General features: G+C 41.9%; 1 long non-coding RNA gene across 2 annotated transcripts; it reads right to left on the bottom strand.

Moving 5' to 3' along the window:
* Positions 1-38,533: 38,533 nt before the first annotated feature.
* On the bottom strand, positions 38,534-55,528 carry LOC120042111. 2 transcript variants are annotated; one of them, XR_005476036.1, is made up of 3 exons: positions 55,479-55,528; positions 41,288-41,404; positions 38,534-38,582 (listed from the first exon to the last, which is right to left on the bottom strand). It is a non-coding gene; the product is annotated as an uncharacterized LOC120042111 (long non-coding RNA). The 2 variants fall into 2 exon arrangements; XR_005476037.1 differs by lacking the exon at positions 38,534-38,582 and adding an exon at positions 38,941-38,988.
* Positions 55,529-72,089: the final 16,561 nt, after the last annotated feature.

Here is a 72,089-nt window from a genome sequence, read left to right as displayed (position 1 = left end):
TACAACACACACATCACAGGCTGATAGCAGGACAGGGGCTGTGGCAGAGCATCAGAGCCCATCAGAAAGGCTCTTTACAACACACACATCACAGGCTGATAGCAGGACAGGGGCTGTGGCAGAGCATCAGAGCCCATCAGAAAGGCACTTTACAACACACACATCACAGGCTGATAGCAGGACAGGGGCTGTGGCAGAGCATCAGAGCCCATCAGAAAGGCACTTTACAACACACACATCACAGGCTGATAGCAGGACAGGGGCTCCATACAGTGATTGTTCTCTGTAATAATTAACTAGTACAGTGCAATAACTCCTAATGTTTGTATTTTTGTGTCTGCTAAGGACGACAAGTTTTTGCCAATGAATTCCTGTATACAGTAGGCCCCCAGATGTAAACAATGCATTAGATCAGGGGTCGGCAACTAGGTTTGGCCTGGGGCCAATTTTTTTCTGAGCTAATAGTCGGCAGACCAGAACATAATTAGTATAATAACAGCCCAATTCATAGACCTATACAACGCTACAAATTATACACAATTTAACACCTGCTGGTTAGTATATTAATTCAATGTAAATAACATCACAATTTCCATCTCATTGCGCTGATAAAATCACCAGTCTATTAAATTTGTATTTTTTAATTCTCTGTGCATTCTTATCATATTTCCTGTTTCAACAAAACTGTTGCTGTTAGCAAATTATTCGATCTTAGACGTGCTTATGAATCAAAGCATGGTACTTTCAAAAGTTACCTTTCCACTCAGAGGCCCGAATGACACAGCGAAATGTATGTGTCAACTGCTGGCTACTCGTCCGTTGCTTAACCCAACAACAGAAGGTCACAACTGCTGGCTACTCGTCCGTTGTTTAACCCAACAGAAGGTCACAACTGCTGGCTACTCGTCCGTTGTTTAACCCAACAACAGAAGGTCACAACTGCTGGCTACTCGTCCGTTGTTTAACCCAACAACAGAAGGTCACAACTGCTGGCTACTCGTCCGTTGTTTAACCCAACAACAGAAGATCACAACTGCTGGCTACTCGTCTGTTGCTTAACCCAACAACAGAAGGTCACAACTGCTGGCTACTCGTCCGTTGTTTAACCCAACAACAGAAGATCACAACTGCTGGCTACTCGTCCGTTGTTTAACCCAACAACAGAAGGTCACAACTGCTGGCTACTCGTCCGTTGTTTAACCCAACAACAGAAGGTCACAACTGCTGGCTACTCGTCCGTTGTTTAACCCAACAACAGAAGGTCACAACTGCTGGCTACTCGTCCGTTGCTTAACCCAACAACAGAAGGTCACAACTGCTGGCTACTCGTCCGTTGTTTAACCCAACAACAGAAGGTCACAACTGCTGGCTACTCGTCCGTTGTTTAACCCAACAACAGAAGATCACAACTGCTGGCTCCTCGTCCGTTGTTTAACCCAACAACAGAAGGTCACAACTGCTGGCTACTCGTCCGTTGCTTAACCCAACAACAGAAGGTCACAACTTCTGGCTACTCGTCCGTTGTTTAACCCAACAACAGAAGATCACAACTGCTGGCTCCTCGTCCGTTGTTTAACCCAACAACAGAAGGTCACAACTGCTGGCTACTCGTCCGTTGCTTAACCCAACAACAGAAGGTCACAACTGCTGGCTACTCGTCCGTTGCTTAACCCAACAACAGAAGGTCACAACTGCTGGCTACTCGTCCGTTGTTTAACCCAACAACAGAAGGTCACAACTGCTGGCTACTCGTCCGTTGTTTAACCCAACAACAGAAGGTCACAACTGCTGGCTACTCGTCCGTTGTTTAACCCAACAACAGAAGATCACAACTGCTGGCTACTCGTCCGTTCCTTAACCCAACGACAGAAGGTCACAACTGCTGGCTACTCGTCCGTTGTTTAACCCAACAACAGAAGATCACAACTGCTGGCTACTCGTCTGTTGCTTAACCCAACAACAGAAGGTCACAACTGCTGGCTACTCGTCCGTTGTTTAACCCAACAACAGAAGGTCACAACTGCTTCCCTAAAAGCTGTCAGGGTTTAAACATCTTATCTTTTCAGAAAGTGAATAGCAAATTCCATTTTATGTCTCCTCGAATATAGAAGGCTGCAGCTCAGCCTCACAGTCATAGAGACGATCCTTATGGAGGCAGAACGGAAACGACCGGCCTTGGCTGTAGGTCAGCCTCACAGTCATAGAGACGATCCTTATGGAGGCAGAACGGCAACGACCGGCCTTGGCTGTAGGTCAGCCTCACAGTCATAGAGACGATCCTTATGGAGGCAGAACGGCAACGACCGGCCTTGGCTGTAGGTCAGCCTCACAGTCATAGAGACGATCCTTATGGCGGCAGAACGGCAAAGACCGGCCTTGGCTGTAGGTCAGGCAGTATTATACACTATTCGGATGAGATTTGATTTACTGGGGGAGGTCGGGTAATGTAATTATGTGCACGAGCACGAAACACCATATCTGTCATTTTTGTCCTGTCTAAATCTGCCATGTCAGTCATCTTTAATTCCAACCAGAATAACCTAATGTTTTTTGGTCTCCTGAAAGTACTAGTCCCGTGCGAATCAACATCAGGTTTTATTTGTCTCATGCTCCGAATACAACAGGTGCTGACTTACAAGCCCTTAACCAACAATGCAGTTCAAGAAATAGAGTTAAGAAAATATTTACTAAATAAAATAAGTCAGATTTCACAGAAACATCTCCCCCTGCATCAGTATAGAAAGGGGCCCTAACAAACTGCGTCAAACTGCAGTGGGGCGGCAGGTAGCCTAGTGGTTAGAGGCAGGTAGCCTAGTGGTTAGAGGCAGGTAGCCTAGTGGTTAGAGGCAGGTAGCCTAGTGGTTAGAGGCAGGTAGCCTAGTGGTTAGAGGCAGGTAGCCTAGTGGTTAGAGGCAGGTAGCCTAGTGGTTAGAACGTTGAACTAGTAACTGAAAGGTTGCAAAATCGAATCCCCGAGCTGACTAGGTAACAATCTGTTGTTCTGCCCCTGAACAAGGCAGTTAACCCACTGTTCAGGGGCTGTCATTTAAAATAAGAATTTGTTCTTAACTGACTTGCCTAGTGAAATAAAGGTAAAACAAATTTAAAAAATCACCTTTGTGGGGAGACTAAACTCATCAAGTCATGTTGAAAAGTTCACTTTCAGTTTAACTGAAAACTGACAGCTTAGCCAACTTTCTTTTGCCATTTTTCTGCCTTGACCTTTTCTATTGTCCAGCCAGCCTTCTATAGTTACCCACTGTATTGTCCAGCCAGCCTTCTATAGTTACCCACTGTATTGTCCAGCCAGCCTTCTATAGTTACCCACTGTATTGTCCAGCCAGCCTTCTATAGTTACCCACTGTATTGTCCAGCCAGCCTTCTATAGTTACCCACTGTATTGTCCAGCCAGTCTTCTATAGTTACCCACTGTATTGTCCAGCCAGCCTTCTATAGTTACCCACTGTATTGTCCAGCCAGCCTTCTATAGTTACCCACTGTATTGTCCAGCCAGCCTTCTATAGTTACCCACTGTATTGTCCAGCCAGCCTTCTATAGTTACCCACTGTATTGTCCAGCCCAGCCTTCTATAGTTACCCACTGTATTGTCCAGCCCAGCCTTCTATAGTTACCCACTGTATTGTCCAGCCCAGCCTTCTATAGTTACCCACTGTATTGTCCAGCCCAGCCTTCTATAGTTACCCACTGTATTGTCCAGCCAGCCTTCTATAGTTACCCACTGTATTGTCCAGCCAGCCTTCTATAGTTACCTACTGTATTGTCCAGCCCAGCCTTCTATAGTTACCCACTGTATTGTCCAGCCAGCCTTCTATAGTTACCCACTGTATTGTCCAGCCAGCCTTCTATAGTTACCCACTGTATTGTCCAGCCAGCCTTCTATAGTTACCCACTGTATTGTCCAGCCCAGCCTTCTATAGTTCCCCACTGTATTGTCCAGCCAGCCTTCTATAGTTACCCACTGTATTGTCCAGCCAGCCTTCTATAGTTACCCACTGTATTGTCCAGCCCAGCCTTCTATAGTTACCCACTGTATTGTCCAGCCAGCCTTCTATAGTTACCCACTGTATTGTCCAGCCAGCCTTCTATAGTTACCCACTGTATTGTCCAGCCAGCCTTCTATAGTTACCCACTGTATTGTCCAGCCAGCCTTCTATAGTTACCCACTGTATTGTCCAGCCCAGCCTTCTATAGTTACCCACTGTATTGTCCAGCCAGCCTTCTATAGTTACCCACTGTATTGTCCAGCCAGCCTTCTATAGTTACCCACTGTATTGTCCAGCCAGCCTTCTATAGTTACCCACTGTATTGTCCAGCCCAGCCTTCTATAGTTACCCACTGTATTGTCCAGCCAGCCTTCTATAGTTACCCACTGTGTTGTCCAGCCAGCCTTCTATAGTTACCCACTGTATTGTCCAGACAGCCTTCTATAGTTACCCACTGTATTGTCCAGCCAGCCTTCTATAGTTACCCACTGTATTGTCCAGCCCAGCCTTCTATAGTTACCCACTGTATTGTCCAGCTAGCCTTCTATAGTTACCCACTGTATTGTCCAGCCCAGCCTTCTATAGTTACCCACTGTATTGTCCAGCCCAGCCTTCTATAGTTACCCACTGTATTGTCCAGCTAGCCTTCTATAGTTACCCACTGTATTGTCCAGCCCAGCCTTCTATAGTTACCCACTGTATTGTCCAGCCCAGCCTTCTATAGTTACCCACTGTATTGTCCAGCCAGCCTTCTATAGTTACCCACTGTATTGTCCAGCCAGCCTTCTATAGTTACCCACTGTATTGTCCAGACAGCCTTCTATAGTTACCCACTGTATTGTCCAGCCAGCCTTCTATAGTTACCCACTGTATTGTCCAGACAGCCTTCTATAGTTACCCACTGTATTGTCCAGCCAGCCTTCTATAGTTACCCACTGTATTGTCCAGCCCAGCCTTCTATAGTTACCCACTGTATTGTCCAGCCAACCTTCTATAGTTACCCACTGTATTGTCCAGCCAGCCTTCTATAGTTACCCACTGTATTGTCCAGCCCAGCCTTCTATAGTTACCCACTGTATTGTCCAGCCAGCCTTCTATAGTTACCCACTGTATTGTCCAGCCAGCCTTCTATAGTTACCCACTGTATTGTCCAGCCCAGCCTTCTATAGTTACCCACTGTATTGTCCAGCCAGCCTTCTATAGTTACCCACTGTATTGTCCAGCCAGCCTTCTATAGTTACCCACTGTATTGTCCAGCCAGCCTTCTATAGTTACCCACTGTATTGTCCAGCCCAGCCTTCTATAGTTACCCACTGTATTGTCCAGCCAGCCTTCTATAGTTACCCACTGTATTGTCCAGCCCAGCCTTCTATAGTTACCCACTGTATTGTCCAGCCAGCCTTCTATAGTTACCCACTGTATTGTCCAGCCAGCCTTCTATAGTTACCCACTGTATTGTCCAGCCAGCCTTCTATAGTTACCCACTGTATTGTCCAGCCAGCCTTCTATAGTTACCCACTGTATTGTCCAGCCCAGCCTTCTATAGTTACCCACTGTATTGTCCAGCCAGCCTTCTATAGTTACCCACTGTGTTGTCCAGCCAGCCTTCTATAGTTACCCACTGTATTGTCCAGACAGCCTTCTATAGTTACCCACTGTATTGTCCAGCCAGCCTTCTATAGTTACCCACTGTATTGTCCAGCCCAGCCTTCTATAGTTACCCACTGTATTGTCCAGCTAGCCTTCTATAGTTACCCACTGTATTGTCCAGCCCAGCCTTCTATAGTTACCCACTGTATTGTCCAGCCCAGCCTTCTATAGTTACCCACTGTATTGTCCAGCTAGCCTTCTATAGTTACCCACTGTATTGTCCAGCCCAGCCTTCTATAGTTACCCACTGTATTGTCCAGCCCAGCCTTCTATAGTTACCCACTGTATTGTCCAGCCAGCCTTCTATAGTTACCCACTGTATTGTCCAGCCAGCCTTCTATAGTTACCCACTGTATTGTCCAGACAGCCTTCTATAGTTACCCACTGTATTGTCCAGCCAGCCTTCTATAGTTACCCACTGTATTGTCCAGACAGCCTTCTATAGTTACCCACTGTATTGTCCAGCCAGCCTTCTATAGTTACCCACTGTATTGTCCAGCCCAGCCTTCTATAGTTACCCACTGTATTGTCCAGCCAACCTTCTATAGTTACCCACTGTATTGTCCAGCCAGCCTTCTATAGTTACCCACTGTATTGTCCAGCCCAGCCTTCTATAGTTACCCACTGTATTGTCCAGCCAGCCTTCTATAGTTACCCACTGTATTGTCCAGCCAGCCTTCTATAGTTACCCACTGTATTGTCCAGCCCAGCCTTCTATAGTTACCCACTGTATTGTCCAGCCAGCCTTCTATAGTTACCCACTGTATTGTCCAGCCAGCCTTCTATAGTTACCCACTGTATTGTCCAGCCCAGCCTTCTATAGTTACCCACTGTATTGTCCAGCCAGCCTTCTATAGTTACCCACTGTATTGTCCAGCCCAGCTTTCTATAGTTACCCACTGTATTGTCCAGCCAGCCTTCTATAGTTACCCACTGTATTGTCCAGCCCAGCCTTCTATAGTTACCCACTGTATTGTCCAGCCAGCCTTCTATAGTTACCCACTGTATTGTCCAGCCAGCCTTCTATAGTTACCCACTGTATTGTCCAGCCCAGCCTTCTATAGTTACCCACTGTATTGTCCAGCCCAGCCTTCTATAGTTACCCACTGTATTGTCCAGCCAACCTTCTATAGTTACCCACTGTATTGTCCAGCCAGCCTTCTATAGTTACCCACTGTATTGTCCAGCCAGCCTTCTATAGTTACCCACTGTATTGTCCAGCCAGCCTTCTATAGTTACCCACTGTATTGTCCAGCCAGCCTTCTATAGTTACCCACTGTATTGTCCAGCCCAGCCTTCTATAGTTACCCACTGTATTGTCCAGCCAGCCTTCTATAGTTACCCACTGTATTGTCCAGCCAGCCTTCTATAGTTACCCACTGTATTGTCCAGCCCAGCCTTCTATAGTTACCCACTGTATTGTCCAGCCAGCCTTCTATAGTTACCCACTGTATTGTCCAGCCAACCTTCTATAGTTACCCACTGTATTGTCCAGCCCAGCCTTCTATAGTTACCCACTGTATTGTCCAGCCAGCCTTTTATAGTTACCCACTGTATTGTCCAGCCAGCCTTCTATAGTTACCTTTTGTATTGTCCATCCAGCCTTCTATAGTTACCCACTGTATTGTCCAGCCAGCCTTCTATAGTTACCCACTGTATTGTCCAGCCCAGCCTTCTATAGTTACCCACTGTATTGTCCAGCTAGCCTTCTATAGTTACCCACTGTATTGTCCAGCCCAGCCTTCTATAGTTACCCACTGTATTGTCCAGCCCAGCCTTCTATAGTTACCCACTGTATTGTCCAGCCAGCCTTCTATAGTTACCCACTGTATTGTCCAGCCAGCCTTCTATAATTACCCACTGTATTGTCCAGCCCAGCCTTCTATAGTTACCCACTGTATTGTCCAGCCAGCCTTCTATAGTTACCCACTGTATTGTCCAGCCAGCCTTCTATAGTTACCCACTGTATTGTCCAGCCAGCCTTCTATAGTTACCCACTGTATTGTCCAGCCAGCCTTCTATAGTTACCCACTGTATTGTCCAGCCAGCCTTCTATAATTACCCACTGTATTGTCCAGCCAGCCTTCTATAGTTACCTGTGTGTAGGGAAAAGGTTTTGGGGGGCTCAAATCAGAGGATAAAAGTAAAGCAGTCCATTTTTGAATCATGTCAATAACTGTTTTATCCCTCCCCTGTAGTCCCACGTTAAGTCCAAGTGATTGATACAGCTACAAACTCCTCATCAAGCATTTACACCAGTATTGACAGGACCCGGTAATCATTTACACCAGTATGTGTTGGGTTTGTTGTGGCGGCAATTGCAGAGAAATGCAATGATCTCCTTCCTAAACTCTCATACTCTCTTGAGAGCATTAGGCCTACCCTTACTTAGTATGTATCCTTTATTACAATCAATGGCTACATCAAGCTTGTGACTCTACAAACTTGTTGGATACATTTGTAGTTTGTTTTGGTTGTTTCTGATTTATTTTATGCCCAATTGAAATGAATTCTAAATAATATATTGTGTAATTTTGGAGTCCTCTTTATTGTAAATAAGACTAATGTTTTCTAAACACTTTTGCCTGCCCCCACCCCATTGGATATGTTTCATGCTGAATATCCATCAGTCAGCTACCCTCCCCTAAGCTCAGGACAACATCTGTGGATATTCTTTATATACACCGCTATCTAGAACCTAAAAGGGTTCTTTGGCTCTTTCTGTCCCCATGGGATTGTGGGTGTGTACTGAGCATTAGCCTACAAAATAGGTAATGGAATGATTACAAATAATCAGGACATGATTGTACAGTTATTGGTTTGGTAAATAAGAGTTGATATGTTGGAGTAAAACAGGTCAGGTTTTCAGTGATCAGACAATGTATTCAGTAAAACAAATGTGTCAATTCTGATTTGATTTGATGATTTCAGCTCAAACAAATGCTTGGATATGATTCTGAAGACTCAATCAGCAGCATCGAAATAACAGAAGATGAGTATGTGCCAGGAACAGAAAGTGAAAGTGAGAGCAGCATAGATATCTCTGAATGTACATTTGATATTTTTGTACTCCAGGGAACTATACTGTACCCTTATTTCTATGTGTCTGTATGCCTGCCCGCCCGTCTGTCCCTCTTCCTGCCTGTCCTCCCGTCTGTCCCTCTTCCTGCCTGTCCTCCCGTCTGTCCCTCTTCCTGCCCGTCTGTCCCTCTTCCTGCCTGTCCGCCCGTCTGTCCCTCTTCCTGCCTGCCCGCCGTCTGTCCCTCTTCCTGCCTGTCCGCTCGTCTGTCCCTCTTCCCGCCCGTCTGTCCCTCTTCCTGCCCGTCTGTCCCTCTTCCTGCCTGTCCGCCCGTCTGTCCCTCTTCCCGCCCGTCTGTCCCTCTTCCTGCCCGTCTGTCCCTCTTCCTGCCTGTCCGCTCGTCTGTCCCTCTTCCCGCCCGTCTGTCCCTCTTCCTGCCCGTCTGTCCCTCTTCCTGCCTGTCCTCCCGTCTGTCCCTCTTCCTGCCTGTCCGCCCGTCTGTCCCTCTTCCTGCCTGTCCTCCCGTCTGTCCCTCTTCCTGCCCGTCTGTCCCTCTTCCTGCCCGTCTGTCCCTCTTCCTGCCTGCCCGCCCGTCTGTCCCTCTTCCTGCCTGCCCGCCCGTCTGTCCCTCTTCCTGCCTGTCCGCTCGTCTGTCCCTCTTCCCGCCCGTCTGTCCCTCTTCCTGCCCGTCTGTCCCTCTTCCTGCCGGTCCGCCCGTCTGTCCCTCTTCCCGCCCGTCTGTCCCTCTTCCTGCCCGTCTGTCCCTCTTCCTGCCTGTCCGCTCGTCTGTCCCTCTTCCCGCTCGTCTGTCCCTCTTCCCGCCCGTCTGTCCCTCTTCCTGCCTGTCCGCTCGTCTGTCCCTCTTCCCGCCCGTCTGTCCCTCTTCCTGCCCGTCTGTCCCTCTTCCTGCCTGTCCGCCCGTCTGTCCCTCTTCCTGCCTGTCCTCCCGTCTGTCCCTCTTCCTGCCTGCCCGCCTCCCTGTTTGTTTGATTTTGTAAATAAAAAAATCTGACCATCAAAAATCTGTCCTCCTCCTTCCCTGACTTTTCCGGAATGTTTGTATTTTACACTGTTCATTTGTCAGAATTTTGAATTCTCAAACAAAAGTATTTAGAGCCTTTTTCACACTTAAAACTGAATCCGCCGAGACAATGTGCTGTAGGAAGTTGGTACCCAGCCAGGTGCTGATGCAACTCTCCTGACTGAGTGACAAACTGATGAATGGGAGATAATTGTGCACCTTCACAATTACATTTAAATGAGGCCTGAGTGATGAGGAGGTGAAGAGGTTGAATTCATTTGAACAATAGTGTATTGATGAGTTTGTTATGCCTATTTATCAGCAGCAAATCATTTGACCGCATGACTTGTGGGTTGATACCATTACTTTTACATTTTACTTTGTACAAATTCAAAAAGGCACTCGCACATCTGAGCAATCTTATTTGCAGGTGCATGGCAACAATTGAACAAGATGAAGGAAAAAGGAAACCGCACACTGCTCTTGATAGTATCACCGATATTTAATAAGCTTAAGGCCACACGGCCTTCGTCAGAGCTATCAAGAGCAGTGTGCGGTTTCCTTTTTCCTTCACATTTTACTTTGTAAAAAACAGTTATGGGACTGTTTTATTTACTCCAACTCTCTTTAATATTAATCACATTTATTGTAAATAAGAACATTTTAAATGTTGCACTAGGCCTTCTAAATAATTCATATTGGGTGGGAAACAATCGATGCCAGACAACCTGATCAGCCGGCGCATTGAAACGACACCTGAAACGATACCACATGTTCACACATAAGAGTTAGCCTATAGACACGTTTACATTGGCAGTCGGATGAGTGACAATATATTAGGCCTATTATTTGTCAAATTGTACATGAAGAGATGGGCGCATCGCTTTATCAAATCCGCCACATGCAGGTAAAACATTGTGATTTCTATATAGTATCTGAAAAAGCATATTCTGCACTTTTTATGACACTTACCTTTGATAAATAACTGAATTCAAGAGGTGCAGCTCTTTTTTTCAAATTTAACTTTTTCCAAGAATATTCGTGCTGTCCCTGCATTCAGCTCATGACCACTCGGCAGCATAGCTCTGGCTACTAAGCAAAAACTAGTAACATAATAAACGTAACATTAAAATATGCTATTCTGTTGTTAATTGATGAATGGGCGCCAGCAACCAGAAATACACAAATAATGGTGCATGTGATTTCAGTTAAGTTTTTGTTTGCGCCAAGGTGGAAACCAAGTACTTGCTCAATGTCTTTCCCTATCTGGTGAAAGATGAAACCAGGCCAGCGGGTCAGAGACTGGTGTTGAAACCAAGTACTTGCTCAATGTCTTTCCCTATCTGGTGAAAGATGAAACCAGGCCAGCGGGTCAGAGACTGGTGTTGAAACCAAGTACTTGCTCAATGTCTTTCCCTATCTGGTGAAAGATGAAACCAGGCCAGCGGGTCAGAGACTGGTGTTGAAACCAAGTACTTGCTCAATGTCTTTCCCTATCTGGTGAAAGATGAAACCAGGCCAGCGGGTCAGAGACTGGTGTTGAAACCAAGTACTTGTTCAATGTCTTTCCCTATCTGGTGAAAGATGAAACCAGGCCAGCGGGTCAGAGACTGGTGTTGAAACCAAGTACTTGCTCAATGTCTTTCCCTATCTGGTGAAAGATGAAACCAGGCCAGCGGGTCAGAGACTGGTGTCGAAACCAAGTACTTGCTCAATGTCTTTCCCTATCTGGTGAAAGATGAAACCAGGCCAGCGGGTCAGAGACTGGTGTCGAAACCAAGTACTTGTTCAATGTCTTTCCGTATCTGGTGAAAGATGAAACCAGGCCAGCGGGTCAGAGACTGGTGTTGAAACCAAGTACTTGCTCAATGTCTTTCCCTATCTGGTGAAAGATGAAACCAGGCCAGCGGGTCAGAGACTGGTGTTGAAACCAAGTACTTGCTCAATGTCTTTCCCTATCTGGTGAAAGATGAAACCAGGCCAGCGGGTCAGAGACTGGTGTTGAAACCAAGTACTTGCTCAATGTCTTTCCCTATCTGGTGAAAGATGAAACCAGGCCAGCGGGTGAGATACAGCGGGTGTTGAAACTCGTGGACAAAGGCAGGAATATGACCATGGTCAACTTCTTCACATTAATTACCCCTGGCAGACTTGTTGATTGCAAAGAAGACGAGCCTTCTCGGAATAGTGAACAAATAAAGGCGGGAGCCTTTATTTTAAACCATAAAAATAAGACATAATGTCAAGTTGGCAGGAAACAGGAAACAAGGCCCATGAAACTGTTTGCAGTGCAACTGATTTGTTTTTGGGGCTTGCTCACACAAATCCCCGAAGCTGACTGTGGACCCGAAACTTAAAGAGAAGACCTGATTGGTTCATGTGTAAAGGGTATAAGGGCACAATAGTGTCTGATTCAATCAGCAAGTGACTGTTTTTATATCTTGTCATGAATATATTTACACAAATATATCTTTATGCAATTAATCCTTTACAATTGTTCATGCACATACGCTCCGTTTGTTTAGGAATACAGCAAATAAATTCACCTGGTTATAGTATTAATGTTATTATCTGTTAGTTTCTGTTAGAAGCTGTAACTGGACTTTATTAATACTATAACTCTATTACTAATCAAACCTATAAATAAAGTTGATCAAATGGATTCTACTGTAGTGTTTTATGTGTTTCTAGGACTGTAGAATTATACAAAACATATCCTTGACTCTCTAAACAAATAACTATTTTTTTATTGATATTTTCCCATTATTTCTTAATGCAATTAATAATTTACAATAGTTTATGCACTATTTATAAAGCATTTATTTATCAAACATGTTTTCACACCTTGTAGGTTGATATGCATCTGATGCTAAAGAGGACGCCCGGCAACATTCTCTAGTGGTTCTGATATGCTGAAAGGCCATTCAAACTGATCTAGATTAGAATCTATTCTCTAGTGGTTCTGATATGCTGAAAGGCCATTCAAACTGATCTAGATTAGAATCCATTCTCTAGTGGGTTCTGATATGCTGAAAGGCCATTCAAACTGATCTAGATTAGAATCCATTCTCTAGTGGTTCTGATATCCTGAAAGGCCATTCAAACTGATCTAGATTAGAATCCATTCTCTAGTGGTTCTGATATGCTGAAAGGCCATTCAAACTGATCTAGATTAGAATCCATTCTCTAGTGGGTTCTGATATGCTGAAAGGCCATTCAAACTGATCTAGATTAGAATCCATTCTCTAGTGGTTCTGATATGCTGAAAGGCCATTCAAACTGATCTAGATTAGAATCCATTCTCTAGTGGGTTCTGATATGCTGAAAGGCCATTCAAACTGATCTAGATTAGAATCCATTCTCTAGTGGTTCTGATATGCTGAAAGGCCATTCAAACTGATCTAGATTAGAATCCATTCTCTAGTGGTTCTGATATGCTGAAAGGCCATTCAAACTGATCTAGATTAGAATCCATTCTTTAGTGGGTTCTGATATGCTGAAAGGCCATTCAAACTGATCTAGATTAGAATCCATTCTCTAGTGGTTCTGATATGCTGAAAGGCCATTCAAACTGATCTAGATTAGAATCCATTCTCTAGTGGTTCTGATATGCTGAAAGGCCATTCAAACTGATCTAGATTAGAATCCATTCTCTAGTGGGTTCTGATATGCTGAAAGGCCATTCAAACTGATCTAGATTAGAATCCATTCTCTAGTGGGTTCTGATTTGCTGAAAGACAATTCAAACTGATCTAGATTAGAATCCATTCTCTAGTGGGTTCTGATATGCTGAAAGGCCATTCAAACTGATCTAGATTAGAATCCATTCTCTAGTGGGTTCTGATATGCTGAAAGGCCATTCAAACTGATCTACATTAGAATCCATTCTCTAGTGGTTCTGATATGCTGAAAGGCCATTCAAACTGATCTAGATTAGAATCCATTCTCTAGTGGGTTCTGATATGCTGAAAGGCCATTCAAACTGATCTAGATTAGAATCCATTCTCTAGTGGGTTCTGATATGCTGAAAGGCCATTCAAACTGATCTAGATTAGAATCCATTCTCTAGTGGGTTCTGATATGCTGAAAGGCCATTCAAACTGATCTAGATTAGAATCCATTCTCTAGTGGTTCTGATATGCTGAAAGGCCATTCAAACTGATCTAGATTAGAATCCATTCTCTAGTGGTTCTGATATGCTGAAAGGCCATTCAAACTGATCTAGATTAGAATCCATTCTCTAGTGGGTTCTGATATGCTGAAAGGCCATTCAAACTGATCTAGATTAGAATCCATTCTCTAGTGGGTTCTGATATGCTGAAAGGCCATTCAAACTGATCTAGATTAGAATCCATTCTCTAGTGGTTCTGATATGCTGAAAGGCCATTCAAACTGATCTAGATTAGAATCCATTCTCTAGTGGTTCTGATATGCTGAAAGGCAATTCAAACTGATCTAGATTAGAATCCATTCTCTAGTGGGTTCTGATATGCTGAAAGGCAATTCAAACTGATCTAGATTAGAATCCATTCTCTAGTGGGTTCTGATATGCTGAAAGGCCATTCAAACTGATCTAGATTAGAATCCATTCTCTAGTGGGTTCTGATATGCTGAAAGGCCATTCAAACTGATCTAGATTAGAATCCATTCTCTAGTGGTTCTGATATGCTGAAAGGCCATTCAAACTGATCTAGATTAGAATCCATTCTCTAGTGGGTTCTGATATGCTGAAAGGCCATTCAAACTGATCTAGATTAGAATCCATTCTCTAGTGGGTTCTGATTTGCTGAAAGACAATTCAAACTGATCTAGATTAGAATCCATTCTCTAGTGGGTTCTGATATGCTGAAAGGCCATTCAAACTGATCTAGATTAGAATCCATTCTCTAGTGGGTTCTGATATGCTGAAAGGCCATTCAAACTGATCTAGATTAGAATCCATTCTCTAGTGGGTTCTGATTTGCTGAAAGACAATTCAAACTGATCTAGATTAGAATCCATTCTCTAGTGGGTTCTGATATGCTGAAAGGCCATTCAAACTGATCTAGATTAGAATCCATTCTCTAGTGGGTTCTGATATGCTGAAAGGCCATTCAAACTGATCTAGATTAGAATCCATTCTCTAGTGGGTTCTGATATGCTGAAAGGCCATTCAAACTGATCTAGATTAGAATCCATTCTCTAGTGGGTTCTGATATGCTGAAAGGCCATTCAAACTGATCTAGATTAGAATCCATTCTCTAGTGGTTCTGATATGCTGAAAGGCCATTCAAACTGATCTAGATTAGAATCCATTCTCTAGTGGGTTCTGATATGCTGAAAGGCCATTCAAACTGATCTAGATTAGAATCCATTCTCTAGTGGGTTCTGATATGCTGAAAGGCCATTCAAACTGATCTAGATTAGAATCCATTCTCTAGTGGGTTCTGATATGCTGAAAGGCAATTCAAACTGATCTAGATTAGAATCCATTCTCTAGTGGGTTCTGATATGCTGAAAGGCCATTCAAACTGATCTAGATTAGAATCCATTCTCTAGTGGGTTCTGATTTGCTGAAAGACAATTCAAACTGATCTAGATTCGAATCCATTCTCTAGTGGGTTCTGATATGCTGAAAGGCCATTCAAACTGATCTAGATTAGAATCCATTCTCTAGTGGGTTCTGATATGCTGAAAGGCCATTCAAACTGATATAGATTAGAATCCATTCTCTAGTGGTTCTGATATGCTGAAAGGCCATTCAAACTGATCTAGATTAGAATCCATTCTCTAGTGGTTCTGATATGCTGAAAGACCATTCAAACTGATCTAGATTAGAATCCATTCTCTAGTGGGTTCTGATATGCTGAAAGGCCATTCAAACTGATCTAGATTAGAATCCATTCTCTAGTGAGTTCTGATATGCTGAAAGGCAATTCAAACTGATCTAGATTAGAATCCATTCTCGAGTGGTTCTGATATGCTGAAAGGCCATTCAAACTGATCTAGATTAGAATCCATTCTCTAGTGGGTTCTGATATGCTGAAAGGCCATTCAAACTGATCTAGATTAGAATCCATTCTCTAGTGGGTTCTGATTTGCTGAAAGACAATTCAAACTGATCTAGATTAGAATCCATTCTCTAGTGGGTTCTGATATGCTGAAAGGCCATTCAAACTGATCTAGATTAGAATCCATTCTCTAGTGGGTTCTGAAATGCTGAAAGACAATTCAAACTGATCTAGATTAGAATCCATTCTCTAGTGGGATCTGATATGCTGAAAGGCCATTCAAACTGATCTAGATTAGAATCCATTCTCTAGTGGTTCTGATATGCTGAAAGGCCATTCAAACTGATCTAGATTAGAATCCATTCTCTAGTGGTTCTGATATGCTGAAAGGCCATTCAAACTGATCTAGATTAGAATCCATTCTCTAGTGGTTCTGATATGCTGAAAGGCCATTCAAACTGATCTAGATTAGAATCCATTCTCTAGTGGTTCTGATATGCTGAAAGGCCATTCAAACTGATCTACATTAGAATCCATTCTCTAGTGGTTCTGATATGCTGAAAGGCCATTCAAACTGATCTAGATTAGAATCCATTCTCTAGTGGGTTCTGATATGCTGAAAGGCCATTCAAACTGATCTAGATTAGAATCCATTCTCTAGTGGGTTCTGATATGCTGAAAGGCCATTCAAACTGATCTAGATTAGAATCCATTCTCTAGTGGGTTCTGATATGCTGAAAGGCCATTCAAACTGATCTAGATTAGAATCCATTCTCTAGTGGGTTCTGATATGCTGAAAGGCCATTCAAACTGATCTAGATTAGAATCCATTCTCTAGTGGTTCTGATATGCTGAAAGGCCATTCAAACTGATCGAGATTAGAATCCATTCTCTAGTGGGTTCTGATATGCTGAAAGGCCATTCAAACTGATCTAGATTAGAATCCATTCTCTAGTGGGTTCTGATATGCTGAAAGGCCATTCAAACTGATCTAGATTAGAATCCATCTTCTCCTTGTGCCCTAAACAACAGCCGACATTTTTGCCCCCAGATGGTACTAGTTGGTCGGAACTTGGTCCCCAGATGGGACTTCCTGTTGACGCCAAATAAGGAGTTTCCTCTTGTGTCCCCACATTGATCACCTTCCCAGTCCCCACAATGTCGTCTACCCCGATTTCAATGAATCAATTACATTTGAAGGGGTGTATTTATTATAGATGTTGTTTAAGATTTGTTGATATTTTCATCTTGTCTCCAGGTTGTCAGGAAAGTGGTGTCCCCAGAATGTGGTGTGAGAACAGGTGTCCCCAGAATGTGGTGTGAGAACAGGTGTCCCCAGAATGTGGTGTGAGAACAGGTGTCCCCAGAATGTGGTGTGAGAACAGGTGTCCCCAGAATGTGGTGTGAGAACAGGTGTCCCCAGAATGTGGTGTGAGAACAGGTGTCCCCAGAATGTGGTGTGAGAACAGGTGTCCCCAGAATGTGGTGTGAGAACAGGTGTCCCCAGAAGGTGATATAAACACGTGTGTGTGTGTGTCCTTTATCTTCCTCAGTGGGGAAAGAGAGAAATAAATAAGTACATTTAAAGACGAACGTCGTCCTGAATAATGTCTGCTGACTAATCTATCCCTCTCTCTCTTGCTCTCTCTCTTGCTCTCCCTCTCTCTCTCTCTTGCTCTCCCTTCACAGCAACTCATAACTCTCAGTGAGTCACTGATATCACCCAGCCCATCAGGGCTCAAAGGCCCCCAATAACCAAATATAAAGCAACTTCCACACATCCTCTGTCTCCACTCCCTCTCTCTCTCTCTTTCCCTCGGTTCTGACTCTCTCCCCCCTCTCTCTCTCCTTCCCTCTGTTCTGACTCTCTACCCTCTTTCTCTCTTTACCTCTGTTCTGACTCTCTACCCTCTCGCTCTCTCTTTCCCTCTGTTCTGACTCTCTCCCCTCCCTCTCTCTCTCTTTCCCTCTGTTCTGACTCTCTCCCCTCCCTCTCTCTCTCTTTCCCTCTGTTCTGACTCTCTCCCCTCCCTCTCTCTCTTTCCCTCTGTTCTGACTCTCTACCCTCCCTCTCTCTCTCTTTCCCTCTGTTCTGACTCTCTACCATCCCTCTCTCTCCTTCCCTCTGTTCTGACTCTCTCCCCTCCCTCTCTCTCTCTTTCCCTCTGTTCTGACTCTCTACCATCCCTCTCTCTCTACCCTCTGTTCTGACTCTCTACCATCCCTCTCTCTCTTTCCCTCTGTTCTGACTCTCTACCCTCCCTCTCCCTCTCTTTCCCTCTGTTCTGACTCTCTACCCTCCCTCTCTCTCTCTTTCCCTCTGTTCTGACTCTCTACCCTCCCTCTCCCTCTCTTTCCCTCTGTTCTGACTCTCTCCACTCCCTCTCCCTCTCTTTCCCTCTGTTCTGACTCTCTACCCTCCCTCTCTCTCTCTTTCCCTCAGTTCTGACTCTCTCCACTCCCTCTCTCTCTTTCCCTCAGTTCTGACTTTTTACCCTCCCTCTCTCTCTCTTTCCCTCTGTTCTGACTCTCTCCCCTCCCTCTCTCTCCTTCCCTCTGTTCTGACTCTCTCCCCTCCATCTCTCTCTCTTTCCCTCTGTTCTGACTCTCTACCCTCCCCCTCTCTCTCTTTCCCTCTGTTCTGACTCTCTCCCCCCTCTCTCTCTTTCCCTCAGTTCTGACTCTCTCCACTCCCTCTCTCTCTCTTTCCCTCTGTTCTGACTCTCTACCCTCCCTCTCTCTCTCTTTCCCTCTGTTCTGACTCTCTACCCTCCCTCTCTCTCTCTTTCCCTCTGTTCTGACTCTCTACCCTCCCTCTCTCTCTCTTTCCCTCTGTTCTGACACTCTATCCTCCCTCTCTCTCTCTTTCCCTCTGTTCTGACTCTCTACCCCCCCTCTCTCTCTCTTTCCCTCTGTTCTGACTCTCTCCCCTCCCTCTCTCTCCTTCCCTCTGTTCTGACTCTCTACCCTCCCTCACTCTCTCTTTCCCTCTGTCCTGACTCTCTACCATCCCTCTCTCTCTTTCCCTCTGTTCTGACTCTCTCCCCTCCCTCTCTCTCCTTCCCTCTGTTCTGACTCTCTACCCTCCCTCAATCTCTCTCTTTCCCTCTGTCCTGACTCTCTACCATCCCTCTCTCTCTTTCCCTCTGTTCTGACTCTCTCCCCCCTCTCTCTCTCTTTCCCTCTGTTCTGACTCTCTCTCCCCTCCCTCTCTCTCTCCCCCCTCTCTCTCTCCTTCCCTCTGTTCTGACTCTCTCCCCTCCCTCTCTCTCTCTTTCCCTCTGTTCTGACTCTCTCCCCCCTCTCTCTCTCCTTCCCTCTGTTCTGACTCTCTCCCCTCCCTCTCTCTCCTTCCCTCTGTTCTGACTCTCTCCCCCCTCTCTCTCTCTTTCCCTCTGTTCTGACTCTCTACCCTCCCTCTCTCTCTCTCTTTCCCTCTGTTCTGACTCTCTACCCTCCCTCTCTCTCTCTCCCCCTCAGGGCTCCAGATCCTCTATCAGTTCTGACTCTCTACCCTCCCAGTATAGTATACACAGACTGGACAACAGGACAATTATCCTAAGCCCGGACTTGAACCCGATTGAACATCTCTGGAGAGACCTGAAAATAGCTGTGCAGCGACGCTCCCCATCCATCCTGACAGAGTTTGAGAGGATCTGCAGAGAATGGGAGAAACTCCCCAAATACAGGTGTGTCAAGTTTGTAGCATCATACCCAAGAAGACTCAAGGCTGTAATCACTGCCAAAGGTGCTTCAACAAAGTACTGAGTAAAGGGTCTGAATACTTATGTAAATGTGATATCTAAGTTTTTTTTAAATAAAAATTTGCACATAAAATAAACTGGTTTTGCTTTGTAATTATGTGTTATTGTGTGTAGATTTGAGGGGAAAAAACGATGTAATCCATTTTAGAATAAGGCTGTAACGTGACAAAATGTGTAAAAAGTCAAGGGGTCTGAATACTTTCTGAATGCACTGTATATCAGTATATTAGACTCTCTCTCTCTGCAGTGATGTTGTTTTCATCACTTCTGGTTTAACACTGACATCAAGTGGTGATTGTCCAAACTGCACCCCTGTTAAGATATAAAAAGCGAGAGAGATTGGGGGAGAGAGATAGAGAGAGCAGAGAGAGAGATCAGAGGGAGAGAGAGCAGAGAGAGAGAGCAGAGAGAGAGACAGCAGAGAAAGAGCAGAGAGAGAGAGAGAGCAGAGAGAGAGACAGCAGAGAGAGAGACAGCAGAGAGAGAGAGCAGAGAGAGACAGCAGAGAGAGAGCAGAGAGAGAGCAGAGAGAGCAGAGAGAGAGACAGCAGAGAGAGAGAGCAGAGAGACAGCAGAGAGAGCAGAGAGAGCAGAGAGAGAGACAGCAGAGAGAGAGCAGAGAGACAGCAGAGAGAGAGAGAGAGCAGAGAGACAGCAGAGAGAGAGAGCAGAGAGAGAGAGCAGAGAGACAGCAGAGAGAGAGAGCAGAGAGAGAGCAGAGAGAGAGAGCAGAGAGACAGCAGAGAGAGAGAGAGACAGACAGCAGAGAGACAGCAGAGAGAGAGAGAGCAGAGAGAGAGCAGAGAGAGAACAGAGAGAGAGCAGAGAGAGAACAGTGAGAGAGCAGAGAGCAGAGAGAGCAGAGAGAACAGAGAGAGAGAGAGCAGAGAGAGAGCAGAGAGAGAGCAGAGAGAGAGAGCAGAGAGAGAGAGAGACAGCAGAGAGAGCAGAGAGAGAGCAGAGAGACAGCAGAGAGAGCAGAGAGAGAGACAGCAGAGAGAGAGAGCAGAGAGAGAGAGAGAGACAGCAGAGAGACAGCAGAGAGACAGCAGAGAGACAGCAGAGAGAGAGAGAGACAGCAGAGAGACAGCAGAGAGAGAGAGCAGAGAGAGAGCAGAGAGAGAGAGCAGAGAGAGAGCAGAGAGACAGCAGAGAGAGAGAGCAGAGAGAGAGCAGAGAGAGAGAGCAGAGAGAGAGCAGAGAGAGAGAGCAGAGAGAGAGCAGAGAGACAGCAGAGAGAGAGCAGAGAGAGACAGCAGAGAGAACACTATCTGATATATATCCCCCCCTCAGAATCCCCATATTACTCAGAGGAGATCTTCCCCACCCTTGAGGAAGAGACGTGCCATTTCCAGGCCCAGGGAAATGTGCTCATCTGTGGGGACACAAATGCGCACACAGGAACACTACCTGATCTAACGAGCACACAAGGGGACAGCTTTATTACAGGCATTACTGTTTCTAACTGTCTTAATCTCCCCCATAGAAACAACAGTGACAGAACCGTCAACAAAAACGGAAGGGATCTGTTGCAGCTCTGTAGAAGCCTGGGTCTGTACTTTGTCAATGGTAGGTTACGGGGGACTCTTTGGGGAGATTCACCTACTGCTCACCTCTTGGCCACAGTACAGTAGACTATATGATCACAGACATTGACCCTTTCTCTCTCAGCTTATTCACTGTCAAGCCACTAACACCTCTGTCTGATCACAGCCAAATTACCACGTTCCTTACATTGTTCCTCAAAAGAACAGACTTGGAAGCAATCAGACATTCACAGCCCAGTAAGCTGTATAACATCAGACGTTCACAGCCCAGTAAGCTGTATAACATCAGACATTCACAGCCCAGTAAGCTGTATAACATCAGACATTCACAGCCCAGTAAGCTGTATAACATCAGACATTCACAGCCCAGTAAGCTGTATAACATCAGACATTCACAGCCCAGTAAGCTGTATAACATCAGACATTCACAGCCCAGTGAGCTGTATAACATCAGACATTCACAGCCCAGTGAGCTGTATAACATCAGACATTCACAGCCCAGTAAGCTGTATAACATCAGACATTCACAGCCCAGTAAGCTGTATAACATCACACATTCACAGCCCAGTAAGCTGTACAACATCAGACATTCACAGCCCAGTAAGCTGTATAACATCACACATTCACAGCCCAGTAAGCTGTACAACATCAGACATTCACAGCCCAGTAAGCTGTATAACATCACACATTCACAGCCCAGTAAGCTGTATAACATCACACATTCACAGCCCAGTAAGCTGTATAACATCAGACATTCACAGCCCAGTAAGCTGTATAACATCAGACATTCACAGCCCAGTAAGCTGTATAACATCAGACATTCACAGCCCAGTAAGCTGTATAACATCAGACATTCACAGCCCAGTAAGCTGTATAACATCAGACATTCACAGCCCAGTAAGCTGTATAACATCAGACATTCACAGCCCAGTAAGCTGTATAACATCAGACATTCACAGCCCAGTAAGCTGTACAACATCAGAAATTCATACAGATGGGCCCAAAACAGCACAGAAGAATACCAGAAAGCAACCTGGAACCAAAATATTTTATCTCTTAGATAACTTTCTAGATACCAAATTCACTCACAGTAAAGACGGCATCAATCTAGCAGTACAAAACATCAACTATATATTCAGGCAAACGGCAAAAGAAGCACAATTGAAATTGATAAAAAACAAAACAAAAAAGATCACAGATGACAACTGGTTTGATGCAGATTGTAAAATTATAAGGAAAAAACTTAGAACACTATCCAACCAAAAGCACAGAGACCCAAATAATGGTGAATTACGCCTTCATTACTGTGAGACTTTAAAACTCTATAAACGTACGCTCAGAACCAAAAAAGCACAGTACAACAGCAAGCAGCTGACACTAATTGAGGAGTCCATAAACACAAACAACTTCTGGCAAAATTGGAAAAAAATAAAAAAAATCTAAACAAGAGGAATTAGCGATACAAAATGATGACATTTGGACAACCCATTTTAAAACACTCTACAACACCGTTCAAATTGACACAAACGCAGAGAAATGCCAAATTCATGAGAAGTTGAATGGATTAGAAAAAGCTATAAAGGACAACCAAAATCCACTGGACTCCCCAAATACTGACCAGGAGCTCTATAAGAAACTTCAGGCCCTCAAATTTAAAAAGGCATGCGGACCTGATGGCATCCTAAATGAGATGCTCAAACTCACTAGTGCAAAATTTCAATTGGCTATATTAAAACTGTTTAATTTGATCCTGAGTGTAGGTTATTTCCCTGACATCTGGAATCAAGGACTCATAACCCCAATCTTTAAAAACGGAGACAAATTTGACCCTAACAATTACAGAGGCATTTGTGTGAACAGTAACCTGGGGAAGGTTTTCTGTAGTATTATCAATGTAAGAGTTCTAAACTTCCTTAATAAGCACAATGTCTTGAGTAAAAGCCAAATTGGATTTATACCAAAACATCGCACAACTGATCATATTTACACCCTACACACCCTGATGGATAAACATGTCCACCAAAATAATACCGAAATATACGCTTGCTTTATCGACTTCCAAAAAGCATTTGATTCTATTTGGCATACAGGACTGTTCTACAAAGTTATTGAAAGTGGCATAGGGAGTAAAACATATGACATAATTAAATGAATGTATACTGGCAATACGTGCAGCATTAAAATTGGCAAGAAAAGAACACAATTCTTTAACCAGGGGCGGGGCCTTCGTCAGGGTTGTAGTCTGAGCCCTGCACTCTTCAATATTTACATCAACGAATTGGCCACTATTCTAGAAAAATCCTCAGCCCCTGGTGTTAGTCTCCACAATTCAGAAGTTAAATGCCTACTCTTTGCAGATGACCTATGCCTGCTGTCACCCACAGCACATGGCCTACAGCAGAGCCTGGACCTGCTAGAGCAGTACTGCCAGACCTGGGGCCCTGGCAGTAAACCCCAAAAAGACTAAAATAATGATTTTCCAGAGAAGATCCAGATCTCAGGGAATTAGACCAAAGTTCTCAATTGGTACAAAATATATAGAGTACTGTACACACTACAATTACTTAGGTTTAAAAATAAGCTGAACTGGACACCTTAATGAGGCAGTGAATGAACTGAGAGAGAAAGCACGCAGGGCATTCTACGCCATTAAAAAGCAAATTGAAATTGGAATACCTATTAAAATTTGGCTAAAACTAATTGAATATGTCATTGAACCAATTGCACTTTATGGCAGCGAGGTGTGGGGTCCACTTACAAAACAAGATTTCATCAAATGGGACAAACACCCCAATGAAACATTGCATGCAGGGCAGAATTAGGCAAATATCCACTAATAATAAAAACTCAAAAAAGAGCAATTAAGTTTTGGAAACATCTAAAATACAGTGACCCCCTCTCATATCATTACCAAGCCCTGCAATGCCAAGAGCAGAGCAAAGAAAAGAGTTCCCTCATTCAGCTGGTCCTGGGGCTGAGTTCACACACCTGTTCTACTAACACACTGAAGCCTCAGTCCCCTCATCCAGCTGGTCCTGGGGCTGAGTTCACTAACCTGTTCTACTAACACACTGAAGCCTCAGTCCCCTCATCCAGTTGGTCCTGGGGCTGAGTTCACAAACCTGTTCTACTAACACACTGAAGCCTCAGGACCAGAACATCCAATCAATCAGGATAAACCAAATTACAACACAGTCAAAACAAAACTATATTGCTTATTGGGAAACACAAGCACAAGCACAAAGCAAAATGCAGTGCTATCTGGCCCTAAATCGACAGTACACTGTGGCTAAATATTTGACCATGGTTACTGATCAAAACCTTAGATAAACCTTGACAAAATACAGGCTCAGTGAGCACAGCCTTGCCATTGAAAAGGGTAGACACAGGAAAACCTGGCTCCCTGTAGAGGAAAGGCTGTGCAACCACTGCACAACAGCAGAACCTGAGACGGAGCTGCATTTCCTGACAAAATGTCAAAAATATAAAACAATTAGAGAGTGTCATTTTCCCAAATTTGAAACCCTGATTCAAGGTTTCAAAGACCTCTCTGATGAGGATAGGCTACCCGTCCTGTTGGGGGAGGACGCAGAGAGCTGTGGGTTGGCAGCGCACTACATTGCTGCCTGCCATAAGTTGAGGGACAGTGTCTGACAGACCAATCAACCTGTCCTCTACTGTATGCATATTGTTATTGTTGAATGTATGGTTATTTTGGCTCTTGGTTACTGTTGTTACTGTTGTCCCGTTGACAATTTTGATTCTCATTTTTATATTGTAAATATCTAAAATAAGCTTTGGCAATATGTACATTGTTACGTCATGCCAATAAAGCAAATTGAATTGAATTGAGAGCAGAGAACAGAGAGAAAACAAACTGTTTTCACAATTAACTGTTTTATCTGTTGTACAATTTGTTTAATTCAATTCCACATATTTAATTGTTTTGTATTTCATTTCATATTAGTTTCATGTTTCAACCAGTCGCAGGTTAACGTCAACCTGACAGAGGAAACGTAACATCAATAACCAAACTGTTTTCACAATTAACATGCTTTTCTTGTTTTCAAGTATGTTTTATTATGAAAAGTACAATATATCCTTGTATACTTGTACAACTATGGAGCGTATGTCCATATATAATTATACAATCTGTTATTCAACATAAAAGACAACAAATTATCACATTGGTATTTTAACGGTGTTATTGTCACAATTATAGGAAGACACGCATGTGTGTGTGTGTGTGTGTGTGTGTGTGTCCAGTGTGTGTGTGTCCACATTGTGTGTGTGTGATTTTGTCCAGTGTGTGTGTGTGTGTTATTTTGTCCAGTGTGTGTGTGTTTGTTTGTCTAGTGTGTGTGTGTTTGTTCAGTGTGTGTGTGTGTGTTTGTCTAGTGTGTGTGTGTTTGTTCAGTGTGTGTGTGTCTGTGTGTGTCCTGTGTGTGTGTGTGTCCAGTGTGTGTGTGTGTGTGTGTCCAGTGTGTGTCCAGTGTGAGTGTGTGTGTGTCCAGTTTGAGTGTGAGTGTGTGTTTTGTCCAGTGTGTCCAGTGTGTGTCCATACTGTGTGTGTTTGTCCAGTATGTGTGTGTGTGTGTCCAGTGTGTGTGTACAGTGTGTGTGTGTGTGTCCAGTGTGTGTGTGTGTGTGTGTGTGTGTGTGTCCAGTGTGTGTGTGTGTGTGTGTCCAGTGTGTGTGTGTGTCCAGTGTGTGAGTTTGTCCAGTGTGTATCCAGTGTGTGTGTGTGTGTCCTGTGTTTGTGTCCAGTGTGAGTGTGTGTGTCCAGTGTCTGTGTGTGTGTGTCGACTGTGTTTGTGTATGTGTGTGTTTGTGTGTGTGTGTGTCCAGGATGTGTGTGTTTGTCCAGTGTGTGTGTGTCCTGTGTGTGTGTCCAGTGTGTGTGTGTGTGTGTCCAGTGTGTGTGTGTGTGTGTCCAGTGTGTGTGCGTGTGTGTCCAGTATGTGTGTGTGCGTGTCCAGTGTGTGTGAGTTTGTCCAGTGTGTGTGTGTGTCTGTATATGTCCTGTGTTTGTGTGTGTGTGTGTGTCCTGTGTGTGTGTCCAGTGTGTGTGTGTGTGTGTGTTTGTGTGTGTGTGTGTGTCCACTGTGTGTGTGTGTCCAGTGTGTGTGTGTGTATCCAGTGTCTGTGTGCCAGTGTGTGTGTGTCCAGTGTGTGTGTGTGTGTGTTTCCAGTGTGTGTGTGTATGTGTGTGTGTGTGTGTCCAGTGTGTGTGTGTGTGTGTGTTTCCAGTGTGTGTGTGTGTCAGGTTGTTATTTACAGTGACACTGAGGAGTCAACATAATGAACCCAAAACCCTGGATAGAGAGGCTCAGTGAATGTGGAGGTGAATGTGATCAGGTGGGTCAGTGTGTCAGAGGAGGCTCTATAGAAGGACAGAGTGCCGGCTGGCCAGTCCAGATACACTCCTACTCTGTGGGAGCCGGAGGAGGGGACGTCTATGGTAGTGTCATTATTATTGTGCCAGGCAGTGTAACTGTTGTCAGAGCAGAACAGACTCCAGGACTTGTCATTGTATCCAAGACAACAGTCTTCACCCCTTCCTCTCCTGCTGATTCCTTTATATGTCACTCCTATATCAGCCCCCATTCTCCCACTCCACTCTACCTCCCAGTAACAGCGCCCAGTCAGACCCTCTCTACACAGCACCTGTTCCCAGACCTCAAATCTCTCTGGGTGATCAGGATACGGCTGCTTCTCTCTCCTCCATGTCACCTTTCTGTTCTCCTCAGACAGAGAGAGGAATCTGTTTACTGTGTTTAGGTCCAGTGTGAGATCACAGACATCTGATGGATGAAACCAGACACAATATTAGAAATCATCATCATTCACATTAGAATGTTAACTCACTTTTCACTAATTCATTTAATGTAGATGTTTCTAGGTATCAAAAGGAGAAGTTAAGGTAACTTAAGACTTGTTGAATGATCATATGTTATACTGTATGGTAATAAAAAACACACTTATTCACATTAATTACACACACACACACACACACACACACACACACACACACACACACACACACACACACACACACACACACAAACACACACACACACACACACACACACACACACACACACACACACACACACACACACACACACACACACACACACACACATTGTCAAATCAACTCTTTGTAAACTTTGGTGTCCCTGATTTCTGCTTCTGTAGAACTACAGCTGATAATTAATATGACCAAGTAAGTAATGATGGTGGTCTTTGACTTTGACTTAACTTGAATTAAGACTTATTCTTAATCATATTCTTCACAGCAGTCAACACTCACATTTTCTAAGCCCAGGTTTCATTGTGTACTCTCCACCATGTTCCACACTGTAGCGGTGAGCAGAAGAACAGACAGTCATTGAGGGATACACCTGAGCTCACACACACACACACAGGACACACACACACTGGACACACACACACACACACACACACACACACACACACACACACACACTGGACACACACACACTGGGCACTGGACACACACACTAAACACACAAACACACACACACATACACACTGCACACAACCCGGACCCACACACACAGAGGAAACACACACACAGTAACATACAACAAAGTTAAACATGTCTGATATGAACATTGACATAAACCCTCTACATACTTGAGTTTCTCCAGTCTGAAGTGTGGATCCTCCAGTCCAGCAGAGAGCAGTCTGACTCCTGAGTCTCCTGGGTGATTGTAGCTCAGGTCCAGCTCTCTCAGGTGTGAGGGGTTTGACCTCAGAGCTGAGACCAGAGAAGCACAGCCTTCCTCTGTGACTAGACAGCCTGACAGCCTGCAAAGAGTCAAATCATATTCAAATCACACTGATATTCTTTGGTGGTGAAAATAGTGGCAGTATATTTTTTAAACATAATTCAGATATATCAGTGTCCTGAAACATTCCATATTTATTCGTAAAATAATGTATCATCATTAGAAATTATCAAACTATTGTCTGCAGATAGAAACATGTATAGTACAAATATTTGAGTAGACTGACCAGACCAGTTTAAAAAGCAGTATCAGTCAAAAGACAGACAGTGAGGTATCAGATTTAGATTGTATTGAGTAAACAGTCCACACCATATCTATTTTGACAGTGAAGCTAACATTTTAAATGTGGCTCTGTACTCCAACATTTTGGATTTCAGATCAAATGTTTCATATGAGGTGACATTATATAATGTCACCTTTTATTTGAGGATATTTTAATACATATCTGTTTTACCATTTAGAAAAAATAAAAGCACTTTATGTATCTAGTCCCCCTATTTGAAGAAGTCATAAGTATTCTGACCAATTCACTTATAGTGTATTAAAGTAGTCGAAAGTGTAGTATTTGGTCCCAAACTCATTGGTTGCATCTGCAGTTTATTTTGGTTGTGTTTTGGGTTGTGTTTTGCCCAATAGTAACTGAACTGTGGATGATGACTGGAGTAATTTTCTGTCTAAGGGAGTAGATAACACGTTTCTAAACACTACTAAATTAATCCTGATTATGCCTTGATTAATACAAATCATAAATAAATAATGAATAATAACACTAAGAGTTGGTTTGAACAGATCTGAATCAGGAAACTAAGAGTTGGTTTAAACAGATCTGAATCAGGAAACTAAGAGTTGGTTTGAACAGATCTGAATCAGGAAACTAAGAGTTGGTTTAAACAGATCTGAATCAGGAAACTAAGAGTTGGTTTAAACAGATCTGAATCAGGAAACTAAGAGTTGGTTTAAACAGATCTGAATCAGGACACTAAGAGTTGGTTTAAACAGATCTGAATCAGGACACTAAGAGTTGGTTTAAACAGATCTGAATCAGGAAACTAAGAGTTGGTTTAAACAGATCTGAATCAGGAAACTAAGAGTTGGTTTAAACAGATCTGAATCAGGAAACTAAGAGTTAGTTTAAACAGATCTGAATCAGGAAACTAAGAGTTGGTTTAAACAGATCTGAATCAGGACACTAAGAGTTGGTTTAAACAGATCTGAATCAGGAAACTAAGAGTTGGTTTAAACAGATCTGAATCAGGAAACTAAGAGTTGGTTTAAACAGATCTGAATCAGGAAACTAAGAGTTAGTTTAAAGATAGAACTGCCAAATGGGGTGGAGTTGCAATCTACTGTAGAGACAGCCTGCAGAGTTCTGTCCTACTATCCAGGTCTGTACCCAAACAATTCCAGCTTCTACTTTTAAAAATCCACCTTTCCAGAAACAAGTCTCTCACCGTCGCCGCTTGCTATAGACCACCCTCTGCCCCCAGCTGTGCCCTGGACACCATATGTGAACTGATTGCCCCCCATCTATCTTCAGAGCTCGTGCTGCTAGGTGACCTAAACTGGGACATGCTTAACACCCCGGCCATCCTACAATCTAAGCTTGATGCCCTCAATCTCTCACAAATTTTCAATGAACCCACCAGGTACAACCCCAAATCCGTAAACACGGGCACTCTCAACGATATCATCCTAACCAACTTGCCCTCCAAATACAACTCTGCTGTTTTCAACCAAGATCTCAGCGATCACTGCCTCATTGCCTGCATCCGTAACGGGTCTGCGGTCAAACGACCACCCCTCATCACTATCAAACGCTCCCTAAAACACTTCAGCGAGCAGGCCTTCCTAATCGACCTGGCCCGGGTATCCTGGAAGGATATTGACCTCATCCTGTCAGTAGAGGATGCCTGGTCATTCTTTAAAAGTGCCTTCCTCACCATCTTAAATAAGCATGCCCCTTTCAAAAAATCTAGAACCAGTAACAGATATAGTCCTTGGTTCACTCCAGACCTGACTGCCCTTGACCAGCACAAAAACATCCTGTGGCGTTCTGCATTAGCATCGAATAGCCCCCGTGATATGCAACTTTTCAAGGAAGTCAGGAACAAATATACACAGGCAGTTAGGAAAGCTAAGGCTAGCTTTTTTAAACAGAAATTTGCATCCTGTAGCACAAACTCAAAAAAGTTCTGGGACACTGCAAAGTCCATGGAGAATAAGAGCACCTCCTCCCAGCTGCCCACTGCACTGAGGCTAGGAAACACTGTCACCACGATAAATCCGGCTAACCCTACCCCGGTCAACAGCCCTGCACTCCCCACAGCAACTCGCCCAAGCCTCCCCTATTTCTCCTTCACCCAAATCCAGATAGCTGATGTTTTTAAAGAACTGCAAAACCTGGACCCCTACAAATCAGCCGGGCTAGACAATCTGGACCCTCTCTTTCTAAAATGATCTGCTGAAATTTTTGCAACCACAATTACTAGCCTGTTCAACCTCTCTTTCGTATCGTCTGAGATTCCCAAAGATTGGAAAGCTGCCGCAGTCATCCCAGTCTTCAAAGGGGGTGACACTCTAGACCCAAACTGCTACAGACCTATTACTATCCTGCCCTGCCTCTCTAAGGTCTTCGAAAGCCAAGTTAACAAACAGATTACCGACCGCTTTGAATCTCACCGTACCTTTTCCGCTATGCAATCTGGTTTCAGAGCTGGTCATGGGTGCACCTCAGCCATGCTCAAGGTCCTAAGCGATGTCATAACTGCCATCGATAAGAGACATTACTGTGTAGCCATATTCATCGACCTGGCCAAGGCTTTCGACTCTGTCAATCACCACATTCTTATTGGCAGACTCAACAGCCTTGGTTTTTCAAATGATTTCCTTGCCTGGTTCACCAACTACTTCTCTGATAGAGTTCAGTGTGTCAAATCGGAAGGCCTGTTGTCCGGACCTCTTGCAGTCTCTATGGGGGTGCCACAGGGTTCAATTCTCGGGCCGACTCTCTTCTCTGTATACATCAATGATGTCGCTCTTGCTGCTGGTGATTCTCTGATCCACAACTACGCAGACGACACCATTCTGTATACTTCTGGCCAACTGATCACTGCCCGCACCCGCCCGACCGTCCAGCATCACTACTCTGGACGGCTCTGATTTAGAATATGTGGACAACTACAAATACCTAGGTGTCTGGTTAGACTGTAAACTCTCCTTCCAGACTCACATCAAACATCTCCAATCCAAAATTAAATCTAGAATCGGCTTCCTATTTCGCAACAAAGCATCCTTCACTCATGCAGCCAAACATACCCTCGAAAAACTGACCATCCTACCGATCCTCGACTTCGGCGATGTCATCTATAAAATAGCCTCCAACACTCTACTCAATAAATTGGATGCAGTTTATCACAGTGCCATCCGTTTTGTCACCAAAGCCCCATATACTACCCACCACTGCGACCTGTACGCTCTCGTTGGCTGGCCCTCGCTTCATACTCGTCGCCAAACCAACTGGCTCCAGGTCATCTACAAGCCTCTGCTAGGTAAAGCCCCGCCTTATCTCAGCTCACTTGTCACCATAGCAGCACCCACTCGTAGCACGTGCTCCAGCAGGTATATCTCACTGGTCACCCCCAAAGCCAATTCCTCATTTGGCCGCCTCTCCTTCCAGTTCTCTGCTGCCAATGACTGGAACAAACTGCAAAAATCTCTGAAGCTGGAGACTCTTATCTCCCTCACTAGCTTTAAGCACCAGCTCTCAGAGCAGCTCACAGATCACTGCACCTGTACATAGCTCATCTGTAAACAGCCCATCTATCTACCTCATCCCCATACTGTATTTATTTATCTTGCTCCTTTGCACCCCAGTATCTTTACTTGCACATTCATCTTCTGCACATCTGCCATTCCAGTGTCTAATTGCTATAATGTAATTACTTCGCCACCATGGCCTATTTATTGCCATAACTCCCTTATCTTACCTCATTTGCACTCACTGTATATAGACTCTTTGTTTTCTTTTGTTCTACTGTATTACTGACTGTATGTTTTGTTTATTCCATGTGTAAGTAACTCTGTGTTGTTGTATGTGTCGAATTGCTATGCTTTATCTTGGCCAGGTCGCAGTTGCAAATAAGAATTTGTTCTCAACTAGCCTACCTGGTTAAATAAAGGTGAAATATAAAAATAATATGAGTGAGAAAGTTAGAGGCTACAACAAAACATGCTAACCTCTCACCATTACCAATAACAGAGGCTACAACAAAACATGCTAACCTCTCACCATTAGCAATAACAGAGGCTACAACAAAACATGCTAACCACTCACCATTACCAATAACAGAGGCTACAACAAAACATGCTAACCTCTCACCATTACCAATAACAGAGACTACAACAAAACATGCTAACCTCTCACCATTACCAATAACAGAGACTACAACAAAACATGCTAACCTCTCACCATTACCAATAACAGAGGCTACAACAAAACTTGCTAACCTCTCACCATTACCAATAACAGAGATTACAACAAAACATGCTAACCTCTCACCATTAGCAATAACAGAGGCTACAACAAAACATGCTAACCTCTCACCATTACCAATAACAGAGGCTACAACAAAACATGCTAACCTCTCACCATTAGCAATAACAGAGGCTACAACAAAACATGCTAACCTCTCACCATTACCAATAACAGAGGCTACAACAAAACATGCTAACCTCTCACCATTACCAATAACAGAGGCTACAACAAAACATGCTAACCTCTCACCATTACCAATAACAGAGACTACAACAAAACATGCTAACCTCTCACCATTACCAATAACAGAGGCTACAACAAAACATGCTAACCTCTCACCATTACCAATAACAGAGGCTACAACAAAACATGCTAACCTCTCACCATTACCAATAACAGAGGCTACAACAAAACATGCTAACCTCTCACCATTACCAATAACAGAGACTACAACAAAACATGCTAACCTCTCACCATTACCAATAACAGAGGATACAACAAAACATGCTAACCTCTCACCATTACCAATAACAGAGGTTACAACAAAACATGCTAACCTCTCACCATTACCAATAACAGAGGCTACAACAAAACATGCTAACCTCTCACCATTACCAATAACAGAGGCTACAACAAAACATGCTAACCTCTCACCATTACCAATAACAGAGACTACAACAAAACATGCTAACCTCTCACCATTACCAATAACAGAGTCTACAACAAAACATGCTAACCTCTCACCATTACCAATAACAGAGACTACAACAAAACATGCTAACCTCTCACCATTACCAATAACAGAGGCTACAACAAAACATGGTAACCTCTCACCATTACCAATAACAGAGACTACAACAAAACATGCTAACCTCTCACCATTACCAATAACAGAGGCTACTACAAAACATGCTAACCTCTCACCATTACCAATAACAGAGGCTACAACAAAACATACTAACCTCTCACCATTACCAATAACAGAGGCTACAACAAAACATGCTAATCTCTCACCATTACCAATAACAGAGGCTACAACAAAACATGCTAACCTCTCACCATTACCAATAACAGAGACTACAACAAAACATGCTAACCTCTCACCATTACCAATAACAGAGGATACAACAAAACATGCTAACCTCTCACCATTACCAATAACAGAGGCTACAACAAAACATGCTAATCTCTCACCATTACCAATAACAGAGGCTACAACAAAACATGCTAACCTCTCACCATTACCAATAACAGAGACTACAACAAAACATGCTAACCTCTCACCATTACCAATAACAGAGGATACAACAAAACATGCTAACCTCTCACCATTACCAATAACAGAGTCTACAACAAAACATGCTAACCTCTCACCATTACCAATAACAGAGACTACAACAAAACATGCTAACCTCTCACCATTACCAATAACAGAGGCTACAACAAAACATGGTAACCTCTCACCATTACCAATAACAGAGACTACAACAAAACATGCTAACCTCTCACCATTACCAATAACAGAGGCTACAACAAAACATGCTAACCTCTCACTATTACCAATATATGTGAATATGTCCAAATAATTAAGACTTCATCAAATGGTAGACTACAGTGCCTACAGCAGCCGGCCGCAACCGGGAGGTCCGTGGGGCGACGCACAATTGGCATAGCGTCGTCCGGGTTAGGGAGGGTTTGGCCGGTAGGGATATCCTTGTCTCAGTATGTAAAAAAAAATGTAATAAAATGTATGCACTCTACTGTAAGTCGCTCTGGATAAGAGCTTCTGCTAAATGACTAAAATGTAAATGTAAATGTAAATGTACAGATCAGGGTTGGATTATAAAAAAATATCTGAAACTTTGAAAATCCCATGGAGCACCATTAAATCAATTATTAAAAAATGGAAAGAATATGGCACCACAACAAACCTGCCAAGAGAAGGCCGCCCACCAAAACTCACAGACCAGGCAAGGAGGGCATTAATCAGAGAGGCAACAAAGAGACCAAAGATAACCCTGAAGGAGCTGCAAAGCTCCACAGCAGAGATTGGAGTATCTGTCCATAGGATCACTTTAAGCCGTACACTACACAGAGCTGGGCTTTACGGAAGTATGGCCAGAAAGAAATACATTGCTTTAAATAAACAATAAGCAAACACGTTTGGCGTACGCCAAAAGGCATGTGGGAGACTCCCCAAACATATGGAAGAAGGTACTCTGGTCAGATGATACTAAAATTGAGCTTTATGGCCATCAAGGGAAACGCTATGTCTGGCGCAAACCCAACACCTCTCATCACCCCGAGAACACCATCCCCACAGTGAAGCATGGTGGTGGCAGCATCATGCAGTGGGGATGTTTTTCATCGGCAGGGAATGGGAAACTGGTGAGAATTGAAGGAATGATGGATGGCGCTAAATACTGGGAAATTATGGGGGGAAACCTGTTTCAGTCTTCCAGAGATTTTGAGACTGCTAAAGCAACACTCGAGTGGTTTAAGGGGAAACATGTAAATGTCTTGGAATGGTCAAAGCATAGACCTCAATCCAATTGAGAATCTGTGGAATGACTTACAGATTGCGGTACACCAGCGGAGCCCATCCAACTTGAAGGAGCTGGAGCAGTTTTGCCTTGAAAAATGGTCAAACATCCCAGTGGCTAAATGTGCCAAGCTTATAGAGACATACCCCAAAAGACTTGCAGCTGTAATTGCTGTAAAAGGTGGTTCTACAAAGTATTGACTTTGGGGGGTGAATAGTTATGCACAAGTTCTCTGTTCTTATTATTTATCGGTTGTTTAACAAGAAAACATATTTAGCATCTTCAAAGCGGTAGGAATGTTGTGTACATCAACAGATACAAACCCCCAAAACATCTATTTTAATTACAGGTTGTAAGGCAATTTTTGGGGGGAAAATGCCAAGGGGGGTGAATACTTTTGCAAGCCACTGTACATACATAAAGTGCTTTCATTTCTAAAAGGTAAAACATATATGAAAATACTCTCAAATAAAAGGTGACATTCTGTACTGTCACCTAATACGAAACAGTCTACCTAAAATCCAAAATGCTGGAGCATAGCACCAAATGTAAAACTGTAAGCTTCACTTTCCAAACACATATGGTGTGGACTGTGTGTCTGGTAAACACATGTGGATCTGGTGAAAAGTTATCACTTGTTGACCAACTACAGGAATACTGACCTCAGAGTCTCCAGTTTACAGTGGGGATTCCCCAGTCCAGCAGAGAGCAGCTTCACTCCTGAATCCTTCAGGTCATTGTTACTCAGATCCAGCTCTCTCAGGTGTGAGGGGTTTGACCTCAGAGCTGAGACCAGAGAAGCACAGCCTTCCTCTGTGACTCCACAGCCTGACAGCCTGGCAAAGAGATCATCATGACTTCACAAATACACTGTTAATTTAACACCAGTAGTGTAGAAGGACAATGGCAGATGTATTTAGTTTATTCTCTCAAACAACATATAGATTCATCTTCTGTCTCCTGGAATTGTATGATCAAATTGTTATACTAATGTTATACACATATTATTATGCATATTTTTCTCTAACCTAAATATTTCTTCCTGATGATTAGTTCTTATATGTAATTTTATTTACTCACAGACCAGCTCTGGAGACTTTGACCACTGGCAGCAGCCTCAGAAGACCTTCCTCTGATCTGGAGTATTTCTTCAGGTCAAACACATCCAGCTCCTTTTCTGAAGTCAGCAACACAAAGACCAGAGCTGACCACTGTGCAGGTGACAGTTCGTCTTCTGAGAGACTTCCTGATCTCAGGTAGCTTTGGATCTCCTCCACTAGAGAATGGTCATTCAGTTCATTCAGACAGTGGAACAGATTGATGCTCCTCTCTGGAGAGGGATTCTTCCTGATCTTCTTCTTGATGTACTTGACTGTTTCTTCATGGCTCTGTGAGCTGCTTCTTGCCTTTGTCATTAGACCTTGTAGTTGCTTCTGATTGGACTCCAGTGAGAGGCCCAGAAGGAAGCGGAGGAAAAGGTCCAGGTTTCCCGTCTCACTTTGTAAGGCTTTATCCACAGCACTCTTGTAGACAGTAACTTTAGGCTTGTCTCTGAACAGCGCAGAAAGGTTCCTGGACGTTGATTGCGGTTCGGCCATTAGATTCTCATTGTTGTTGATGAATGAGAGGAACACATATACAGCAGCCAGAAACTCCTGAATGCTCAGATGCACAAAGCAGTACACCTTGTCCTGGTACAGCCCACATTCCTCTTTAAAGAGCTGTGTGCACAATCCTGAGTACACTGAGGCTTCATTGACATTAATGCCAGCCTCTTTCAGGTCTTCTTCATAGAAAATCAGATTGCCCTTCACAAGCTGTTGAAAAGCCAGTTTTCCCAGTGACAGAATGCTCTCTTTATTCCAGTGTGGACCTGTCTCTTCTTTCCCAAGATACTTTTCATTCTTCTGTTTGGTATGAAACACCACAAGGTGTGTGTACATCTCAGTCAGAGTCTTGGGCATCTCTTCTCTCTTATGTTTCAGCATGTGTTCAAGGACTGTTGCAGAAATCCAACAGAAGACTGGAATGTGGCACATGATGTGGAGGCTCCTTGATGTCTTTATGTGTGAGATGATTCTGCTGGCCAGGTCCTCATCACTGAATCTCTTCCTGAAGTACTCCTCCTTCTGTGGGTCATTGAAGCCTCGTACCTCTGTCACCTGGTCAACACACTCTGAAGGGATCTTATTGGCTGCTGCAGGTCGGGTAGTTATCCAGAGGAGAGCAGAGGGAAGCAGATTTCCCTTGATGAGATTTGTCAGCAGAACATCCACTGAGGTTGACTCTGTGACGTCCCAACAGATCTTGTTATTCTGGAAGTCTAGGGGCAGTCGGCACTCATCCAGACCATCAAAGATGAACAGAACTTTGTACTTGTCGTAGTTGGAGATTCTTGATTGTTTGGTTTCCATTGAGAAGTGATTGAGAAGTTCAATCAAAGTGTACTTGTCCTCTTTCATCAAATTCAGCTCCCGAAAAGGGAATGAAAATACAAATTGGACATCCTGATTTGCTTTTCCTTCAGCCCAGTCCAGAATGAACTTCTGCACAGAGACTGTTTTTCCAATGCCAGCGACTCCCTTTGTCAGCACAGTTCTGATAAGTTTGTCTTGTCCAGTTAAGGGTTTGAAGATGTCGTTACATTTGATTGCAGTCTCTGGTCTTGCTTGTTTCCTGATTGTTGTCTCAATCTGTCTCAGCTCATGTTCATTATTGACCTCTCCTGTTCCACCCTCTGTGATGTAGAGCTCTGTGTAGATCTTATTGAGAAGTGTTGGGTTTCCTTGTTTAGCGATCCCCTCAAAAACACATTGAAACTTCTTCTTTAGATTAGATTTGAGTTCACGTTGGCAAATCACAGCAAGCTCATCTGAATGAAGAAATAACAGAGGATATTAATATTACGTCTGTTTTAATGCCTACAGTATTGTAGGACTGTTATAAAGTTTAAAATTATAATAATTTATTCTCTTAATTGACTGTATAAATGTGTAAATGTTTTCATAATGCATTACAGACTGGTGTGACTGATTATATTATTATTGGTATTATTGATGGTATTATTAATGTTGTCTCTCTCTCTCTAAATTAGTCACCACAACACATCCCTGCTGCTACTTGATGAGGTCACTAGGTGTTGTGTTAAGGCTGCTACAATATCATTGAGTTACACAGCTACTTTAGCTGTACTTTAGCTACAGCTTTTAAATGTTATAAAACAGCATTCAACATGAGGCAGACAGATCTTACATTTCTCCAGTGTGTCAGCAAGCTCCTTCTGGTTCATTTTCCTCAGGACGTGCAGTGTGATCTTCAGAGCCCCCTCTCTGGCACTGCTCTCCTGCTTCTCATCTTCAGCATCCACCACTTTCTTATCCTGCTTCTGACTCTCAAAGCCTTCTGGGAGTTCTGGACTAAGAATCCTCTTGAACATCTTCAGCTCATTCTTCACAAATGTGATAATATTCTCTTCAAGCAGCTGAAATAAATCAAGTAAATAAGTTAAGCAAGAGAAGAAATGCTTTCTCATTAACACATTAATTAATGATTGACAGATCAACTTTACATGAGGTAAACAAAAACAAATGTACATAACAGGACCACATACACTGAATATGGAGGCCAGGTCTGTTTGATGACTCTGGGAAGACTGACCACTGAGAATCTCTGACTCTGATCTCTCCTGTTGGTTTCTGTGGACAAAACATGAGATTACATCTCCTCATCCAGGGAGAGCACACACACACACAGAGACACAGAGACACACACACACACACACACACACAGCCACAGCCACACACACACACACACAGGGAGAGAATGTTGTGTTTGTTTAATATTGTTTTAGGACTATGGAAATGGACAAAAGGATTAGCCTATGGATTATGAAAACAACCAAAAGAAATGGGAAAATGGGAGAGGAGAAATGACTAGAGACAGTGTTGTTAATCTCACTGACCATGACCCATTTGTTCTTCTTACCTTTGTTCAGTAGAAAAGTCTCCCTCTCTAAACAGTATAGGTAGACCCATAGACTTGTCACTCTTCATGGACACACAGCTGGGTACAGGGGAGGCTGGTCTCTCCTGCTTGATTGGGCTTCAACACAACAGAGACAAACATTACATCTCTCATCTACTCTGAGCTCAGATGGGGAAACATAAGAAGAGTTTCATTCCAAAACGCTATATAGCCATTTACAGAAATGTTGGTAAATTACATGTTATTGTTTAAAGACATTCTGAAAGAGATTGGTGTGTTTTTTTCACTATCTAATCATGGCATTGAGTTGTTCAATGACAGACATGTATTTATACATGTGCTTGTTAAAAAATCTATCACTTGATGTTTTCATTTCAGAGGGACAAATAATCATGTTTTTTTGCAAAATGCTATATATCTGCCTCACTCTCAGAGAAATCAGTAGTACTGCTAGGTTTTACACAGTAATAATATATATCTGCCTCACTCTCAGAGAAATCAGTAGTACTGCTAGGTTTAACACAGTAATAATATATATCTGCCTCACTCTCAGAGAAATCAGTAGTACTGCTAGGTTTCACACAGTAATAATATATATCTGCCTCACTCTCAGAGAAATCAGTAGTACTGCTAGGTTTTAGACAGTACTAATATATATCTGCCTCACTCTCAGAGAAATCAGTAGTACTGCTAGGTTTAACACAGTAATAATATATATCTGCCTCACTCTCAGAGAAATCAGTAGTACTGCTAGGTTTTACACAGTAATAATATATATCTGCCTCACTCTCAGAGAAATCAGTAGTACTGCTAGGTTTTACACAGTGATAATATATATCTGCCTCACTCTCAGAGAAATCAGTAGTACTGCTAGGTTTTACACAGTAATAATATATATCTGCCTCACTCTCAGAGAAATCAGTAGTACTGCTAGGTTTTACACAGTAATAATATATATCTGCCTCACTCTCAGAGAAATCAGTAGTACTGTTAGGTTTTACACAGTGATAATATATATCTGCCTCACTCTCAGAGAAATCAGTAGTACTGCTAGGTTTTACACAGTAATACTATATATCAGCCTCACTCTCAGAGAAATCAGTAGTACTGCTAGGTTTTACACAGTAATAATATATATCTGCCTCACTCTCAGAGAAATCAGTAGTACTGCTAGGTTTTACACAGTAATAATATATATCTGCCTCACTCTCAGAGAAATCAGTATTACTGCTAGGTTTTACACAGTCAAATGTATTAAAGAACAACATGTTTAATAAAGAACTGTACAAATGATAAATTAAATATTAAATACTGTAATATAAGACCTGTATGTAAAACATGTATTTTTTAATTTAGCAGATGTTTTCATTCAGGGCCTGGTTTCCCAAAAGCATCTTAAGCTAAGTTCACCATTAAAACCTTGTAGGAGCATCGTTAAATATCTAAGCTGTTTCCCAAAACCATTGTTAACGTGGAACAGCTAAGTGCATCGCTAGACAACTAGTAGAACAGCTGAGTGAGTTGTTAAATGCTTTTTTACCTTCCCGCATCACTTATACACAGAAGATCTCAGCTAAACATTGAATCACATGGTTTATTAGTCTCTCTGTGACCACCGATAACTTCAGAACAAAGTTGACTACAAATACAAAGTTGCCAAAGTCTTTAAAGTTGATAGAAATGTGCAACGTATAAAATTATGTATGAAATGATGATTCAAATAAAAACCGACCTGATTAAATTATAATACAGTAGGCTATAGTCCTATTTCAATCTCCTTCTGTGGCCTCCAACTGCTCTTAAATACAAGTAAAACTAAATGCATGCTCTTCAACCGAACGCTGCCCGCACCCGCCCGCCCGTCCAGCATCACTACTCTGGACGGTTCTGACTTAGAATATGTGGACAACTACAAATACCTGACTAGACTGTAAACGTTCCTTCCAGACTCACATTAAGCATCTCCAATCCAAAATTAAATCTAGAATTGGCTTCCTATTTCGCAACAAAGCATCCTTCACTCATGCTGCCAAACATACCCTCGTAAAACTGACCATCCTACCGATCCTCGACTTCGGTGATGTCATTTACAAAATAGCCAATGTCAATGTGCAGGTCTACCAGGTAGTTGAGGTAATTGAGGTAATATGTACATGTAGGTAGGGGTAAAACTGACTAGGCTATCAGGATAGAGATTATATCTCTTCATCCAGGGAGCACACACACACACACACACACACAGGGAGGGAGGTAATGTTGTGTTTGTTTAATATTGTTTTAGGACTATGAAAATGGACAAAATGATTAGCCTATGGATTATGAAAACAACCAAAATAAAATGGGAAAATGGGAGAGGAGAAATGACTAGAGACAGTGTTGTTTAACTCACTGACCATGACCCATGAGTTCTTCTTACCTTTGTTCAGTAGAAAAGTCTCCCTCTCTAAACCTTATAGGATGACCCATAGACTGGGCACTCTTCATGGACACAGAGCTGGGTACAGGGGAGGCTGGTCTCTCCTGCTTAATTGGACTTCAACACAACAGAGACAAACATTACATCTCTCATCTACTCTGAGCTCAGATGGGGAAACAAGAGTTTCGGTCCAAAACGCTATATATCCATTTTCAGAAATGTTGAGGTAAATTTACTAACCGGGAGGGTTGAATTATGTAATTTATTGGTGGGCTGGAAGACGCACTCTTGTCTTTTCTATTCCGAGGTTGTTTACTCACAATATCAGATATTAAGATGTTTTTTATAATGAATGTATACTAAGGTTGAGGCTCTGACTAGTGATAATTTACCTGGGGTTCAATACCTGCTATAGTCACTATTTCTTTGCTCTCCCAAAAGCAACACAGCCCTAATACAAGATATATAGCTAACTAAAGTAATGAGTGACCATTTTAGAAAATCATGGGACATATAGTCTGTGGATGCATGCTATTTTATGTCAATCATATTGCTGCTTGTAGCCTATAACTTCGTGGTCTTATGCTACCATCTATTGGAAATATTTAGCATTTAAAAGGTATTAATTCACGTACAGACATTGGTGAGGCAGCTGAGAAATTAAGTGTATTTTTCTGGTTAATTCCTTAGATCTCAAACCTGCCCCACCTATCCCACGCCAATTTCAAACCAGTTCAAACCACATTTGAAAATTAAACCAATGTATCTTGTTTATCAAGTGTTCTGCCTTGCAATAATAAATATAATAATACATTTAAAAAAGCTAAATGCTTTTTTTGATTAACAAAATTTTTGATTAACAAAATAATTGAAGTGCTATTTAGTACTATAATTGTATTTAGTAACATAATATTTGTACTAAATTAGTTTCTAAAAGTGTTCTAGGCTACCCTACCCCAGAATTAGGGTTAAGGGTTAAGGCTAAAATAGGTCATACGAAGGGTTAGAGTTTCTAAAAAGGGCTTTATAAATACATTTATTGATTGTTAGGTTTAGGGTTTTTAAGGCAAAAAACATTATGTCTCTCTTGCTCTTCCATGTGGCCTTCTGTGGCTACTACATAACTAATTTGTGACACCTGCTTGGATCATAATCTGAGGTAGCAACTGCGTCAGATCTACAAATCAATGAGCTAAACCTGTCCATTTGGTTTGCAACTCAGTGAAACTGTGCAGCATTCGCTCGAATCGATGCCTACAGACAAAGACTTCGATGCATATCACATTACCCAGCAGCCATTCAGAAACAATAAGTTGTCAAGAAAAGTGTTATTTCTTAATTAAAAAATCTCTTCTGGCTGTTTAAATCAGCCACATCTTGAAAAAGAGGACAGGGAAATGTGTTTTGTTTAGGTTGTACACCTTTTTCTGAAAACAAATATGGTTAACCATGACCAGATAATGCTTAACGTTTGATCAGTGTGTGCTAGTAGTAGTATTAACTGTAAAATTGGATTTAACATGTAGAAGAAACAACCGGGGAGCTCCATTGGTCCACAAGAAATGCAGGCAGCTGGTGATGATGTAGTGGTAGCTAGGATAAATGAGGATGCTGCTGGTAGAGTGGATAGGTTAAAACCTTTTCTCAATAGGGGGTGCTGTTTACACTTTGAAGATTTTTCGTTCCCAGATTAAACTGCCTCGTACTCAATTCTTGTACTCAATTCTTGTACTCAATTCTTGCTCGTACAATATGCATATTATTATTACTATTGGATAGAAAACACTCTCTAGTTTCTAAAACCGTTTGAATTATTTCTCTGAGTGAAACAGAACTCATTCTGCAGCTCACTTCCTGTCAAGAAGTGAGATTTCTGAAATTGAGGTCTCTGTTCCAGGGTCGGTTTATAAATTCCCTTATAAGCTATGGGGCTACATGCACTGCATACGCCTTCCCCTAGATGTCAGTAAGCGGTGAGACTTTGAATGGAGCGGATAGCACCATCTGGGGGAGTATAAAACCTCTTGGAACGGAAGTACCGACCTTTTCGACGAGGCGCCTGACGCATGAGGGAAACCGGCATGGCGTCTTCAAAAGCTTTCGGTTTAGCAGTTCTATATCTCCGGCTCTGATTTAATTTGTTTTTTGTCTTAAAAACTTCATAAGGTAGTTAATTTAAACCGACTTATAGCAGTTTATAGCAGTTTATTGCGATTTTCTGGAGTTTCTTTGTCAGGCGTTATCACGAGTTGGGCACCTCTCCGGTACATCGGCGTTAGCAGCTAATTTCTACAGGAGTAGAGGACATCTTTCAACCAAAAGACGATTGTTCTGGACAAAGGACCACTTGCCCAAGATTCTGATGGAAGATCATCCAAAAGTAAGAGCTATTTATGATGTTAATTCGTATATCTGTGGAAAGATGTAAAATTATTAGTCCGCCATTGATTTAGGCATGGTCTCGCTGTAACGCACGCTGAATGTCGAGTAACGTTAATTTAAAAAATCTAACACAGCGGTTGCATTAAGAACTAATGTGTCTTTCATTTGCTGTCCAACCTGTATTTTTTAGTCAAGTTTACGATTAGTTATCGATTAGATTAGGTGCCTCTCCAAGATGGCGCCGGCCAGATTGCGTGAAATGTTGCTACTAATCACATTGTAAACCACGATTTGTGCTGCTAAATATGCACATTTTCGAACAAAACCTATATGCATTGTGTAATATGATGTTACAGGACTGTCATCTGATGAAGTATATCAAGGTTAGTCAAAAATTATATATCTTTTGCTGGATTGTTACGATCGCTAACCTTTGCTACTGGTAAACGGCTTGTGTTTCCGGATATTGTGGTAAGCTAATATAATGCTAAATTGTGTTTTCGCTGTAAAACACTTAAAAAATCTGAAATATTGGCTGGATTCACAAGATGTTGGTCTTTCATTTGCTGTACGCTGTGTATTTTTCAGAAATGTTTTATGATGAGTATTTCGGTATTTGACGTTGGTCTCTGTAATTATTCTGGCTGCTTCGGCTCTATTTCAGATTGCAGCTGCAATGTAGAACTGTGATTTATACCTGAAATATGCACATTTTTCTAAAAAAACATATGCTATACAATAAATATGTTATCAGACTGTCATCTGATGAAGTTGTTTCTTGGTTAGTGGCTATATATATCTTTATTTGGTCGAAATTGTGATAGCTACCTATGCAGGAAAAAAATGGTGGGAAAAAAAAGTTGTGTCTTTTGCTATCGTGGTTAGCTAATAGATTTACATATTGTGTCTTCCCTGTAAAACATTTTAAAAATCAGAAATGATGGCTGGATTCACAAGATGTGTATCTTTCATCTGGTGTCTTGGACTTGTGATTTAATGATATTTAGATGCTAGTATTTACTTGTGACGCTATGCTAGGCTATGCTAGTCAGCTTTTTTACTGTGGGGGGTGCTCCCGGATCCGGGATTGGGACCAATTATAAGTTAATTAACAAGCTGTACTGACTAGCTTGGCTATTTAGCAGGTCATTCGTCAGTCCCTCGCCTCGAGGATGATGACGGTGAACCACAAACAAGAATAGAGAGTGAAAAGGATCTGACTACACTCATACTGTCCCTGACCGTAAAGAAAAAAGAAAATTGAACAATAAACTTCGGTGTCTCAACACTGTAGTGAACTCCGTCGTTATTCCCCAAGATCACCTCAGCCCACTCTGAGTGGAACTGGACAATATGCTTGGCGCCACACCGTACGTGGACGCGAACAGTTCTGTACGGGGACGCGGAAAGTTCCAGAATGCGGACATGAGCAGTGCAACACAATCAACTAAACCCAGTCTTTACAGTGGGTTACATTAGTAATATTGTGTCCTATCTAGTGGCAGATATTTAGGACCTCATGAGCTGTAAGAGGTACCAGCAGGTATAATAACCTGATGGGCTGTAAGAGGTACCAGCAGGTATAATAACCTCGTGGGCTGTAAGAGGTACCAGCAGGTATAATAACCTCATGGGCTGTAAGAGGTACCAGCAGGTATAATAACCTCACGGGCTGTAAGAGGTACCAGCAGGTATAATAACCTCATGGGCTGTAAGAGGTACCAGCAGGTATAATAACCTCATGGGCTGTAAGAGGTACCAGCAGGTATAATAACCTGATGGGCTGTAAGAGGTACCAGCAGGTATAATAACCTCATGGGCTGTAAGAGGTACCAGCAGGTATAATAACCTCATGGGCTGTAAGAGGTACCAGCAGGTATAATAACCTCATGGGCTGTAAGAGGTACCAGCAGGTATAATAACCTCATGGGCTGTAAGAGGTACCAGCAGGTATAATAACCTCATGGGCTGTAAGAGGTACCAGCAGGTATAATAACCTCATGGGCTGTAAGAGGTACCAGCAGGTATACTAACCTCATGGGCTGTAAGAGGTACCAGCAGGTATAATAACCTCATGGGCTGTAAGAGGTACCAGCAGGTATAATAACCTCATGGGCTGTAAGAGGTACCAGCAGGTATAATAACCTCATCAGTTGTAAGAGGTACCAGCAGGTATAATAACCTCATGGGCTGTAAGAGGTACCAGCAGGTATAATAACCTCATGGGCTGTAAGAGGTACCAGCAGGTATAATAACCGCATCAACTGTAAGAGGTACCAGCAGGTATAATAACCTCATGAGCTGTAAGAGGTACCGGCAGGTATAATAACCTCATGGCCTGTAAGAGGTACCGGCAGGTATAATAACCTCATGGGCTGTAAGAGGTACCGGCAGGTATAATAACCTCATGGGCTGTAAGAGGTACCAGCAGGTATAATAACCTCATGGGCTGTAAGAGGTACCAGCAGGTATAATAACCTCATGGGCTGTAAGAGGTACCAGCAGGTATACTACCCTCATGGGCTGTAAGAGGTACCAGCAGGTATAATAACCTCATGGGCTGTAAGAGGTACCAGCAGGTATAATAACCTCATGAGCTGTAAGAGTTACCAGCAGGTATAATAACCTCATCAGCTGTAAGAGGTACCAGCAGGTATAATAACCTCATGGGCTGTAAGAGGTACCAGCAGGTATAATAACCTCATGGGCTGTAAGAGGTACCAGCAGGTATAATAACCTCATCAGCTGTAAGAGGTACCAGCAGGTATACCAACCTCATGGGCTGTAAGAGGTACCAGCAGGTATAATAACCTCATCAGCTGTAAGAGGTAAAATGAATCACTAACCTTTGATTATCTTCATCGGATGACACTCATAGGACTTCATATTACACAATACATGCATGTTTTGTTTGATAAAGTTCATATTTATAACAAAAAATCGGAGTTTACATTGGCGCGTTACATTCACTAGTTCCAAAAACATCAAGTGATTTTGCATAGCCACATTGTTTCAACAGAAATACTCATCATAAATGTAGATGATAATACAAGTTATACACAGGGAATTATAGATATACCTCTCCTTAATGCAACCGCTGTGTCAGATTTCCAAAAAACTTCAAAGTTCAAAGCAAATCATGCAATAATCTGAGACGGAGCTCAGAACAATAGCCAAATTAGCCGCCATGTTGGGGTCAACAGAAACCAGAAAATACATGATAAATGTTTCCTTACCTTTGATGAACTTCATCAGAATGCAGTCCTAGGAATCCCAGGTCCACAATAAATGCTTGATTTGTTCGATAATGTCCGTTATTTATGTCCAATTAACTACTTTGGTTAGCGCGTTTGGTAAACAATTCCAAAGTCACAAAGCGCGTCCACTATAACGTGACGAAATGTCCAAAAGTTCCGTAACAGTCAGTAGAAACATGTCAAACGATGTACTGAATCAGTCTTTAGAATGTTGTTAATATACATCTTGAATAACGTTCCAACCGGAGAATTAGATTGACTTCAGAAGAGCGGTGGAACGGAGGTCCTCCTCATGTGAACGCGCATGTGAAAGCATGGTCAGCTCGTGGCAGTGGTGACTAATTCCTGTCTCCTTCGGCCCCCCTTCACATTAGAGTCATCAGACAAAGTTCTATTGACTGTTGACATCTAGTGGAAGCCGTAGGAAGTGAAAACTCATCAATATCTCGCTGTAATTTCAATGAGAGCTTGGTTAAAAATCTGCCACCTCAGAAAAAATTCAAACAGGATTCAACTTCTCAGGTTTTTGCCTGCCATATGAGTTCTGTTATACTCACAGACATAATTCAAACAGTTTTAGAAACTTCAGAGTGTTTTCTATCCACTATGAATAATAATATGCATATATTAGCAACTGGGACTGAGGAGCAGGCAGTTTACTATGGGCACCTCTGTGCACCTTTCATCCAAGCTACTCAATACTGCCCCTGCAGCCATAAGAAGTTAATGTCAGTCTGGAAGGAGAGTTTACAGTCTAACCAGACACCTAGGTATTTGTAGTTGTCCACATATTTTAAGTCAGAACCTTCCAGAGTAGTGATGCTGGACGGCAGGCAGGTGCGGGCAGCGATCGGTTGAAGAGCATGCATTTAGTTTTACTTGCATTTAAGAGCAGTTGGAGGCAACAGAAGGAGAGTTGTATGGCATTGAAGCTCGTCTGGAGGTTAGTTAACCTCTCTGCGCTACGGTTCCCTTTTACGGGATCACTTTCCTGAACAACTGCTAGAATTGCAGGGCGCCAAATGGAAAAATATTACTAAAAATATTTATAATCATGCAATCACAAGTGAAATATACCAAAACACAGCTTAGCTTGTTGTTAATCCACCTATCGTGTCAGATTTTGAAAATATATTTTACAGCGAAAGAAATCCAAGCTTTTGTGAGTGTAGCTTTCAATGCTACAACAGCTAGCCCCAAATTAGCAAGGTCACGAAAGTCAGAAAAGCAATACAATTAATCGCTTACCTTTGATAATCTTCGGATGTTTCCACTCACGAGACTCCCAGTTACACAACAAATGTTATTTTTGTTCGATAAATATTACTTTTATCACAAAAAAACTCCATTTGGGTTGCGCATTATGTTCAGAAAACCAAAGCCGTGTTTCGTTCGACAAATTCCAAAAAGTATCCGTAATGGTCGTAGAAACATGTCAAATGTTTTTTATAATCAATCCTCAGGTTGTTTTTAACAAACATAATCGATAATATTTCAACCGGACCATTACCTATTCATTAAGAGACAAAAGGAAAATGGGGTGTCCCTCTCTCGCACGCAGGAAACATTCAGAGGACACCGGACTACTTTTGAAAGATCGTTCATTTTTCAAAATAAAAGCCTGAAACTATGTCTAAAGCCTGGTCACAGCCTGAGGAAGCCATTGGAAAAGGAATCTGGTTGATACCCCTTTAAATGGAGGATAGACGGGACAGGAAACACACATTCCATTTTTTTCTCAGGTTTTCGCATGCAGAATAAGTATTATTATACTCACAGACAATATTTTGACAGTTTTGGAAACTTTGGAGTGTTTTCTATCCTAATCTGTGATCTGGGCCAGAGAAATCTATGATCTGGGCCAGAGAAAATGTCTATTTACGTTGGGCACGTTATTTTTAAAAAAGAAAACTGACCCCGCTAAGAAGTTAACACAGTGTCCATAGAAGGGACAGAAGTATACAGAATGGTGTCATCTGCGTAGAGGTGGATCAGAGAATCACCTACAGCAAGAGTGACATCATTGATATATTTGACATCATTGATGTATACAGAGAAGAGAGTCGGCCCGAGAATTGAACCCTGTGGCACCCCCATAGAGACTGCCAGAGGTCCAGACAACAGCCCCCCCGATTTGACACACAGAACTCTATCAGAGAAGTAGTTTGTGAACCAGGCGAGGCAGTCATTTGAGAATCAAAGGCTGTATAGTCTGCCGATAAGAATGTGGTGATTGACAGAGTCGAAAGCCTTGGCCAGGTCGATGAATACGGCTGCACTGTAATGTCTCTTATCGATGGTTATGATATCATTTGGGACCTTGAGCGTGGCTGAGGTGCACCCACTGCATAGTGAAGAAGTTACGGTGGGATTCGAAATAGTCGGTAATCTGTTTGTTAGCTTGGCTCTCGAAGACCTTAGAAAGGCAGGGTAGGATAGATATAGGTCTGTAGCAGTTTGGGTCTAGAGTGTCTCCCCCTGTGAAGAGGGGGATGATCGCGGCAGCTTTCCAATCTTTGGGGATCTCAGACGACACGAAAGAGAGGTTCAACAGGCTAGTAATAGGGGTTGCAACAATTTCGGCAGGTCATTTTAGAAAGAGAGGGTCCAGACTGTCTAGCCCGGCTGATTTGTAGGGGTCCAGATTTTGCAGCTCTTTCAGAACATCAGCTGACTGGATTTGGGTGAAGGAGAAATGGGGGGAGGCTTGTGCGAGTTGCTGTGGGGGGTGCCGGGCAAGTGACCGGGGTAGGGGTAGCCAGGTGGAAAGCATGGCCAGCCGTAGAAAAATGATTGTTGAAATTCTCAATTATAGTGGATTTATCGTGGTGACAGTGTTTCCTAGCCTCAGTGCAGTGGGCAGCTGGGAGGAGGTGCTCTTATTCTCCATGGACTTTACAGTGTCCCAGAACTTTTTGGAGTTTGTGCTACAGAATGCAAATATCTGTTTAAAAAAGCTAGCCTTAGCTTTCCTAACTGCCTGTGTATATTGGTTCCTAACTTCCCTGAAAAGTTGCATATCACGTGGGCTATTCGATGCTAATGCAAGCCACAGGATGTTTTTGTGCTGGTCGAGGGCAGTCAGGTCTGGAGTGAACCAAGGGCATTATCTGTCCCTGGTTCTACATTTTTTGACTGGATCATGCTTATTTAAGATGGTGAGGAAGGCGCTTTTAAAGAATAACCAGGCATCCTCTACTGGCAGGATGAGGTCAATATCATTCCAGGATACCCCGGCCAGGTCGATTAGAAAGGCCTGCTCGCTGAAGTATTTTAGGGAGCGTTTGACAGTGATGAGGGGTGGTCGTTTGACCGCAGACCCATTACGGATGCAGGCAATGAGGCAGTGATCGCTGAGATCTTGTTTGAAAACAGCAGAGGTGTATTTGGAGGGCAAGTTGGTTAGGATGATATCTATGAGGGTGCCGTGTTTACGGATTTGGTGTTGTACCTGGTAGGTTCATTGATAATTTGTGTGAGATTGAGGGCATCAAGTTTAGATTGTAGGATGGCCGGGGTGTTAAGCATGTCCCAGTTTAGGTCACCTAGCAGCAAGAGCTCTGAAGATATATGGGGGCAATCAATTCACATATGGTGTCCAGGGCACAGCTGGGGGCAGAGGGTGGTCTATAGCATGCGGTAATGGTGAGAGACTTGTTTCTGGAAAGGTGAATTTTTAAAAGTAGAAGCTTGAATTGTTTGTGTACAGACCTGGATAGTAAGACAGAGCTCTGCAGGCTATCTCTGCAGTAGATTGCAACTCTGCCCCCTTTGGCAGTTCTATCTTGGCGGAAAATGTTATAGTTATGGATGGAAATTTCAGGGTTTTTGGTGGTCTTCCTAAGCCAGGATTCAGACATGGCTAAGACATCTGGGTTGGCAGAGTGTGCTAAAACAGTGAATAAAACAAACTTAGGGAGGAGGCTTCTAATGTTAAAATGCTTGAAACCAAGGCTTTTACGCTTACAGAAGTCAACAGATGAGAGCACCTGGGGAATAGGAGTGGAGCTAGGCACTGCAGGGCCTGGATTAACCTCTACATCACCAGAGGAACAGAGGAGGAGTAGGATAAGGGTACGGCTAAAGGCTATAAGAACTGGTCGTCTAGTACGTTTGGAAAAGAGAGTAAAAGGAGCAGATTTCTGGGCGCGATAGAAAAGATTCAAGGCATAATGTGCAGACAAAGGTATGGTAGGATGTGAGTACATTGGGCGTAAACCTAGGCAGTGAGTGATGATGAGAGAGATATTGTCTCTAGAAACATTTAAACCAGGTGATGTCATCGCATATGTGGGAGGTGGAACTAAATATTTGGTTGAGGCATATTGAGCATGGCTAGATGCTCTACATTGAAATAAAACAATAATCACCAACCAGAACAGTGATGGACAAGGCATATTGACATTAGGGAGAGGCATGCGTAGCCGAGTGATCATAGGGGTCCAGTGAGTGGTTGGGCTGGCTGGAGACACGGCGATTCAGACAGATAGTAGGCCGGGGCTAGTACGCTAGCAGAAGGGCCTTAGAGGGACGTTGCGACGGAGGAAAGTCTGTTTTAGCCTCCTCGTGCGGTTCCGTCGATAGACCAGTCGTTATGGATTAGTAGGGTTCCGTGTAGCAGAGGGGTCAAATGGATCTATTCAGCTAGCAGTCCAATATGCTCTAGACAGCTAGCGGGCCACTGCAAGCAGGCTAGCAGATGGGCGTTCAGGGGAAGTCGCGACGGAGGGGCCTGTTGGAAATAAACCCTCGGGCAGATTACGTTGGTAGTCCAGTCGTGATGGATAAGCAGGGCTTCGTGTAGTAAAAGGGGCCCAGGCCGTTTGGCAAAATAGGAATAGTGGCCCGAGAAATTGTCCGATGGACCTATTAGCTAACAGTCTAATCAGGAGTAGACACTCGAATAGCAGCTAGATAGCTGCGATGATCCAGGTGAAAAAGGTTCAGAGTGAAAAATAGGTCCGGTATGTTCTGGTTTGAATCGCGTTGTACAAACTGGTGAGCGCTTTCCGAGCTAAAGGTAGCTGATGACCGCTAGCAGTGGTTAGCTGACTACTAGCTAGTAGCTAGTTAGCTGGCTAGCATCTGTTGGGGGATTTCTGTTCAGAGGTAAAGAAAAATACTTTAGAAAAAAGCTGATCCACACCACATTGGGTGAGGCGGGTTGCAGGAGAGTATTTTATAACATAAAAATAGATATGTGAAGAAAAATATATAATAAGCTATATACATGGGACACGACAAGACGAATGACAAAGACGTCTGAATGCCATCTTGTATCAACCGCAGAGCCCTACCTGTTCTGCTTTTTTGTTGTTAACCGATTTGCATGTTATTTTGGCATTAATACGTGTCATGTATTCGTTTGCAAACAATGTAAAAACAAATTATAATAAAGCCGTAGACAAACATGGTCTCTTTTTTGTTTTCTTGAGTAAAGCAGCTCCAACATGCAGGTGTTTCAGCCCAGCTCAGTGCTTTCTGTGGTGGAGGGGGAAGGCAGCTGGAAATACTGAGTGTAGGGGTTGGTAATGTTCTGTAGTTGCGACTTGATTGGCTCAGTGTTCTGTCACTCATGGAGACACTACGTCACCGCAAAATCAACAGGGAGAGCTTGAACATTCAAGCCCATTGGGTGCTGCCATAGAGTTACATTAGAAGTGCCCATCCAAAAGGCTCAAGTTCATTGGCCACAGATAAAATGAACATCACGTTATATCTACCGTAGCTTTGATTGGACTGATCATGTCAACATCATACGTTCAAAATCTTAGCTAGCAATGAGTGGTTTGGAAGGAATCAGTGGCAAACTGCAAGCATTGCAAAGCAATCACTAGCCAGACAATTCAGTGGAAAGGGTGTGTGGTCCAATTCTTGGAAAACCAGAGAATGACAGACTTTGATGACAAAATGTACCTACATGAAACACATCCCTTATTTTAAGTGTTTCTACCGTCTTTTGCACCAGGTACACCAAGTATTGGGAAAAACTGAAAGCAATCCTGAAAAAGCACCGGCATATTCTGCAATCAGACAAAACAACCGCACACTTCTTCAAGGAACCCCCACTGGTGGTCTATAAGCGTGGTCACAATATTGGAGATAGTTTGGTGAGATCTGACCTGCCCCCTGACCCACTCAGACACTATAGGAGATATCTTGGTGAGATCTGACCTGCCCCCTGAGCCACTCAGACACTATAGGAGATATCTTGGTGAGATCTGACCTGCCCCCTGAGCCACTCAGACACTATAGGAGATAGTTTGGTGAGATCTGACCTGCCCCCTGAGCCACTCAGACACTATAGGAGATATCTTGGTGAGATCTGACCTGCCCCCTGAGCCACTCAGACACTATAGGAGATAGTTTGGTGAGATCTGACCTGCCCCCTGAGCCACTCAGACACTATAGGAGATATCTTGGTGAGATCTGACCTGCCCCCTGAGCCACTCAGACACTATAGGAGATAGTTTGGTGAGATCTGACCTGCCCCCTGAGCCACTCAGACACTATAGGAGATATCTTGGTGAGATCTGACCTGCCCCCTGACCCCACTCAGACACTATAGGAGATATCTTGGTGAGATCTGACCTGCCCCCTGAGCCACTCAGACACTATAGGAGATATCTTGGTGAGATCTGACCTGCCCCCTGAGCCACTCAGACACTATAGGAGATGTCTTGGTGAGATCTGACCTGCCCCCTGAGCCACTCAGACACTCTTGGAGATATCCTGGTGAGATCTGACCTGCCCCCTGAGCCACTCAGACACTATTGGAGATAGTTTGGTGAGATCTGACCTGCCCCCTGACCCCACTCAGACACTATAGGAGATAGTTTGGTGAGATCTGACCTGCCCCCTGATCCACTCAGACACTATAGGAGATATCTTGGTGAGATCTGACCTGCCCCCTGAGCCACTCAGACACTATAGGAGATATCTTGGTGAGATCTGACCTGCCCCCTGAGCCACTCAGACACTATAGGAGATATCTTGGTGAGATCTGACCTGCCCCCTGAGCCACTCAGACACTATTGGAGATATCTTGGTGAGATCTGACCTGCCCCCTGACCCCACTCAGACACTATAGGAGATATCTTGGTGAGATCTGACCTGCCCCCTGATCCACTCAGACACTTTTGACACCCATTCCAAAAGGGAACTACGAACGTGGCTCATGCGCACAGAGCAATAGCACTATGAAAACATCCTTCTTCAGACACCTAAATACAGGTAGAAAAATCCCTGTTAGGGGATCATCTCATGCAAGATCAAGGGAGTAATCTATCTCATCACCTGTTCATGTGGGAAAGCCTACGTAGGACAAACGAAAAGACAATTAAAACAACGCATGGCTGAACACTGCAGCTCAATCAGGTGTAAGAACATTGACTATCCAATAGCAGCTCACGTTGTTGAAGCATCCAATCTCCTCCCTCAAATACACAGGGACTGAGCATGTTGCTCCACCAAGGAGAGGAGGTAACATGGAGATCCTCCTACTACAAAGGGAGACAGGATATCCTGTCTAAAAACATTGACCCCTAGTGGTCTGAATATTGACTTTGATCTCAGGACCTTCTTATGAACAATTCTCTCTTTTAATGTATATATTCTTTCTACATCTTATCAGATCCAATATGTTCCCCTGTTGATGATGTTTATTATGCATTAAGGTTGAACCAAAACATTACATTAAATAGGAAACAATTACATGTGTGGAATTAAACAATAATGTATGTTGATGCTAATGTTATGTAAAATATTCAATTACGTTTTCATATGATAACAATAGCCTGATATATTCAATATGCCATAAACTATTGTTTTTTAACAGTTTCACTAATTCATTCTAATTAACTTAATCATTATGACACACCCCTCACTATTGTCATTGGCTGCACTAACTGCACTGTTTGTCTACATAACCTGGTTCAAGCATTCATGACATCACCCTGAAGAAGACACAGTGATGCCGAAACGTTGGTGAATACCCAATACATTACTGGGAGTTTATACATGGAGTTTATATATGGAGTGTGGGACTCTATTTATTTTTTATAGCTTATAGTTTATTCGCTGTTAGTCAAAACCTCCACATAAATAAAATATGGGTGTGCGCCAGCTCATGTTTTTTATTGGAAAAACTATAGGAACCATTTGCCTGTTTAACTGCTAGGTGTTATGGGTATTATGACACCTCCACTGTGGGTCTCTATAAAACTATTGGAACCATTTCCCTGTTTGACCGCTAGGTGTTATGGGTACTATAACACCTCCACTGTGGGGCTCTATGTTATGGGTATTATGAGTGGGGCTCTATAGCGCAAATGAAATGGGAGAATCTAGCGAATGCAACAATATTTGTTTCATCTTGCTGTGATGTTCTCAGTAAAATGCTAACATCTATACATTTAAAATCTTAGAACAATAATATTTTACACAGCCATAAGCCTTCATTTCTGATGAAAAAACACAAATGTGAAAAGATGGTGGATATAGTGTTTTGGATATAAACTCTTCATAAAATCTTTAAAAAATTGTCATCTCACCTCTTAGATTTGGTGCCATGTTCCCCAGAGAGACTCGTTTTAGAGGCAGGTCCCTCCTCTCTCTCCCCAGAGAGACTCATTTTAGAGACTTGGTCCCCCTCCTCTTTCTCCCCAGAGAGACTCATTTTAGAGCACCCTAAACAGAGATCCAGCATGTTGGTTGTGGTTAACACAGTGACAACTAAACAGAGATCCAGCATGTTGGTTGTGGTTAACACAGTGACAACTAATTATTGAAGGTCCATTGTTCTATTTTATTAATTATCTCTTAGAAATAAAACATGTACTAACAGATACATCCAAACAGTCAGGTGATTTAATTAATAGATAACTAATAATAATAATACCAATAAGATAAGAGTAATATTATAAATAATAATAATGTCTCACTTTCTCTTTTAATAATTTCTCTCATTCTAGTGTGTTGCTTTGTTCAACAGGTCTGATATTATTCTGCTGTTACTGAATTCAGTTCATAATAACAATGTAAAGTCTGTTCAGTGGTTTCATACCAAACTACACAGGAAGCAGGAGATCATTGTCATTTAGAAAACAACACATGTTCTGATATTCTGAAAGATGATTTACAACTATGATACATTAACATTTTTACTAATGGTAAAATAACCACGATATACGAATCGTATAATACGATATATGAACAATAGGTTTTTGAATTTGATTTGCCTACGCCCCAGTTAGCGCCATTTTGTATGATTGAACTGTCACGTAGCTGTCCCAGGTGAAATGGACCTTTAGAGCCGAGTGCTTTACTTTCATTCACTTTACTAAAATAACACCATACATTTAATGTCTCTACACACTTTACAATAATCCCTGGGAAGATTCTTACCTTGTAGCCTGAATTCAAAACCAGAACGTGTAAAGTCAGTGAGATTTTCCTTTGTGCTGAGAAAGAAACCTTGGGAAAGGTTTATTCACCTCCCCAATGTCAAGAAACTGTGTGTAATTTTAGTTACTGATTAACTTTGTATTCAAGCCTTGGGTTTACACAATCGCTGTGTAGCTACTGCTTTCCTGCAGTCAGATTACCTAGTGACCTCATGGTGGAATGTTATTCATATTTTATCATTATTACCTGGAGTCCTTTCCTGCAGTCAGATTACCTGGTGACCTCATGGTGGAATGTTATTCATATTTTATCATTATTACCTGGAGTCCTTTCCTGCAGTCAGATTACCTGGTGACCTCATGGTGGAATGTTATTCATATTTTATCATTATTACCTGGAGTCCTTTCCTGCAGTCAGATTACCTAGTGGCCTCATGGTGGAATGTTATTCATATTTTATCATTATTACCTGGAGTCCTTTCCTGCAGTCAGATTACCTGGTGACCTCATGGTGGAATGTTATTCATATTTTATCATTATTACCTGGAGTCCTTTCCTGCAGTCAGATTACCTAGTGACCTCGAAGGTGGAATGTTATTCATATTTTTAATAATTTCATAATTAATAAACATTAATTATTTTTTAAGGCCGAAAATCCGGTGTTTCTATGCCAAATGGTTTTGTTATATTTCAGTCTTCTGTGATGTATATAAAGTGTAATATTGGGATGCAACTCAAAATGTAATACATTTCAACTCCATATCTGACATGGTACAGGTGTCTTCTTTCATTAAGCCCAGAACCATGTGTTTGAGGTGGTACCTTTGTCTCAAAATAGATTTGTTTAAGACTTCCAAGAAACACTGTGTGACTCAGTGATTCAGTCCACTGCATTTCAAGGTTAATCATTAAAAACAAACACTGTGTGACCCTGATTCAGTCCACTGCATTTCAAGGTTAATCATTAAAAACAAACACTGTGTGTCCCTGATTCAGTCCACTGCATTTCAAGGTTAATCATTAAAAACAACAACATTGGAACAACTAGCAGTCTCCAGGACCAGTGATTCAAGTCTGAGTTTCTGTCCCAAAGTGGCACCCTATTCTCTATATAGTACACTACTTTGACCAGAGCTCTATAACACCCTATTCCCTACATACTGTAGTACACTACTTTAGACCAGAGCTCTATAACACCCTATTCCTTACATACTGTAGTGCACTACTTTTGACCAGAGCTCTATAACACCCTATTCCCTATATACTGTAGTACACTACTTTAGACCAGAGCTCTATAACACCCTATTCCTTACATACTGTAGTACACTACTTTAGACCAGAGCTCTATAACACCCTATTCCCTACATACTGTAGTACACTACTTTAGACCAGAGCTCTATAACACCCTATTCCTTACATACTGTAGTGCACTACTTTAGACCAGAGCTCTATAACACCCTATTCCTTACATACTGTAGTGCACTACTTTTGACCAGAGCTCTATAACACCCTATTCCCTACATACTGTAGTGCACTACTTTAGACCAGAGCTCTATAACACCCTATTCCTTACATACTGTAGTACACTACTTTAGACCAGAGCTCTATAACACCCTATTCCCTACATACTGTAGTACACTACTTTAGACCAGAGCTCTATAACACCCTATTCCTTACATACTGTAGTACACTACTTCAGACCAGAGCTCTATAACACCCTATTCCTTACATACTGTAGTACACTACTTTAGACCAGAGCTCTATAACACCCTATTCCTTACATAGTACACTACTTTAGACCAGAGATCTATAACACCATATTCCCTACATGCTGTAGTACACTACTTTAGACCAGAGCTCCATAACACCCTATTCCCTACATACTGTAGTACACTACTTTAGACCAGAGCTCTATAACACCCTATTCCTTACATAGTACACTACTTTAGTCCAGAGCTCTATAACGCCCTATTCCCTACATACTGTAGTACACTACTTTAGACCAGAGCTCTATAACACCCTATTCCTTACATACTGTAGTACACTACTTTAGACCAGAGCTCTATAACACCCTATTCCCTACATAGTACACTACTTTAGACCAGAGCTCTATAACACCTTATTCCTTACATACTGTAGTACACTACTTTAGACCAGAGCTCTATAACACCCTATTCCCTACATACTGTAGTACACTACTTTAGACCAGAGCTCTATAACACCCTATTCCTTACATACTGTAGTACACTACTTTAGACCAGAGCTCTATAACACCCTATTCCTTACATACTGTAGTGCACTACTTTAGACCAGAGCTCTATAACACCCTATTCCTTACATACTGTAGTACACTACTTTAGACCAGAGCTCTATAACACCCTATTCCCTATATACTGTAGTACACTACTTTAGACCAGAGCTCTATAACACCCTATTCCCTATATAGTGCACTACTTTAGACCAGAGCTCTATAACACCCTATTCCTTACGTACTGTAGTACACTACTTTAGACCAGAGCTCTATAACACCCTATTCCCTACATACTGTAGTACACTACTTTAGACCAGAGCTCTATAACACCCTATTCCCTATATAGTGCACTACTTTAGACCAGAGCTCTATAACACCCTATTCCTTACGTACTGTAGTACACTACTTTAGACCAGAGCTCTATAACACCCTATTCCTTACATACTGTAGTACACTACTTTAGACCAGAGCTCTATAACACCCTATTCCCTACATAGTGCACTACTTTTGACCAGAGCTCTATAACACCCTATTCCCTACATAGTACACTACTTTAGACCAGAGCTCTATAACACCCTATTCCCTACATAGTACACTACTTTAGACCAGAGCTCTATAACACCCTATTCCTTACATACTGTAGTGCACTACTTTAGACCAGAGCTCTATAACACCCTATTCCCTACATAGTGCACTACTTTTGACCAGAGCTCTATAACACCCTATTCCCTACATAGTACACTACTTTAGACCAGAGCTCTATAACACCCTATTCCCTACATAGTACACTACTTTAGACCAGAGCTCTATAACACCCTATTCCTTACATACTGTAGTGCACTACTTTAGACCAGAGCTCTATAACACCCTATTCCCTACATAGTACACTACTTTAGACCAGAGCTCTATAACACCCTATTCCTTACATACTGTAGTACACTACTTTAGACCAGAGCTCTATAACACCCTATTCCCTACATACTGTAGTGCACTACTTTAGACCAGAGCTCTATAACACCCTATTCCCTACATACTGTAGTACACTACTTTAGACCAGAGCTCTATAACACCCTATTCCTTACATACTGTAGTGCACTACTTTTGACCAGAGCTCTATAACACCCTATTCCTTACATGCACGGCCGATGCTGGAAGAAGACTAAGGTGCAGCGTGGAAGGCGTTTAATTGTCGTACAAATGTCGCCAACAAAACAACAAATGAGAAACAAACGTGAAGCTTACAGGGCAAAGAGCCACTAACAAAGTTAACTTCCCACACTGAAAGGAGGGAAAAGGGCTACCTAAGTATTGTTCCCAATCAGAGACAACGATAGACAGCTGTCCCTGATTGAGAACCATACCTGGCCAAAACATAGAAATAAAGAAACACAGAAAACAAAACATAGAATGCCCACCCCACATCACACCCTGACCAAACCTAATAGAGACATACAAAGGATGACTGAGTGTTATCCAGTCCTCTCTCTCTCTCTCTCTGCCACAATTATGGGTTTGTTTTGTGACCATGAATGTAAGAATGACAAACTAACAAAACTGTTTATTTGTCTTTAGTGGTAGGTTGTGATAATGTCTGTAGTAGCTCCTCTCTCCGTCTCCACACTCCCCTATCTCTCACAAACATAGACTCTGACCTGTCCAATGAGCCAAACTGGTTAAAGAATCCATCTCTCTCTCTCTCTCACACTCTCTCCCCTCTCTCTCTCGCTCTCCCACCTCTCTCTCTCTCTCTCTCTCTCTCTCTCTCTCTCTCTCTCTCTCTCTCTCTCTCACACTCTCTCTCTCTCTCTCTCTCACACTCTCTCTCTCTCTCTCTCTCACACTCTCTCTCACACTCTCTCTCCCGCTCTCCCCCCCCTCTCTCTCTCAAACTCTCTCACCTCTCTCTCGCTCTCTCCCCCACCCCCCCCCTCTCTCTCTCTCTCTCTCTCTCTCTCTCTCTCTCTCTCTCTCTCTCTCTCTCAAACTGGTTAAAGAATCCATCTCTCTCTCACACTCTTTCCCCTCTCTCTCGCTCCCCCCCCCCCCTCTCTCTCTGTTTCTCTCTCTCTCTGTGTAGGCCTGCCAGGCTGTTAGGTTAATGGACCATGGAAACCTACTGAGAATCTGCCATACAGAGAGAGATACAAATTAACATGATTAAAACTAAAAAGACATTAAAACGTGTTAAACTCATTTCCATGTATGTTGTTCTGTCTCTGTTTACAGGACTAGAAATGGGGTTCAATTGGGTCAATACAGTCAGAGAATTAACTATATATCCTCAAACCTTATTCTCAAGTCCATCCACATGCTGGCTTCAACCCAACCCAACACTAACCTAACCCTAACCCTAACCCAACCCAACACTAACCTAACACTAACCTAACCCTAACCCTAAACCAACCCAACACTAACCTAACCCTAACCCTAAACCAACCCTATCCCAACCCAACACTAACCTAACCCTAACCCTAAACCAACCCTATCCCAACCCAACACTAACCTAACCCTAACCCTAACCCAACCCAACACCAACCTAACCCTAACCCTAAACCAACCCAACACGAACCTAACCCTAACCCAACTTTAACTCAATCCTAAACCAACCCTAACCCTAACCCAACCCTAAACCAACCCAACACTAACCTAACCCTAACCCAACTCTATCCTTAACCCTAACCCAACCCTAACCCTAACCCAACTTTATCCTTAACCCTATCCCAACCCTAAACCTAAACCAACCCTAACCCAACCCTAACCTTAACACCAACTCTAACCCAACCCTAACCCTATCCCAACCCAACCCTAACCCAACCTTAACCCAACCCTAACCCAACCCTAACCCAACTCAATCCTTAACCCTAACCCTAACCCTAACCCTAACCCTAACTCAACCCTAACCCTAACCCTATCCCAACCCTAAACCAACACTAACCCTAACCCTAACCATAAACCTAACCCTAACCCTAACTCAACCCTAACCCTAACCCTAACCCAACCCTAAACCAACACTAACCCTAAACCAACACTAACCTTAACCCAACCCTAACCCTAAGATAGATATGTATTCTGTATCTCATTATAGACCCATGTGTGGTTGGTTCAGATAGATATGTATTCTGTACCTCATTATAGACCCATGTGTGGTTAGTTCAGATAGATATGTATTCTGTATCTCATTATAGACCCATGTGTGGTTGGTTCAGATAGATATGTATTCTGTATCTCATTATAGACCCATGTGTGGTTGGTTTAGATAGATATGCATTCTGTATCTCATTATAGACCCATGTGTGGTTGGTTCAGATAGATATGTGTTCTGTACCTCTTTATATACACATATGTAACTATTGTAAACAATGTCAGGTCTAGAGTGTAACACATACACACAAATGTGTAGGAATGTCAGACAGGAACACACAGTTTGGGATACAACAACTGTCTCCAAACAGTTCCTCTGTATTACAGCGCCACTCTGTGGTTAAGATCAGTATTGCAGCTGTGTCAATCAGGCCAGTTTGGAGTGGATTAATTAAATATTCTTTCAAAGTTTTTATTGATAAGAATTTAGACAAAAAAGCTGCAAATTGCCTTTGGTCAGAAAGAGCACACGTACAAGACCCAAGTCACTAGCGTTGTTAAAATAATTTAATAACACTAACAACCAGGCTATACAGTAGTAGAATGACTGATACAAAGCACCATTTAATATCAACAACCAGGCTATACAGTAGTAGAATGACTGATACAAAGCACCATTTAATATCAACAACCAGACTATACAGTAGTAGAATGACTGATACAAAGCACCATTTAATAACTACACTAACAACCAGGCTATACAGTAGAAGAATGACTGATACAAAGCACCATTTAATATCAACAACCAGACTATACAGTAGTAGAATGACTGATACAAAGCACCATTTAATAACAACAACCAGGCTATACAGTAGTAGAATGACTGATACAAAGCACCATTTAATATCAATAACCAGGCTATACAGTAGTAGAATGACTGATACAAAGCACCATTTAATATCAACAACCAGGCTATACAGTAGTAGAATGACTGATACAAAGCACCATTTAATATCAACAACCAGGCTATACAGTAGTAGAATGACTGATACAAAGCACCATTTAATATCAACACTAACAACCAGGCTATACAGTAGTAGAATGACTGATACAAAGCACCATTTAATAACAACACTAACAACCAGGCTATACAGTAGTAGAATGACTGATACAAAGCACCATTTAATATCAACAACCAGGCTATACAGTAGAAGAATGACTGATACAAAGCACCATTTAATATCAACAACCAGGCTATACAGTAGTAGAATGACTGATACAAAGCACCATTTAATATCAATAACCAGGCTATACAGTAGTGGAATGACTGATACAAAGCACCATTTAATATCAACAACCAGGCTATACAGTAGTAGAATGACTGATACAAAGCACCATTTAATAACAACACTAACAACCAGGCTATACAGTAGTAGAATGACTGATACAAAGCACCATTTAATATCAACAACCAGGCTATACAGTAGTAGAATGACTGATACAAAGCACCATTTAATATCAACAACCAGGCTATACAGTAGTAGAATGACTGATACAAAGCACCATTTAATAACAACACTAACAACCAGGCTATACAGTAGTAGAATGACTGATACAAAGCACCATTTAATATCAACAACCAGGCTATACAGTAGTAGAATGACTGATACAAAGCACCATTTAATAACAACACTAACAACCAGGCTATACAGTAGTAGAATGACTGATACAAAGCACCATTTAATATCAACAACCAGGCTATACAGTAGTAGAATGACTGATACAAAGCACCATTTAATAACAACAACCAGGCTATACAGTAGTAGAATGACTGATACAAAGCACCATTTAATAACAACACTAACAACCAGGCTATACAGTAGTAGAATGACTGATACAAAGCACCATTTAATATCAACAACCAGGCTATACAGTAGTAGAATGACTGATACAAAGCACCATTTAATATCAACAACCAGGCTATACAGTAGTAGAATGACTGATACAAAGCACCATTTAATAACAACAACCAGGCTATACAGTAGTAGAATGACTGATACAAAGCACCATTTAATAACTACACTAACAACCAGGCTATACAGTAGTAGAATGACTGATACAAAGCACCATTTAATATCAACAACCAGGCTATACAGTAGTAGAATGACTGATACAAAGCACCATTTAATAACAACACTAACAACCAGGCTATACAGTAGTAGAATGACTGATACAAAGCACCATTTAATATCAACAACCAGGCTATACAGTAGTAGAATGACTGATACAAAGCACCATTTAATATCAACAACCAGGCTATACAGTAGTAGAATGACTGATACAAAGCACCATTTAATAACAACAACCAGGCTATACAGTAGTAGAATGACTGATACAAAGCACCATTTAATATCAACAACCAGGCTATACAGTAGTAGAATGACTGATACAAAGCACCATTTAATATCAACAACCAGGCTATACAGTAGAAGAATGACTGATACAAAGCACCATTTAATAACTACACTAACAACCAGGCTATACAGTAGTAGAATGACTGATACAAAGCACCATTTAATAACTACACTAACAACCAGGCTATACAGTAGTAGAATGACTGATACAAAGCACCATTTAATAACTACACTAACAACCAGGCTATACAGTAGTAGAATGACTGATACAAAGCACCATTTAATAACAACAACCAGGCTATACAGTAGTAGAATGACTGATACAAAGCACCATTTAATATCAACAACCAGGCTATACAGTAGTAGAATGACTGATACAAAGCACCATTTAATATCAACAACCAGGCTATACAGTAGAAGAATGACTGATACAAAGCACCATTTAATAACAACAACCAGGCTATACAGTAGTAGAATGACTGATACAAAGCACCATTTAATATCAACAACCAGGCTATACAGTAGTAGAATGACTGATACAAAGCACCATTTAATAACTACAACCAGGCTATACAGTAGTAGAATGACTGATACAAAGCACCATTTAATAACTACAACCAGGCTATACAGTAGTAGAATGACTGATACAAAGCACCATTTAATAACTACAACCAGGCTATACAGTAGTAGAATGACTGATACAAAGCACCATTTAATATCAACAACCAGGCTATACAGTAGAAGAATGACTGATACAAAGCACCATTTAATAACAACAACCAGACTATACAGTAGTAGAATGACTGATACAAAGCACCATTTAATATCAACAACCAGGCTATACAGTAGTAGAATGACTGATACAAAGCACCATTTAATAACTACAACCAGGCTATACAGTAGTAGAATGACTGATACAAAGCACCATTTAATAACTACAACCAGGCTATACAGTAGTAGAATGACTGATACAAAGCACCATTTAATAACAACAACCAGGCTATACAGTAGAAGAATGACTGATACAAAGCACCATTTAATATCAACAACCAGGCTATACAGTAGTAGAATGACTGATACAAAGCACCATTTAATATCAACAACCAGGCTATACAGTAGTAGAATGACTGATACAAAGCACCATTTAATAACTACAACCAGACTATACAGTAGTAGAATGACTGATACAAAGCACCATTTAATATCAACAACCAGGCTATACAGTAGAAGAATGACTGATACAAAGCACCATTTAATAACAACACTAACAACCAGGCTATACAGTAGTAGAATGACTGATACAAAGCACCATTTAATAACTACAACCAGGCTATACAGTAGTAGAATGACTGATACAAAGCACCATTTAATATCAACAACCAGGCTATACAGTAGAAGAATGACTGATACAAAGCACCATTTAATATCAACAACCAGGCTATACAGTAGTAGAATGACTGATACAAAGCACCATTTAATATCAACAACCAGGCTATACAGTAGTAGAATGACTGATACAAAGCACCATTTAATAACTACAACCAGGCTATACAGTAGTAGAATGACTGATACAAAGCACCATTTAATAACTACAACCAGGCTATACAGTAGTAGAATGACTGATACAAAGCACCATTTAATATCAACAACCAGGCTATACAGTAGTAGAATGACTGATACAAAGCACCATTTAATAACAACAACCAGGCTATACAGTAGTAGAATGACTGATACAAAGCACCATTTAATATCAATAACCAGGCTATACAGTAGTAGAATGACTGATACAAAGCACCATTTAATATCAATAACCAGACTATACAGTAGTAGAATGACTGATACAAAGCACCATTTAATAACTACACTAACAACCAGGCTATACAGTAGTAGAATGACTGATACAAAGCACCATTTAATATCAACAACCAGACTATACAGTAGTAGAATGACTGATACAAAGCACCATTTAATATCAACACTAACAACCAGGCTATACAGTAGTAGAATGACTGATACAAAGCACCATTTAATATCAACAACCAGGCTATACAGTAGTAGAATGACTGATACAAAGCACCATTTAATAACAACAACCAGGCTATACAGTAGTAGAATGACTGATACAAAGCACCATTTAATATCAACAACCAGGCTATACAGTAGTAGAATGACTGATACAAAGCACCATTTAATATCAACAACCAGGCTATACAGTAGTAGAATGACTGATACAAAGCACCATTTAATAACTACAACCAGGCTATACAGTAGTAGAATGACTGATACAAAGCACCATTTAATAACAACACTAACAACCAGGCTATACAGTAGTAGAATGACTGATACAAAGCACCATTTAATAACAACAACCAGGCTATACAGTAGAAGAATGACTGATACAAAGCACCATTTAATATCAACAACCAGGCTATACAGTAGTAGAATGACTGATACAAAGCACCATTTAATAACTACACTAACAACCAGGCTATACAGTAGTAGAATGACTGATACAAAGCACCATTTAATAACAACACTAACAACCAGGCTATACAGTAGTAGAATGACTGATACAAAGCACCATTTAATAACAACAACCAGGCTATACAGTAGAAGAATGACTGATACAAAGCACCATTTAATAACAACACTAACAACCAGGCTATACAGTAGTAGAATGACTGATACAAAGCACCATTTAATATCAACAACCAGACTATACAGTAGTAGAATGACTGATACAAAGCACCATTTAATAACTACAACCAGGCTATACAGTAGTAGAATGACTGATACAAAGCACCATTTAATAACAACAACCAGGCTATACAGTAGTAGAATGACTGATACAAAGCACCATTTAATAACAACAACCAGACTATACAGTAGTAGAATGACTGATACAAAGCACCATTTAATATCAACAACCAGACTATACAGTAGTAGAATGACTGATACAAAGCACCATTTAATAACAACAACCAGGCTATACAGTAGAAGAATGACTGATACAAAGCACCATTTAATAACTACACTAACAACCAGGCTATACAGTAGTAGAATGACTGATACAAAGCACCATTTAATATCAACAACCAGGCTATACAGTAGTAGAATGACTGATACAAAGCACCATTTAATATCAACAACCAGACTATACAGTAGTAGAATGACTGATACAAAGCACCATTTAATATCAACAACCAGGCTATACAGTAGTAGAATGACTGATACAAAGCACCATTTAATATCAACAACCAGACTATACAGTAGTAGAATGACTGATACAAAGCACCATTTAATATCAACACTAACAACCAGGCTATACAGTAGTAGAATGACTGATACAAAGCACCATTTAATAACAACAACCAGGCTATACAGTAGTAGAATGACTGATACAAAGCACCATTTAATAACTACAACCAGGCTATACAGTAGTAGAATGACTGATACAAAGCACCATTTAATAACAACACTAACAACCAGGCTATACAGTAGTAGAATGACTGATACAAAGCACCATTTAATAACAACACCAGGCTATACAGTAGTAGAATGACTGATACAAAGCACCATTTAATATCAACAACCAGGCTATACAGTAGTAGAATGACTGATACAAAGCACCATTTAATATCAACAACCAGGCTATACAGTAGTAGAATGACTGATACAAAGCACCATTTAATATCAACAACCAGGCTATACAGTAGTAGAATGACTGATACAAAGCACCATTTAATAACAACAACCAGGCTATACAGTAGTAGAATGACTGATACAAAGCACCATTTAATAACAACAACCAGGCTATACAGTAGTAGAATGACTGATACAAAGCACCATTTAATATCAACAACCAGGCTATACAGTAGTAGAATGACTGATACAAAGCACCATTTAATATCAATAACCAGGCTATACAGTAGTAGAATGACTGATACAAAGCACCATTTAATAACAACAACCAGGCTATACAGTAGTAGAATGACTGATACAAAGCACCATTTAATATCAACAACCAGGCTATACAGTAGTAGAATGACTGATACAAAGCACCATTTAATAACTACAACCAGGCTATACAGTAGTAGAATGACTGATACAAAGCACCATTTAATAACAACACTAACAACCAGGCTATACAGTAGTAGAATGACTGATACAAAGCACCATTTAATAACAACAACCAGGCTATACAGTAGTAGAATGACTGATACAAAGCACCATTTAATAACTACAACCAGGCTATACAGTAGTAGAATGACTGATACAAAGCACCATTTAATAACAACACTAACAACCAGACTATACAGTAGTAGAATGACTGATACAAAGCACCATTTAATAACAACAACCAGACTATACAGTAGTAGAATGACTGATACAAAGCACCATTTAATATCAACAACCAGGCTATACAGTAGAAGAATGACTGATACAAAGCACCATTTAATAACTACAACCAGGCTATACAGTAGAAGAATGACTGATACAAAGCACCATTTAATATCAACAACCAGGCTATACAGTAGTAGAATGACTGATACAAAGCACCATTTAATAACTGTAACGGTATTCGTCGTCTGAAGATGAGGAATCATCGGACCAAAGCGCAGCGTGGTAAGTGTTCATGCTTGATTTATTGAAACTGAACACTATAACAAAAATAAACAAGAGAATAACCGAAACAGTCCTGTAAGGTGAAAACACTAAACAGAAATTAACTACCCACAAAAACCATGTGGGGAAAAGCTACCTAAGTATGGTTCCCAATCAGAGACAACGATAGACAGCTGCCTCTGATTGAGAAGCACACCCGGCCAAATACAAAGACATACAAAACATAGGAAATGAACATAGAATGCCCACCCAAATCACACCCTGACCAAACCAAAATAGAGACATAAAAGCTCTCTACGGTCAGGGCGTGACAATAACAACACTAACAACTGTTGTGGAAATTCAGTACTGAGAGACTTGGTCATTTCTTCAAACAATCATCTTTATTTAATATTGATTAATTATTGCAATAATGAGACCGTCAGCCCACCAGTCTTGTTCTGACTGTTAGTCTGAGAGTCAGAATCATACAGACAACACACAGTTCATATAGCTAATACCCAGAATGCTTGGTTCCACCCCTCCCATATAGATTGGGGGGCACCATGAGCCACTTTGGGCCATCCTGTCTTTATCTGCCTATGGAGTTATCTTAACCCCTGACCCTGGCCTAATTTCCCAGGCCAGGATGTCTAAGAACCATTGAGGCCTTTCTTCTACTCCTTTCTAGCACAGTTACAACCACCCCACATCCTGTTACTCCTCTCTAGCACAGTTACAACCACCCCACATCCTGTCACTGGAATGCCAGCTGTAGGTTTTATCACCAGGAAGCTAGAGTGGACACCAAATAAACTCAGCATTAGCAGGACAGAAATATCTCACTGTTTAGGTAAATATTTGTGACATATCCAACAAATAAGGCAAATACATACATTTTCTATCACACTGGGAGGGTTATGGTCCAGAGGAGAGGTGCTGGGTCTCCGCTAGGGACATCCTGGACCCAGGCCTCATCTCTAAGTTCCAACGCCGGCACCCAGCTCAACCAGGTATGCGCCCAAGTAAGACGCCAGGACTGTCACACCCTGATCTGTTTCACCCGTCTTTGTGTTTGTCTCCACCCCCTCCAGGTGTCGCCCATCTTCCCCATTATCCCCTGGGTACTTATACCTGTGTTCTCTGTTTGTCTGTTGCCAGTTCGTCTTGTATGTCAAGTCAACCAGCATTTTTGTCTCAGCTCCTGCTTTTCCCCAGTCTCTCTCTTTTCTCTCCCTCCTGGTTTTGACCCTTGCCTGTACTGACTCTGAGCCCGCCTGCCTGACCACTCTGCCTGACCCGGAGTCTGCCTGCCATCCTGTAACTTTGCCCCTACTCTGGATTACCGACCTCTGCCTGACCTGACCCTGAGTCTGCCTGCCATCCTGTAACTTTGCATCTACTCTGGATTACCGACCTCTGCCTGACCTGACCCTGAGTCTGCCTGCCGTCCTGTACCTTTGCCTCTACTCTGGATTACCGACCTCTGCCTGTCCTGACCCTGAGTCTGCCTGCCGTCCCGTAACTTGGCCCCACTACTATGGATCATCGACCCCTCCCTGCCTTGGCCTGTCGTTTGCCTGCTGCCCCTGTTGCTGTAATACACATTGTTACGTCAACACAGTCTGGGTCTTACCTGAAACGTGATAGAATGGTAATATGTTGTTAGTGGGTTTTTGAATAGCACTCTGATAATGCCATATTTTAGTGAATTGAAGAAGCTGTGGTTTCAATACAAGGTTAAATAATGAATAGAAGGTTTGAGCTTTCAGACTGACAAAATAGATAAGCTGCTAGTGACAGTAAGTAGTACTCACTGAACTCAAACAGGCTGTAAGGGACAAAATGGGACATTTGGAGCAGAGGTATAAACAGCTGAATGGGAGGTAATGTCATCTATAACGATAATCTGTCTCCATTACATGGGACCGTGTTTAAAATAAAGTTGGTCCAAGTAATGTTTTATTATTGAATATTAAGCTGATAAGACAGAACCAACTTGTTGAAGGATCTAATAGATGTGTTTAACAACAGGGTTTATATTTAGACTAAATCAATGATAAGACAGAACCAACTTGTTGAAGGATCTAATAGATGTGTTAAACAGGGTTTATATTTAGACTAAATCAATGATAAGACAGAACCAACGTGTTGAAGGATCTAATAGATGTGTTAAACAGGGTTTATATTTAGACTAAATCAATGATAAGACAGAACCAACTTGTTGAAGGATCTAATAGATGTGTTAAACAGGGTTTATATTTAGACTAAATCAATGATAAGACAGAACCAACTTGTTGAAGGATCTAATAGATGTGTTAAACAGGGTTTATATTTAGACTAAATCAATGATAAGACAGAACCAACTTGTTGAAGGATCTAATAGATGTGTTAAACAGGGTTTATATTTAGACTAAATCAATGATAAGACAGAACCAACTTGTTGAAGGATCTAATAGATGTGTTAAACAGGGTTTATATTTAGACTAAATCAATGATAAGACAGAACCAACTTGTTGAAGGATCTAATAGATGTGTTAAACAGGGTTTATATTTAGACTAAATCAATGATAAGACAGAACCAACTTGTTGAAGGATCTAATAGATGTGTTAAACAGGGTTTATATTTAGACTAAATCAATGCAACATGTTGAAAATGGGGCTCTGCGATTGTTTTATTTTCTGAGTTTTACTTGATCACGTGAATTATTTTAAAGAGAAATGTACTGAAAAAAAATATGTAAACCTGGTTTACAAAATGTATGAAATGTTTAACTTCTTATGGCTGCAAGGGGCAGCACTGAGTAACCTGGAAAGAGGTGGCCATTTCAAACGGCCTCCTACTCAATACTTGCTCGTACAATATGCATATTATCGTTACTATTGGATAGAAAACACTCTCTAGTTTCTTTAACCGTTTGAATTATTTCTCTAAGTGAACCAGAACTCTTTCTGCAGCCCATTTCCTATCCGGAAGTGAGATTTCCAAAAGCGAGGTCTCTCTTCAAGAGCTTGTCTATAAAAGGGCATGTCACTTGGGACTATAGAAACACGTCATACACCTTCCCTTGGGTGTCATGCGGAAGTGAGAGCAGAAAGGACTTGAATATCTCGTTCTGGGATTGAATACAACCTCTTGGAGTGAGAGGTACGCCATAATTTTTTTTTTTGATGGCTGAATTTGGACCTGGAATTGCCTCCTGGAAAACCGTCGTTATAGGTGAATATGATCTCTGGCTCGGATTTTTTTTGATACATGTGAACATATCATCGTAATGTATGTTTTTTCAATATAGTTTAATCAGATTATTGAATTTTTTCGGGAGTTTTACCGTGTTCCGTCGTCTGACTGTGTTTACGTCTGAGAGATTTGTGCCACTTGGCTACTTTCAATGCTAATTGAAGAGG

The sequence above is a fragment of the Salvelinus namaycush genome, unplaced genomic scaffold (assembly GCF_016432855.1).
Source record: "Salvelinus namaycush isolate Seneca unplaced genomic scaffold, SaNama_1.0 Scaffold612, whole genome shotgun sequence".
NCBI classification, from domain to species: Eukaryota; Metazoa; Chordata; class Actinopteri; order Salmoniformes; family Salmonidae; genus Salvelinus; species Salvelinus namaycush.
The sequence above is the reverse complement of the archived record's forward strand: the minus strand, read 5'-3'. Positions and strand labels throughout refer to the sequence as shown.